Source organism: Physcomitrium patens, chromosome 24 (genome assembly GCF_059467195.1).
Source record: "Physcomitrium patens ecotype Gransden chromosome 24, ASM5946719v1, whole genome shotgun sequence".
Classification (NCBI taxonomy): domain Eukaryota; kingdom Viridiplantae; phylum Streptophyta; class Bryopsida; order Funariales; family Funariaceae; genus Physcomitrium; species Physcomitrium patens.
Window position 1 is genome coordinate 6,548,437 of NC_143433.1, and position 72,089 is coordinate 6,620,525.

Sequence of the window (72,089 nt, forward strand, 5' to 3'; positions counted from 1 at the left end):
CTTGATTAAAATTGAATATTTTAAATTATATCTAATTATTTTTTAATATATGTAGGTCTAATATGTAACAATAGTGTAATTTGAATAGAGGTCAATTTAAGAATATCCAAAATTATTCACAACAATTAATCCTCAAACCTTAATATAGAATTATAAGGTTTGTGTAGACGGTGGATAGTAGATAATGACACTTCTAAATTTAATGCAATTATAGAATAAAGAAGTATGATTCTATAACCTTGCATATGTCACAAATAGACAATAAATTTTAATATAAAGTGCCTTTTAGAAATGACATAAAATTATTCAATTCTAATAATTACTCAAATTTTAAAATATACCCTTGATAAATTCTAATTTAATATCTATTTTTTAAAAAAAATAGATAAATTAGAATTTAATATCTATTTTTAAAAAATTAGATAAATTAATTTATTTTTTGCATTTGGTGGTTGAAATTAAAAACAAAATAATGAAAATTCAAACAACAATCTACAACAATCAAATGTTTTTTTACATGAAATATTTTTATTGGATATTTGTATATTACATTACATTATAATTATATAAATATAAATTTAATAGTATTTTTTTATTTACAAGAAAGATTATTACTTCACCACAGCTCAAATTTAAAAAAGAAACACCTTTGTGCACTAATAACTTCAACAACAATTACTTGTGTACAGTTTTTATTTATTTATTTTGTGGCTAACTGTCCATTTCGATCTCAATACTTTTAAATCATATCCAAATCCCTCCAACATGCATAGATAAGTTACTTTTTCCTTATTATCACATCAATTCCTAAATATGAAATGAATGAACAACAAAAATTCTAAAATTGATTTCATACATTGCACAAAAACACTCTACAATTAGACAGTCCGTAAGCTTTACCAGGTTAAATGCTCCAACCCGCCATGTTCTTGTCAGTAGAAGGGAAAAAAAACAAAAAGAAAACATCATCCACTTGTTTTTACCCTTTTTTTCAGCTAAGTAACATAGTTCAAGGGATTTGATAGGCACTTGGCTCATCCAACAAAACACGCCCTGTTTCTGATTGAAACTCAAACAGCTTTTGCAGACAATCACGGCATTAATGCGAACACATCCAACCTTCCCAATGGTTGCCATGATGCATCATCCCAAACATTTCCACACACGCAACTAACAATTCTTTGGGTACAAACCTCAACACTCACTTCTACCACGCTACATTCCCCAAGTATTCTTGTTCATCATTGAAGTTGGAAATCCTTGCATGCCACATAGCATTCTTTCATGGGGCAACCTACATATCCCGCAAGATGTGTCGTACCACCATATTTCAAAGCCGACTATGGATTGGGAAAGAAGCCCGAGCAGCGTAACTGGGTTCTTCATAATGACAGGGTGGAGATCCCCGATGGGGTGATTCTTCTGGCAATGGTGGCGGCAATGATTTTGGCGATTTCCAATCAAGTCCTCCCTTCTCTTTAATAAATTCAGCAAAGCGGGAACCTTTCGGTACACCCTTGTCCGGATCTATCTCCTGAGAAACAGGTACACGTGGGTGTCGCCTGAAGAAAGGCGGAGGGGATGGGCGCGGGGGAGTAGGTGGCACAAGTGCCCATACAGCAGCCAGTTGATCATTAGGTTTATCAAGCTCTTCCAGACGACTCCAATCAGAATCAGCTGCAGAAAGCAACAATAATTCATGAGTTGCTATTGTTGAGATTTATCCAATAAAAATAAAGAATCAAATCGATATTCACCATCTAGGAATAAATTTCATCGCAATTATCAATAGAGATATGACTGAGTTAAGAGAAAGGCACTAAATAGTCTAAACCAATAACAAGAATACTAAGTCATAAAACTTGTGGATGCACCGGTAAAACCCAAATAGACAGAAATTCAAACCTTCACGTACAAACAAACTAAATCATAGCCATAGTTCAAAAACCGTAATACGACTGAATTATTAATTTTCATTAAAAGCGTTGAAACTTACCCGAGGAGGCGAACTCAAAAACTGGAACCAGTGCTGCATAAGGAACACTGAAATTGAGGAAAGGGATGACAGTCCCTCCACTGTGCCTTGCATTACTGTCAATACAACATAATCATCAAGGTTCAATGTCGCGCTATAAAAACAATATTGAGAGCCTGCAAAGAAATTAAAAAATAAATAACATGTTTTACAAGCCGCAAATTCATGATTACTGAACATGCTAAATCCGAAATCCAAAGATTATCTCTAATATATGCCGTATCTACGTCAAGCCCCAAGACAAAACGTTGAAGTGCTTACCTTGTCACCAACCCTATCATGTGACCTTCACCACTCACAACAGCTCCTCCACTGCCACCTGGATGTACAGCAGCTGTGGTCTGTAACATTGCAGCTTTGGAGGCTTTCCCTTCCTTCCTGCCTCCTATCCCAGTAAGGAAAGGACTACTACCTGCCTTCACAACTCTAGCAACAACTCCAGCACTAACGGATGGCCGCAACTCTGCACCAAAGATCATAGGTGCTCGTCAAAAAACCATTTTTAAGTAAACTTTAGTCCTGTACAAAAAGAATTCATATCAAAATCAACAGCAAAGTGGGGAAACAGCGCAGAGTGACTTTAAATCAACCTATATATTGAAAGAAAATAAAACTTGTTTCAAAAAACTACACAGAAAATAAAAAGCTTCAACCTTAATGATGTTTGTAGTTTAATCTTTGATGGGCCAATGCCCAGGAATTGTACTGAAGAAAAACCAATCACAAAACCCAATTCAAAACAAAGGGATACACTGACAAATGGAACTCCTCTAAAAGCTTAAACTGTGATTAACTCCCGTGGTCAAGTCCCATACCCGAGCGAGGTCCAAATAACCCATGACCCAATACCACAGCTGTAGATCCCGGAGTTGGACATTCCTTGTCGGGAGTAATTGGATGAAGACCAGGCGGTGGCGATTCGAGCTGCAACAGTGCTATATCAAGCGGACCTTGGGAAACATAGACAGGCCGGGCTGCATGCCATGATCGTGGCTGTCGATGGTCCAATCGAACTCTGATACGCTGATAATTTTTTTGAGACACATCAGTTGGCCACGAGCTTGTTCTAGAAGTAGAAACTCCCTTGGATATTTCTTCCTCTTGTAACTGATTCAGCGCAAGGTCCTCTTGAGACTCATCACAACTAAGTGGAAAACCACTGTCTTTGGGGATGCTTCCATTCACAGGTGATGGAACCATCCTGGGTTTGCCAAATCGCCAAGGTTCAAGCAGATGTGCATTTGTAAGTATCAGCCCGGTTTTATTCAAGATAACGCCTGAAGCCCATGCCCCATCTCCAATAGTAATGAGAACCACTGAGGTTACTGCACGCTCCACAGCTGATGGAACATACTGCATAGCTTGATAAGTTGAATGACTTTCAATACTCCCGGGTCGACAAGGCTGAGTTTCAAATGAAGAATTTTCAACGAGCATAGCAGATGCAGACGGCTGAAGTTGAACATCTGGCGACTTAGTATTGCATAAAACACCAACGTTTATTCCGACACGTTGAAGAACAGGCAATAAAACATCTGTTGTCATAACCAGCTGCATGTGCATATTGGCCACAAAATGAGTGACGTCCTGGGTTAGAAGCTAAACGAGAAGCATATTATGTACGTTACATACTCATCGACACCTTTCTTGTATCTCTTCTTAATTGGTAATGCTAATTAACATAAAGGAGTGAAATTTTAACATTATAACAAATTATTAGAATGGTTTATTAACTTAATTATGAAATTTTCTGACAAAAGAGCTTAGTGCTTCAATTCAATTCCGGACACACCTGCACTTCAGCAGCACCACCTCGCTGTCTCAATGGTCGTGTGAGCATACCCACAAGATTCCCTCGCTCATCAAAGACCGGACCACCTTCCATCCCTACAATTCAAGCATCTACTGAGGTGAGAGAAATACGAAAATAACAATAAGCACAAAACATTTTAATTTCTTGAATATGAATACAAAAGTGAATTGTGTAGAATTAAGTGTAGTCCTTACCAGGAAGACATCTCACATCTGCCATCAACAGAGAAGGTGGGCCTCTTGTAGGAGGCCACAGGTTCGACACAATTCCAACAGATACGCTGTTCGCCCAAACCACCAAACATTCATAAGCACAAAGAAAACCTTCAACAAAGAGCCACCTTCCATCCCTGACCCCATTCATATGACGCACGACTCGCACCTACATGCTGCAAAACCACGTATGCCCGGTAGTAGCTCAGAGCGTTACGTCAGCTTATCAATTATTCATAGCAAATAGAAATATGCAGTGTGCAGATGTGACATACATTTCAAACTAACTCTTACCTGTTTTGAAAGTGCAAAGGCGATAACGCCCCAAACGGAGAGCCAACAGCTATCAGAGAATCTCCTCGCCTTTTCTGTTCAGCTATGACATGACCAGTGGGCATCTGCAACAACAAACAGCTCTGACTCATTATGTCTCAACTTTTTCCACTCCTTACTAACAAAAATGTGAATTCAAACAAAATCCACCTCCTAAATTTATTTTATTTTCATATTATATTAATGAATTTATTTACTCATTCATTTATTCGTTTATCCATCCATTCATTCGCATAATTAACTTGAGTTTTAAAATACTATGAATGTATAAAAAAATAAAAATATGAAAAGGTTTCAACCCACGTCAACTGAATATCAACTAAACTCTAAATAGCCAACCAACCTTGGAAAGGCCATTGGAAACCTTTGAAAGTTGATGACGCTTTTTGAGACAGGTGTTCAGAGCAGAGCTGTCGCCATGTGAGCCAACGCTAAGAACTGCAATTTTTGTTGCCGCAGCAGCAGCCATTCCTAATCTACTCACACCAGCTACAGCATGTGCCACGGGCCTCTTATCCCCTTTGAGGTCATGCTGCGAAGCCACATCCTCCTATATGAGTATAACGCAGCAGCACGTGACATTAGACACACCGACCAAAAAGCAAGTGTTGTGTTTAAATAATACCTCTCAACACATAACATGACATTCAAACATTATTGCAATCTTGATTGATGTTCCACAGCTGCTCCAGTACTAAGTTCAGTATGCCGTAATGAGTGATTAGAGATTAATATTAAGTGCCTCCAGAGTTATTATATACTATTTCACAGGTAATAATCTGTAACCTGAAGTTGCGTTTCTGTTAAAATCTCTGAAGTGAGGAGACTATGCAGTTGCTGGGCGTTGTCTTCCACAGGAGCTAGGGCCCAGCCCACCTCCCACACACCTTTCACACTGCCACCATGCACATCCAGCAAATCTTGAAGGGCAGCTCCTGCTGCTGGCACGTCAACCTATTTCATTCCGAAAAACGATCTTTCATTTGACAAAAAATAAAAAAACTTCCAAAGACACTTAACATCAACCTATAACATGAACCCACAGATTCCCAATTCTCCAAATAGGTTGTGCATTGAAATTTAACATAAATATTACAAAACTAGTGTCGACTATTAACACCCCGGGCATTCATCTAATTGGGTGCAATTTCAGAATAATCATAATGCAGGGCTGTTCTACATACCACTGCGAGTAGCTGACCCGGCAGCCAGCAAACTGAATGCTCTCCAGAATAACCCGAGCCCTTTTCAGAAAGGTCTGGCACCTATGAACACATAAAAATTTAATAAATTCTCTTCCTAAAATGGCATGGAAATCCCTTGAATTAACTTTTAAGCTCCAAAACATCATAAAAGTAAGAAATAAGAATTATGTTCGAAGAAGTCTATAATAATCTCGGTAAAAACCTTGGACTAATAACCACAATCATACTTACCTCCACCAGAATGTCAACTTCCGCCCCACGGATCAACTTGGGAAAATCCTGCAACGCCAGATACCACATATATAAACTAAATAATAACATCAAATATTCATTAATTATGATTACATCCTAATCTTTGTGTAATCAAACATCATGCATAATAAATTGGCACTGCACTTCATTGCAAAAAGATGCAGAGCAATGGCAAACCGACCTTCTCTGGCACAACACATACCTCTCGCGATGAAATTCCATGTGATTTCGGAGCAAGAAATGGCTCTACGATAGATGCACAGGTGATGACAACCACAGAGGGTTCAGACGAGGTAGTCTCGTACAGATCCGCCTGACCTAAGGCCGTACTTCCAGGTTTCTTCATGTTCATAACACAAGGAACGAGAAAGCCCGAAGCAGACAAAGTAGTGTCACCAGACCTGCGATGCGTCACCAAGTATCACCCAATCATTACCTCGAGTTATCTAGCGTTTGCATCACCTCAAAGAATATTTGATAGAAGTTGCAACACGAGAATAGATAACTAAACTTACTCAGAATGAAAAAAGGCATGCCGACGCATTTTTCGTCCCTTTGGATCCTGATGATATCGCAACATTGTTCAGAGTTTAACATAAAAGTGTCCACAACTAACTGAAAGCACGTTAAGAATAAAAGAGAAAATAACGATCCTTACACATATCCAAATCCAGAATGCGCATAATCTGTACTTAAGTAATATTTGACACAGTTATATGCTTCAGAATGTGGTGGAAGTCATGCAAGAAATCAAGCATTTCTAACGTGACGATTGCGTGTACAGGTTGTTTTCACAGTTGGCCAGTTGAGCAATTTACTCACAGGGCCGTGCACGCGAACCATGACTGCAGCAAGTCGGGCTGCATCCATCGCAGCCTTCGCTGCCATTGCTGTGAGACTTCTTCTAAGTCACGTCAAGCTATGAACGCCATTCCCACCACTTCACTCATCGAAAGCAAATCCTCAACCATTTTGCCAGAAACTCAGCAAAAACCTGGGTGGTTTCTCCCAACACTACTTTCCAGATTCCAATTTTAACGTCTCCCCAGTTATTCTCCAGCCTTTGTGCGACTGTAGCTATCCCATGACCAGTATCACGAGGGATGTGGAAAAGAGAAGTATGTTCCTATCATCTTGTGGTGGAGCGCCGCGGCCATGCTGAAGCTCCCTGCCACTTCATGAACTGCAAAAAGCAAATTGACCAACTATGTTCAGTACAAAAAACAAATAAAATAAAATGAGTTATTATACAAGGTATAGTTCCAAATGTAAACTCATTATAACGCGCCTCTCCAATAGGAGATGGATTACCCGACACCCTCGGCCTAATCGTGTTACAAGATTTTACCACGAGATTTTAAATACTACTCTGATTTCTAATCTGGTTTGATACCGCCTAATCATTGTGATAGTAACCTCGTAAACAATGACTCTGCCTGACTCTTTGCAGTAGCTGTCAGTGTCAATTAGTGCAATTGCTATTCCTAAGCGTTGGTATGCAGCGAATAATGATAATTGTGTGCTGCAACCGCCCCGAAAGATATCTCCAGCGATCACTCTAAACAAGACACTGGACCTATCACGAGCGTCAATGCCAGAGCTTCCCGTACAATCGACAAAAAAAAAAAAAAAAAAAAAAACTACTGTCACCAGATGCGCAATTCCGCTTCATCCTACATTCTCAACAGGAATAATATTAACAATAATAACAAAAATAATTTATCTATACGAATTGAATCGCGAACTTTTCAAGAGAATATTAATGTTTGTAAATATAGAAAAGATATCATGAGATTAAGCTCATGAGCGCAGCTTGTTAACTTTCCGCAACCACCAGGATTCAGCACAATCAAATCACAACCGAATTCCAAGCGCAGGTGCAAGCAGATGCAAAATAACAAAAAAGCCTATTCGCAGGAGATAAAGAACCCAAACCTCAAAAACAAAAAAATCCAGAGAAAATGAACATCAACAATGTAACAGAACAAAAACAGCCAACACAATGATGTCGATCTTCCACCTCTTCAAACCACAACAATTCCCTTCACCTGATCTCTTTCCCCTAAGAATCCCTGCAACTTTCTTCTCTCCGTCACCTTTCCTACCTTCCAAGGCGACTCCAACCTCGAAATTGCAAATCAAAAAAAATCCAGAACCAAGACCATCAACGCGGTGTCCACGCGCAAACTGACAACCAGACAGTCCCGCCAAATTCCAAATTACCCCGAGCGCACTCAACAAACACTGCACGGCCCTAAACTCTCAAAAAAATAAAAAAATAAACGAGACCAAAATCCGACACCAGCAACCAGTGTCCAACCAACCTGCATGGAAGGCAAGCAGGTACAAGCAGAGCGAGCGGCGATGTCAAGAAATCGCAATCGAAGTAGGTCCATGGTCGAACAAAGCAACTAATCAATGCTTGAAACGTATCACCGTCACCATCGGAGCCAACTCCGCCCCCTCTCGCTCTCTCTCTCTCTCTCTCTCTCTCACTCTCCGTCTCCTCACTCCAATCTTCAGCTACTTTCCGCACACAAAAGGAACGGTTCGATGGTGCACTCCGGCTCTCATAAGCAGAGCACCACATTCACCAACGAGCACGTGAGCAAACGATTGCAATGAAGAGCAATTGAAAATCCTAAGCAGTGATCTTAGGCAGCCCGTGCGATTGCGGTGATCGTAGGCAGCGAGGAAGCTGTGCAAGGATGCTGTTGCCGTTTTAGGCTTGAAAACAACAAAGCAGGGATGGAGGACACGGAAGAGCAAAAGCCCTACTGCTCCGCGCCCCCCCCCCCCCGCGCTTGCTTGCCTCCTCCTTCTCCTTCTTCTTCCTCGCCCACCGCCTATGACCGTCTCTCTCTCTCTCTCTCTCTCTCTCTCTCTCTAGGACCCGAAAGCGTGGCCGAGGATGGAAGCAGAGACGGGCGGGTACAGCGGTGAATGGTGCGGCACGGTATGACGTGGGAACGGGTATCTGGCCCCGCAAGCAAAGGGTGACCTGACCTGACCCGCGATTTTACCTCCGTTCGTCCGCGCTGGCGTGCACCGTCTGGGTGCACCGCCTGCCTGCCTATCCAACCCAATCCCTCCCTCAACCCCTAAATCCCTCAAAATCCTTTCACAATCGACGTGGATTAGTTGGGTTGAGTTCAGTTCAGTTGCCCATCTTTCCCCCCCTTCTTCTTCGACTACTACTACTACTAAGTTGCCCATTTTGCCCTCCCCAATGTATCTCGATCTTGCAACACTCCTACTCCCCCACTTACATACTTACTCACTCACTTCACTCACTCCCTGTTTCTCACTCTAATCCCCACATGTGGTTTCCTTGGCAAGGCATAAATGAATGAATGGATGTATGGATGTATGGATGCCCTTCCTTCCTTCGTTGCCCAATGTGGTATTCCTGCCCCCCATCCCCCTGCTCTGTGCATCCTGTCTTTACATCAAGTTCCTTTTTCTCTCTTTATTTTTTTTATCCTGTTTGTAATTTGATTGGTTCCATGACTACATGTTTTCTCATTTTCTCCTCTGTCTTTCTTCAGTCTTGTTTGTTTTGCGAGTCTATTTCTTTTTTTCTCCTTTCGGTGATCATTTGTGTCCCTTTTTGGATGAATTTTATTATTATTATTGTTTCACTAGAGTTATGAGTTGTGTGATAAAGAGTCATTGTGTTTGTTGAAGTAGGTTTTGCATGGTATTTGTGAAAAGTAAAAGGATCTAATAGTGGTGTTAATATTTGACTTATCATATAAGGTTTGAAGTGGCCTACATGAGTGTTCTGGTTCTTAAGAAATATTTCAATGGTTATTTCATGTTAGATGTGTGTTTGATGATTTAATAATAATAGCAAAAACAAAATCTAGTATTTTCTAAAAGATATGCTTATTTATTTGGAGGAATGTTAAATAGATCCAAGTTTTTACTAAAGCAACCCACTTATCTACACTATCATTGCACCTCTCTGTCTTACATCCATATTCCAATGTGAATGATGAATGCATAGGGGTCTGATGTTGCTATTGGACTTGTAGGCTTGGAACTATAATCTCCAAGGCTTCAATTGGGGAAATGATAGGAATCGAGATAGAGAAAATCTAGACACTTTTTTTAAGCAACACAATTTTTTTTATTTTATTATTGTGCAAAGTGGCAATGCAACTAAAAGGAGGCTTGGCAATTGAGTGGAGTGTGCCTTGATAGTTAATCATGGTGCATCCACCACAAAGTTGTGAAAAATAAAAATATAAAATAATAATAATAATAATAATAATGACAAAAATAATATTTATATGAAAACATTAGAAATAAATTCTAACACTTCTAAAAAATCAACAAAGAAGTGGGAAAAAAATTGAGTCTTCTGCACTTAGCCAAGCAAAAGTGACAACTAGTACATTCACCGATGATTAAATAACATTTGGCCTTAATTCAAAATCAAATCACAAGAATGGATAGAAAAACATACACAAGCCAATAATATATAATCTTAGTATTCATAAGCATTATATTAAGCATGACATATATCAACAAAGAATCATTAGTGTTCTAAATATGGCCATTCTTATGTAGCCAAGTTTGCTATCTCGATTGATTATCCTCAAAATACATTGTAAAATTGAGCTCAAGGATCTTAATGGATCTCAATATGTTGAGGTTTATGATAAAATTCATTATATGTACAAGTATCTTAGAACCACGCTTCAAAAATGACAACAACCAACTCCACATAGTAACATGTCAATTAAACACAACTATAAGAAATACATGATAGAGAAAATGTCTAAAGATATTTATAGATAATCAAAGTTTCAAAGCTAGTCACATAAGATAAAAGATAATATAAAGTAATTTGCAATACTTCATTTGACTTGTGAACATAAAAATTATCAAGCTAAGTCCTGTGCTTTCAATCTCTCTTCCCAAATCCTAAAAAGCTCAAGACTATCAAATTTGTCTAAAAATCAAAATTTGCACAATATAATTCTATTTGATTATAGAGTTCCAAAAACCACTCTTCTAATTGCACAAATCTCATGTTCCTTAGCAAATACAATCCAATGTCAAAGGAAACTACAAAGATAAATTGGATAGACTCATAAGTTGGTATTTGGGCCCTTGTTGTCATAGACTTGACAAGGATTCGGAAATAGGGGACAGCAATGAGAATAAGGGCTAGGAATAAAGAAGATAAGGATGCACAATGAGAAATATAGAGGTGCAATGATGGTTTAGATAGGTAGGTTAAAATATATATAAATAAAATAAAATAAAATAAATATTTATTTGACATTCTTCTTTATTTATTTTTCTTTTTTTATTAAGAACCATGATATTTTAAAAAATTTTGGACATCAATTTCTAAGTTGTTACTATGGTAGTTCACAAATTGTAATTATTCATCACAAAATAAGAATAAGAATAATATTAAAAATAATAATAATAAAAAAAAATTATCTTATAAAAAAATTAATACATTATGTAGGCATAGTTCTTTTAAGAGACAAAAAATTGACTTTAGTTATTTTAATGTTGAATCAATTAATCATATTTTATATTTTAAAATATTTAAAAGAATAAATAAATATTATTTTATTCAATTTTATTATTAAAATAATCAATAATCAAATATATGAATAATAAATTCTTTTGAATGAATTATTAAAAGATATGAAAACTCACTTTAAATTTTTTAGATTATATATATCTAGTATAAATAATTGGCATTTATGTCAACATAATAATTAAAATAATTGGTATCTATATTAAATTTAAAATTTTATTTTTTACTAAATTTATTTTATAAGTTACATTATATAAAATATCTAAGATGTAAAGACAATGTACATAAAAGATTAAGAGGAAGAAGAAAGATACAATATTAGATTAGTAGAAAGACTAAATACAAGACTAGTAACTAGATAGTACTTAAATTATTCCAAACTTATATTTGCAAACTTAAGATGTCATTTTTCTTGGTTATTTATTTTTTAATATAACTATAAGGTCCAATAGAAGTTCTTAGATGATATTATAAAAGTTATAGAATAATTTTATAGCTATATAGAATTTTTTAAAGTAAAATTTAGAAAACACTATAATAGATTTTTGAATAGTTATGGAGGGCTATAATTTCTTTTTAAACTACAAAAAAATAAAAAATGGAAGAATTATAAAATAAATTAAATAAGATTTCAAAATTTTCTTAAAATATATAAAAATTCGTATAAATATTAAAAAAATATCAAAAAAAATGATGAATATATAGATCAAACACATAATTTGATTTAAAATGTAACATTAGTTTAGTAATAAGAAATTATAAGAATGACATTATATACAATTAAGTAATATTGAAAATATTAAGTGATATTGGTATTGATAAGTGGTATAATATCATACATTTATATTTAAATTTCCAATAACTAGTTTTATAAATTTTAAGCTTAAAAAAAATAATTAAAGTTTAGGATTTAAAGAAAAAAATAATATACATTATTGCCAAAATGATAATTTGTATGTAACTGAATACTACATATTTATGAGCTTATTCTTTATATAAATATTTAATTTTTTGTTACAAGATATAAATATTTTATACTGTTAAATAAGATACAGTTATTGTGTATTTTCAATTTTTGATTAGTCTATAGATGATTTCATTCTATAGTTATTGGATATTATTAAAGTGGTTTGAATTTGTATATTTGATCCTATCAAATAAAGAAGTTGTGATGGATGAAACTTTAATTATAATTTTATTATCATTAAAATGATATTTATAATTCCAAGTTTAAAATACCATCATTTCATTGTTTCAAATCTTATCAAATAATCCTTTCGGTTCAATCAGTTTTTTTTTACATGTTTTTCTAAAAAAATATAATTCACATACACTAAATGATTTTAATATAGATTAATTATTCCCAAATTATTGAAATTAAAACTATATGACATATTTATAAATTTTTATAACTGAAAGTGAGTAATGGAAAGCCAACAAAAAAAAAAGGTAAAACGAAATTAGAAAGAATAAAAAAATGTATGTGATAATACTTGAAATCAAATTTAAATTGAAATTAAAAAATTACAATACATTTTTTATACGATGATGTAAGTTTATCAAAATGTTATGTTTTGCATACAACATTTTAAAGGAATTATATATATATATATATATATATATTTTTATATATATATATATATATATATACATACATCATAAAACTTCCATGCTTACACATTATAGTGAATTGAATTTTATTCTTAAAAATCAGTAATAATTGGTACATACATATATAAAAGGGATAGAGTTTATCTGTCCATCCACTAATAATTCATCCACTAATAATTCATCCAAACAGTGGTGTACATCCAGAATTAAAGAGTAGCCTCCCTCCCATGAGCAAAGTAGAGTCCACTTTTTTCTTTAATTGGAGGTGGAATGGATGGACCTTGGGAGATCCCGGTCCACCACTTAGGTGCAAAAGCCTGATACTCTTCCTCTGGCAGAACCCATCGTGCCACATTTGGATGAATGAAGTTTATGGATAAATACAGACATTTAAAAATAAAAAAAAAACACAAAAAAAATTTCTCAAAAACACACAAACGAACCAATAAATGAATAAAAATAAAAATAAAAATCTGTTCCTGCACCACTTATGTTCTACTTCTCTGCTAAATTCTTTCCTTCTCAACATTTGCCATTGGTTTTATTCCTTCGGCATGTGATTCCTTTGGATCGATTGGGGACCATTGAAACCCAAACGTCACTTTACCCCTGGACCAGACAAGAACATGAAGCTGAATGACTTTTCTGCCAACCCTGGGGATCACATTCATCCATGTCCATGAAAATAGCCTTTAAAGCATGTAAATAATTGTCTGCATTGAGTGGGGCGACAATGCTACCTTGTGGATTATTGTTTATCATACCCTTTTTTTTCCTTTTTTTTCCTTTTTTTTTTTTCGTTTTTTTCTTTGTTTTAGAATTTCGAAGAAGGGGGAAGTGGTAACAAGATTGAGAGTGTGGGTAAGGAATACCTAGGATTCAAACCTAAGTGATAATTTGGGGGGGAGGGTAGTGATCATCCCCTCTTTGTTACTGTTTACCACATGTATTATATGGTTTTGAGGACAATTACCCTTTACTTGGACTCATCACCCTTATCACTTTGTACTGCAAAGATAAAAATTCTGGACACATTTTAAGGTATGGATGAAAATGTGTCACTTACATTCATCAACCATCATTCTAAGTTTTGGGGGTGGTTTTGGTGATGAAGTGTAATGAATGTGTGCAGCAAGCTTTGATTGACTTTGACCACGTGCAATCTTGTGTAACATATATTGCGTGTTGCCCAATATGCAAACCCTAATACCCGGATCGGGGGAATGGGAAGGGTATGGAAAAGGGTATGGACAACTTCTGTTGTATATAAAGCGCTTGTCCATTTGGTGGACCTGAGCTCTCACTTGTTTTGCTTCTTCCCCAATTTAGAACAAGTGTGTGTTTCCAACACTGGATTCCCATGTGCTGACATGGGGAATTTCTAGTACACTACATTATTAAAAAAAACGAACAACTATTCAAATGTCATTCAATTGCTTGGATATCTGCACATGGGAAGATGGACGTGGCGGTGTGCCATATGTCAGATATTTTGTCCATCGTGACCCAAAAGCCATCCATCCAACAATTAAAGTTATCATCCATGTGTATCTTTGTTCTCCTGAACATGGAACAAGAGAGGTGCTTTGCAAGGCCTTCCTCCCCCTGCCAGATTTGGCCACAATCCTGACAAGGGGTTGGGAAATAGCTCGGTTCACACCAGCAGCATAATAACCACCAGGGCCAGAGTTTCTATTTCCATGACTTGTTACTCAATCAATCTTTTGACTTTTGATTTGTCCACATGCATCGAACCCACAATGGTGGCCTCCCTTGCTGAAATGAAATAGAGAGTGTACATGAAAATGTGTGAGTTTAAGTGTGTGTTGCAAGCCTCTTTCTTCTTTCCCTTTATTGAGAACTACTAGGAACTTGTGCCATTGGCCACGGAAAAAGTGGCCAATGACAAATATTTGTTAATTTATTTTCTAGTTGGGAGCTTTTGAGCTCCATGCCTAATGATCTTGTAGTGCTATTCTTGGAAACCTATAACAACAACATGTAGATTTTGATATGATTGATCAAAAGTTTGATCTTAGATTTTACTTCACTTTTGATAAAAAACAATAAGATATTCAACCAATTAGAAATGATTTTTGTCTCTTCTAATTTATCTTGTTGGTTTATCGTCTATATATATATATATATATATATATAATAGATGTTTGTGTATACATATGTACACATAATTAATAAAAGATAAAACATGATGGAATTAAGCTGTCATGTGTGATGATCTTATTTCTCATCATTACTATTATTCAATAAAATTTAATGTTGTAATTGTTGAATATAATAAGCCTTTCTTGTGTGACTAACTAATGACATAGTTATTCAACAATGGTTGATTGGATATTTTTTACACTTATATATGCCCAAATACTCATGAAATTGTTATGAGAAATAGTAAGAAACAAAAGCAGTATAACTTGTGGGATGTGTTTAAAAGTATCAACATTATTAGTTATAGATTAGTTTACAACATATTAATTAATTTAAAATTTAAAGAAAAAATAAATCATAATTTGTAGAAAGTCCAAACTCAATGAAATGTAATAAAATGAGTAAATTTAAACTAAACTTGTTACTGATCAAGGTTTATGCTGAAATACATATTTCTATAAATAAGGTATACTATTTTAGTCATAAAAATAAAGATACAATTGTTAATGTATTTTTATATGTATGTATGTATGTAAAGATAAACAATCAATTTGTGTGTTTGGAATGGAAGTATCAAGAAAACTTAAATAGTATTTTTATCACTATTGTAATACAAAGTATTTATTTATTTACAAAAGAAATTACAAAAAAATAAAATAAAAAATAGATTTTATCTTAAAAAAATAAAATGATTTATAATTTTTTAATTTTAATATTTTCAAATAAAAACTAATTTTAATCGACACTAAATAAATATCTACTTCTAGTTATTTGATAATTGATTGCTACTATGAAAAATATTATTTAAAAATATTATTTGGACCTGGAAGAACCAATAAAAATCTTAAAACAATATTAAGCTTTTGATAACTTAGTTAACAAAATAAAAATTTAAAATTATTATTTTAATACAAATTTAAAATTCTTTAAGTAATTTCATTTAGAGGTAAAATTAGGAAGTCACAAATCACCAAATTAAATAACAATAAGAATCAATAAGGTGACAAGATTATTTAAAGAGTACTGATATAAATATACATTCACTTTATTATGTTATCTTAATAATAATTACAAGATAAAAATTATTTTTTTATTTTTTATTTTGATAAAAAATAATAAAAGTAAAAATTTAAAAATAATAATAAAAAATTTAAGATGTTGCTAATGCCTCCATAACTTTTATTATTGCCATTACAGCTTGCCATCTATTGCATGCAATCACAATTTTTGCTAATGCCACTACAAGCTATCCTAAACTTGTCTTGCACACCATAGTGTACTTTATGGAATACTAAAATCTACATCCATAAAGAATGTTCATTTTATCTATTTATTGTGTGCATTAACAATGTTTCATAAAATATATTGTTATACGCATTGCAAGTTTAGGGCAAGTTGTGGTGGCCATTAATATTAACTTCTTAAGTATTTAGCTTATTTAGAATGGCTTACTAAATTTTAGAAATAAAATATGCAAATATTGTAATATTTTATCAAATGGTAAGTTATGGTAAACTGTGAAAAATACAAAGAAGATTTAGATAGAAAAAACATAATTTAAAATTTTTCAAAGTTATTTTAAAAAGTTCATCTCCTATACATTAGAATATGTAATTTGTGAATGAAACATGCAAGTGTACATATTTTTATTAATAACAATTAGAAAAAATTTAAAAATTAATTTTTTATATATATCAAATATAGTATTATTGTTATTATATAATAATTATAAAATTATAAAATTAATAAGTAATTATGTCCTCATTTCTAAAAATAAAAAATAAAAATTTAATTTAATGAGATCAGTTTAAATATTTTAGTTTTAGATTTAGTTTATTTTTTAATTTTTTAAAAATTAATTCATGAAAAAATAGTGTATAAATATTCTATATTTTATTCTCTGATTATGTAAGCAATACTTTTAATGGATTAATAGCACCAATAATTTAGTCTTTTATGAATCGAATCTTTTTAAACTTTTTAATGATGAAATAGTTAAAATATTTTTGTTTATAATAAAAGACCATTTAAACACCTTTTTGTTTGATAAATGTGATAGTCTAATTTAAGCATAAAATTAAAACTGAAATTTATGTGGCTAAACATTATGTATCCTCTGTTTCAGTTAGTATGAGGTCTTTATCAATTTACTAATTTTAGAAATAAGAATTAAAAGTTATACAAATGAAACACCTATGTCGTTGATTACATTTACTTTTAGATCAATATTTTATAAATTTAAAATTAATCCTAGTAATATCCTCAAACCCAATTGCATGCTTTACCTCCCCCCCCACTAAAACTCTATAAAACTTCTGATCCACAGCTCCAAAATGGTCTGCAGCGAAATCCATCCACACAAATGGTCCTCTCGAGGCACCATAACTTTGGCTTGGCTTAGACAGGCCTCAGAGTTGGCTGGATCCTCATGGCGGAGAGACCAATGCGTGAACAAAAGCGTGTTTCCTGCAGCGAGCTTTTTTCATGCATTCCAAGGCAAAACTTTGCATGAGAAACTCGGTGTTTTGCTTCAGGATGAAGTCGTGGATTGGGGTTGATGGATGATGGTTCCGGTGCTTGTGTGTTGCAGCTTGGTTGGGCTTGAGCCCACGATTCAGGTTGCAGGTCCATCTCCAATCATCTCCTGTTTCCCATAGGGACCCCTGTAAAGTGCTGCAATAATTCAAGGCAAAAAAGAAAGAAAGAAGCAAACGTGCAGTAGAGGGACAGCGATGGATATAAATACCGACCCTTGTGAATGTCAAGATTGCCACAATGGCGCTAGACCAGTAAATGACAAAGAACGGAAGAAACAAACGAAGAAATAACCAAATAGAGATTTCGAGGATGCTGAGCTCACGAAACAAAGCAGTGAATGATAAGTCGGTGATTGAAGGCAAGGTTTGTAGTTGTCATTATTGGACGCATATTCAACTTGCAGGTGTGTTGTAAAGTTGAGAAATATGGTGTGCACTTCGTGTAGCCTGAGGGGGATGGTGTATGGTTCTTGTATACACCTAGTTGATAACTCATCAGGTAAAGTACGAGATGAAGAAGCCCACTTGGCATGATTGAGCATGAAGGAATGAGGGTTTGCAATCAACTTGCACACATAGCAGTGTGTGTGTGTGTCAAGTTGGCCACATTGCTAGCCAATGTTGCTTCAACTCAACGTCCAGGATTAAATCCCAAAGGTTTGAAATCTGCTTCGTGAGAGACGGAGTGTGCTACCCGCTGCATACACCATCATTCTAGCCAATCTCTTCATCATCCTCGATTGTGAAAAAATACTATGGCTGCGATGTACATGTTTGAATTCATGTTCCCTTGAGTGAAGTCCAGCCTTGACTTGAGATTGCAGGTTCAGTGTTTCCGTGAAAACGTCATAGCCTGCAGGTGATTGAATATGCAGCACACAGACGTTGTGCAGATTTTTGGCTGTGGTCCCTCTCACACTCATTGACAGATTGAAAACAACATCTGCACTTAGTTCACAGTGTGTTTCTTTTTCGTGTCATTTACCCGCAAAAACTTCTGAATCAGCTGACTCTTTCTGTATTTCTCAATTGCATGAACTCAAAACAACGAGTTGGCTAGAATAATTCTGACACAATTGGAAAATGTTTGATGACAACACAATACTAGACCGTGTTTTTTGAGGTTGAGCATTATTCTTATGATTTGATGTCTTCGGTAGCTTCAACATAGAGTCTAGTGCAATCCAATTGTGAGTGATTTAAAATATTTTTGACATCTTCAAAGACCAGGTCACCGAGACGTACACTGATAACCAGTCTTAACTCAAATAGATGGTTTGTTTGTTCTTTTGTCAAAACCCAACAGATTTTGTGTAAGATATCTCCAGTAAGCACTAGCTTGTTCTCATGATCGTACAAGCAATTGTTTTTGCCTTCTACATATTTTGTTATTACTAATGTTTCAAACATCGTAAACTTAAGTATATAATACCTCATTTACATCATATAGCTATTATTCTGTTTATTCATTTTAAGAAGACAAGAGTCCTAAGAGTAATTTGGAGATGTATTTAAATAAAAAAATATATGTGATTGTTGTAGATAAATTCACAATTTCTTCAAAATTTGAAGACAAAAAAGTGACTAGACAAGGAAGATGATTGCAAAGCCATAAAATTTGTAGAATCTTGTTTAAACAAAAGATGTCCATAAAAAAAGAATATAAGTCATTAATGATAAATAATATATAAATATTTAATTTTCTTCCAAAAAACCAAATTTGCAATGGATAAAACGGATCAATGCATTCTAAACGAATATAAAATATTAAAATAGATTAGTTGCAATATCATAACTTTGCAATCAAAATTAAATTAAATTATAAGTTGCATTTTCAAAGTAAAAATATTTAAAAAAAACTATGATAAAAATTAGATAGATGATATAAATAATTAAGTTTAAACAGTGTATTATTTCTATTTTGTAGGAGTAATACATTTATTACAAAATTATAGAAAAAAAATTCTATTTTACATGCTCTACTATAGAAATAAAAGAAATGATAATTACTTAAAGTATAAATGATATTTTTTGATTTAAGGTAAATTTTGTTTATTATAAAATATTAGAATATAAAAGAAAAATTAGAATAAATCACAATTAAGAACAAATCTATCAATTAAAGCCATTGATGATATATAAGTTATATAAATATATGAAAAGTTAATTAAGAAAAAGATCTCATAATAAAATTTAACATGGTTAATTTTATGATTCATATATATATATATATATATATATATATATATATATATATATAAAGTAAAGATATTCATTGAATTTTTTAAAAATAAAACAAAATGATAAAAAAAATCAACTACTTAAATTTAAGTTAGATATTATAATCAAAATTAGAAATTAATTTATATTAATTACAAGTAGTTAAAAATTAATTAATTAATTTTATTAATAAAACATAAATAGATTTATTTTAAATTTTATAAATTCTTTAGTTTTAAAATATTTTTTGATATTTTAATATGAAAAAAAATATATTAATCATTCAATTCAAATTACAAGATGGCCTCAATTAACAATTTTTTGTACTTAATGGTGTGAAGCAAGACATGTAACTATAACAAAAGAAAAAAATTTCAAACACAATTGTTTTTGAAAGAACAAAAATCAAATAATTATATATTCTAAAAACTAATCGAAATCTATTTATTATATTTTAATCTAATAAAAAATAAAAAATAAAAATTTAAAATTTAAATATATGTAAATATATTTATCTTTCTAATAATGTAACAAAAATATAAATCAAATTTTTGTGAATAAATTATGATGGTTTAAAAGTAAGAAATAAAAAGTGGAAAAATTAACTTCATATGTTTTGTCTCAAAGATAAGTTGCTTTAGGGATCAAAGGTTTTAGCTTCACTAATACTTACAAATAGTACATATGGATTTTTTTAAAGAAGCCAAAAAATCTTTTTGCATTTTTAATTAAACTATGGTATTTTAAAACATTCTATAAACCTAAAGATGTTATAAAATCTTCAAATCTTACTTAAAATCTTTATAATGAAACTTACTAAGACTCCATTTTTATGAAACTTTGTTAAATAAAACTCTTGAATCATGTAAAATCAATTTAAATTATAATAAATAATTAAAAAATCAAATAAAATCTTTATTATGATTTTTTTTTATCAAAATAAATTAATAATATATTTTTAATAATTCTACCAGTTAAAATACATAGATGAGAATCATCATAGCTACAAAGAATACTTTCAATTATCCTTTTTTGTACGATGTATTTTTTATAATTAAGAAAAGAATTCTACTTAATTATTTTTAATATTTTTTTTTCATGTATATATATATATATATATATATATTTAGGTATATGTAAATAAATTATTATATCTTTTTTATTTATCTTAAAAAAATTTATATAAAAATATTTTTATTTATTCAATATTTTTAATTTAATATGATTATTATTTTTACAAATAATAGATTTTTTGCTATATTAAGATATATACATATATATAAAATATAAATTAAATAATTATATGAGTTTTTTATTTTTTTAAAACTTTCTTTAATATTATCATAATTATTTACATATTTATTATTGGTCAATAAAGTTGTATTTTTTATCACGTTATGATTTTAGCTATTTTTAGTAATCAATAGTATTTAAGATATTTTTATGCTAACATTTATAGTATTATCTTATTTGGCATAAAGAAATATCTCTTTAATATTTACATGCATAACATGAGGCTTTTTAGTATTCTATTTGTCTATAAATATTATAAATGCTAAGACATATACAAACCAATATATTTACATTGAAATTTTTTATAAAGATTATAATTATAAATAAGTTTTTAGATATTTAAATATAAATACAAAAACTATATAAAATTTCTTAGTTAAAAATAGTGAATTAGAATAAGGTTAAAATTTTACAAAATTACATGAAGATTTAATCTAATAGTAAACAAAAGTATTACTACTAGGACACCAAATTTGATATTGTGACTTGTAAAGTTAGAAACTTAAAATGTTGCAAAAATATAGACTAAACTTTTGTAATCTTTTAGTATTAATAAACTATAAATATGATTTTTATATGACTTTTCTATAAAATTTATTTCAATCATAATAAAATTTATACACTTAATTATATTTTATTCATAAAAAATATTTATTTCCTTAATTATATATATATATATATATATATATATACATATATATACAGACGTGTGTGTATGTGATTATATACTTATATATGCACAAATTCATTCAATCTTAATTTCAAACAAAATATTTTAAGTTACAAACTATTTGTATAATCTTTTTTCCTCCATACAACTTAGGATATGTTTCAAAAATATGTTGCTGAATGATCATCATGTTTAGCGCTAAAAAATACTACGTGAGTTAAATTAAAACCAACCAGAAAACGTCAAGTTACCTCAGAATTCTACAGCAAAGAAATGCTTGATTATTGTTTCCATGGATGTACAAATGTATAATCTCCAACGCATGCTGTACATGATGACTTTCAATACAATTCTAAGAAAACGTCGTATGTTTTCCTATTTGGGGATACAAAGATTCGTCTCAATGATACTAGTTCCAAGAAAAGAAACTGACGACGCATCAAAATATAGCATCGAAACCTTGAAATTTGGGATCACTCGCTTGTTTTGTGTTGGTAAATGGTAATTTTAGAATCGAAATTCCTGCAGCTTGAACCACCACTGTAGTGGTACTTCTACATTGTCGGTTCACTGTAACTCTATCAGAAGCCAACTCAGATTACTAGTTAACTTCCATTCAGTTGAAATTTCGCGCACTCTTCACGGACATGTTCGGTTGCTTGAGCGGTAAAGTGGGATCGTGAGCGTCGTGGACACAAGCATTATGGACACGGCCCATGCACAATCACCACAAACAACAACCAGATCGGCACACATGGCTCCAAGTACCCACCTCCATTCACCCGAACCCATGCATCGTACAACATAGTAGCACCAAAGCGGAGTCAATGTAGATTACAATCGTCCCAGCATCAATGGCTGCTGGCATATAAGCATCACACCTAATCGTCGCACCTCTCGTCAATCTGTCGGAAGCTCCGTGATGTCACCGGCTTTCACAAAAATCTCTGGTCCACACACCCGGCTTCCACCCCACACAAACCTTTCTACCTGCACCCGAACTAGCTTCTCATGGATGAACGGCCTCGCTTCCTTGCGCAGGCGCCACATCTCAAACAAGCAGCGTCCACCTCCTCTTCATCATCACCTCCCAGCTCCCCCTCGTCCCGGCTCCGCTCCCTCCACACCTCGCCTTCATCGCCCATGTCTGCCCAAACCTCCACCCGTTGCGCACCACGTTCCTCAGTACCAGACTCCGCCTGTCGCTGGTCGTCACCACGAACGACAGCGGCCCGCTCATCTTAGTCCGCACGGTCCACAACGCACCCCAGTTGCGGTACATTGGCACCCACCCGGTGTATGGGCACTTGATCCTCACTGCCACCACGTTCCCCGCGCCGCCCACATTGTGGATGAGCACCATCAAGAACCACGGGTTGCCCCCCACCGTAAACCGCACTCCGCCGCGTTTCGCACAACGAACCCTGCCACCATCGCACGTGCACCACATCGTCAGCTCCACCAAGCTTCTCATTCGCTCAGACACCACCTCCCACTGCCTTCAACTACAACATGTCTGAAACCACTGCTGCATGTCTGGAAGACCACTAGTTCATGTGCTTTGGTGCTACCTTCCGACAGCTCTCTCACCATCATCATCACTAGCCAACCTCCAAATCATGGTGCGGTCGCGAGGGCCACTTACTTCCTGAACCACACTGGTACCACTCCTCCTCGCCGTACGAGCGATGTGAACGCCAGCATCGGCAGGTCGAAGTGGGACCTGGGAGGGTCGCACCACCCTCCCTCGGACCCGCGCGGGCACAGATTGGACGCTGTCACGACGATCGAGCGAGTGTAGCTCCAGCACCAATTCCGCCTGGACCGCACTGAAGCACACCGGAGTTGGTAGCACGCACCGCACGCACTACCACCCTGGAACAAGGGTGAGCTCAATGCAGCGGTCATGGACCCGTAGCCGAGCGCGTACGTGTTCTGGTACGCGCAGGCACCCCCCCCTGCGTCCCTGCGCCGTTAGTCGAGCCGTAGTAGGTGATGTGGGCATCCCTCCATCCTCGCGGTGCTGCAAGCACTGCATACAGCCCCAGTGCCAAGAAGAGCACAACAAGCTTCCAGCCTGATGCAGTGTCCATCGTCGTCCTGGTCCCCCTCCTGCAGTCTTACAATATTCTCATTGAATTATCGATAACCTGATTTAGTCTGGTTTTGTTTCACATTTTAATGGAATTCTGAGGGGATCCGGATTGAACATTATTTGCCGTAGGCAGTGATGTCCACATAGCTTAAGGCAGCGCTGCAGTTTGAGCGGACAAGAAGCTATGCTGTGTTCAGCAGGCATGACGAACATGGTTTTAATGACATGTGCTGATCTAGGGCCCCTGAAAGTGCTGCCGTTGCGATGGACGTGTAGGTGAGGGCTCTCTCTATTCGATGACTCACAAGAGTGCCTTTTACATTGTAACCACTCGTCTTAAATTCGGATTATATAGAAGCAGTAGATGCGCGAGAGCTCGACGGTGACGTGTGCTTTAATGAAGAGGAAATGACGTATTCTCATCGAGTTTAAGAGCACTAACTCCCGACCAATGCCATTTATACAATTGCACTTACACGTGTCAACTTCGATTGCAGTGGACTGCAGTCACCTTCGGGCAAAAGCCAAATTCGCGATTCTCTCGAAAGGATGAGCATTGGCGTTGTATCCTCAAAACTTTATTGAAGTTGGAATAGGGATTAAAGGAAATGAAGTCACAACGGATGGTCGGAAATTCCGGCTTTGTCATATCTAGAGCATAGTCAAGCAATTTTAGGTCGTGTCGTCAAGCCCCCTCACCTACTGAGGACCAGTGAGAAGCTGACGTGTGGAGAAATTTCATACTGAGAGTCACGATGAATGAAACTTGTTCACCTTCTTAAGTACATGTTACGCATGAAAATGAATAACTAATTATTAAGTTTAACTTACTGAGACCAATGAAATTGAGTCCTCAGCATTTTCAATGCATGGTGTTGATTAGATTACCTAGACAGTGCTACAAGAGAAAAATCTCCAATGTACACACAGCTTCATCACTCTAATTCATAATGTGGAGCATTATTATTTTTTCTTTTTATCTTTTATGAAACATCAAACTCATCTTCGTATAAATAAATAAATAATCTATTAAATTTTTGCATCCTGTGATTTCTGTGTTGTTACAACATGTAAACCATGATGTTCTTTGGATTCACTAGATGGAGTGCCCATCTTCTGATAACCTGTCTACTGTGAAGTGAATAGTTGACACAGCCAGCAACAAGAATATCCAACTCTCAACCACTTCGCAACTGCAATAACAGAGGCAGATTGCAATGGAAGGAGACTCGCATCGACTGAGCAATGCTACGTCACCATAGTAGTTACGTTATCGTGGATCTTAGCTCCCTCACGCAAATACTCTATCTTAGATGACAACATGTAATCACATGCTAGCTAGTAGACCTTCTAATTATGTGCTTACGACAACTTGGGCTTGCATTCAGTATCTGCTGATTTACAGACGAAATATCCAAGCAAAATCATACGTATGTTCGATGCTTGTTCCTTCAGGACAACAAACTGATCCAGAATATGTGTTAATAGAAAAATCAATTGCACCTTGGTGTGCGGAAGATATCAAGGGTGTACGGACAACTACAACCGTTTCAGGTCGGGAGTTGTTTGGTGAGCTCACCTTAGCCTTGGTTCTGCGGCACTATTCACAATTGCAGCCCCTTAAAATAGAATACAAAATATGAGGTTCAACCACGGCCTGCGATAACCGGCCTAAGGTGTGAGCAAAAGATTCGCTCGCTTCACATCAGGCTTGGCGTTCTCCAGGTTTCCCTGACCTCATGTCTCGTTACGGCATGATTCCACATGACAAATGAGTTTCTATTCTCGTTAACAAAACAGGTTCGATGTGCGAAGCGCGGCGGAGTGCGGTTCACGGTGGGGGGCAACCCGTGGTTCTTGATGGTGCTCATCCACAATGTGGGCGGCGCGGGGAACGTGGTGGCAGTGAGGATCAAGTGCCCATACACCGGGTGGGTGCCAATGTACCGCAACTGGGGTGCGTTGTGGACCGTGCGGACTAAGATGAGCGGGCCGCTGTCGTTCGTGGTGACGACCAGCGACAGGCGGAGTCTGGTACTGAGGAACGTGGTGCGCAACGGGTGGAGGTTTGGGCAGACATGGGCGATGAAGGCGAGGTGTGGAGGGAGCGGAGCCGGGACGAGGGGGAGCTGGGAGGTGATGATGAAGAGGAGGTGGACGCTGCTTGTTTGAGATGTGGCGCCTGCGCAAGGAAGCGAGGCCGTTCATCCATGAGAAGCTAGTTCGGGTGCAGGTAGAAAGGTTTGTGTGGGGTGGAAGCCGGGTGTGTGGACCAGAGATTTTTGTGAAAGCCGGTGACATCACGGAGCTTCCGACAGATTGACGAGAGGTGCGACGATTAGGTGTGATGCTTATATGCCAGCAGCCATTGATGCTGGGACGATTGTAATCTACATTGACTCCGCTTTGGTGCTACTATGTTGTACGATGCATGGGTTCGGGTGAATGGAGGTGGGTACTTGGAGCCATGTGTGCCGATCTGGTTGTTGTTTGTGGTGATTGTGCATGGGCCGTGTCCATAATGCTTGTGTCCACGACGCCCATGATCCCACTTTACCGCCTAAGTAGCTGATCTTGCAGCGTAGATCTTAAAGTGGGGATGCTCTATTGTTGTCGTGAAATTGATTGTGTTTGAGTGACAGTGATTGACACGAATATATCCTGTTTTCTAAATAGGAAAGGTTAGAGAGTACTCAAAGTTGGGCAAAAATGGAAGCTGTGTAGAGATTGGAGATAATGAATAGTTCTGTAACATACAGTTCCTAGAGGCTTGCAAACTAGTAAGGGTTGCATCTTGTAAATGGGATGAGATTTTTCTAAACAGCATTTATTTTTTATTTTTTATTTTTTCTAAGAAGTAGGCTTAGAGGCACGTCTTCTCAATGGGGTGTGATTGTCCAAAATGGCCTGTTCTTCTCTTTGAAGTTGATTAAGACCCCTTTAATATTAGGAGTCTATATTTAAGCTTCTAGCCAACAAGATATACAAAGTATGTATTCCAATACTTTTTCTTAAGTAATAAGCTTATAAAGCAACAATGCTCTTCTAAATTTGGCAAATAATGATAGATGATTGGCAAATTTTGGGCCTAATATGTTCTTAGTAAAAATATTTATTTTTTTGTTTTAAATAGGATATTAAATAAACTTTAGATTTTTAAGTTCAACTAATTGAATAATAAAGTGATATTAAACAACTATGTATTTAATTTGTACATAATATTTAAAAGTATTGACTAAAGTGAAGGTACTTCAAATATTGAAATATATTAGTATTGATTGTGATAAGTTTTGCTTGATATCATGAATCAAGTGACACAAATCTTGAAATGCAATAATTTCCTTGGCCATATATTCATATTTTCTATTTGATAGGATTAATAATTGCCTAGTAGATCTTTAACTTTTTTAAAAGTAAAAAATAATAGTTAGAGATGGATTTATACTTATCAATCTTTCTTATCTAATTTTAGCCATCTAAGTCATAAAATATACAAGGATTAGTATCTTGCCAATATTGAATATTATAGTTGATAAAATATTTCAAGTATGTAAAAGCATGCTTGTATGCTTCAATATATGTTTGACCATACTTATGCATGTATTGAATAGGTATACTAATTGCAAATGATACATTAGATTGTATATAAATATGTGCCTAATTAAGGGATCTAACTAAATTATAATAAAGAAACTTTGCTTATTTTTCCTCTCTTAAGATGTCTAAAGATAGTTAATAATTAAGGATTATGTATCAATTGTAATTGATATAGATAGAAGACATAAATTATAAAATTCAAACTTTATTAATTTTTGCTAAATGTAATTTTTTTGTAAAATGCATAGCTAGCTTTGGTAAATATTTTGTATAACTTACAAGTTTAATAGGCAATGAACTTCTTTAAGATTAAACATGAAAAATCTAGAACTAAACTTAGGCTTAATATATTTTAATAAGCATAGATGATTGCATGCAATAAATATTTTGTTAATAAAAAGAGTAAAGATAGTAAATTTATTTTTTATTTTTTTATTTTATTTTTTTATTTTTTATTTTGAATGTAGTAGATATTGATGTTTACATCAAAGTTCATAAATTCAAGTGGTGCCAAAATTGCATCTATTATCATATACCATTTTGTAAGATGATTGCTTCAACCTATTGAATGTCTTTTTTTAAATTACATATTATTTATTTTTTTAGAAAAGAACTTCTTTAAAAATTAACAAACTATTTTTTTTTTCTAAAAAATTATTAAATTTTTTATTATAATGTCTATTTAATGGACACAAAGGTTTTATAGAGGAAGAAGTACTAATATTATTCAAATAGATTATGTTCTCACTATAAGTATGAATATTTTGATTTTTTTTATCAATTAAAAGACTTATTATTTATTAAAATATTTTTTTAATGTGATATAATATTTATTATAAAAAAATATTGAAATTATAATTTAGCAACTAAAGTAGTCTTGAATCAAGATAGAATACAAGAAATATATTAAGAAGAATGAAGAAGGCCTATTTTTTGCCTCCATATATACTATCTACTAAAGAACTATGTAGTAATGTCTTATAAACCATATAATACATGTTCAATTTGCTAAACACTTGTCTAATTAGTAGGACAAAATTTTGCTATGTGTACAATATGATCAACTTGCAATACAAGTGACTAAATGTGCATCATGTGACTAACTTTTTAACCAAATTATCAACTTAAAAATCACTTGTAAATATATATAAAGTCTATTGAGCTTCTAGAAAGCTTTTTAATAAGATATCAACAATTTAACCTACTTCTATTCACTTCTACGTAGTCCTATTTATCTAAATAAAACTACTAATAAATATGACTATTTGTTATATTTTAAGCTAATTTTTATTAATATGTTCCAAACATGTATGCCAAAGATGTGCAATTTCTAATAACTTTCAATTATTGACAACTATATTTTGTTATTGACAACTAGAGTTTGTTAGTAGAGCTTGCTTTAGCAAAGGATTACTATTGTTGATAGTGACTTTAGCCAATTTATGATTATAAGAGCTATTGATAGAAATAAGATATTTCTATTAATATTCACATTAGTTGGATCAAAAGATGTTTTTTAATATTGTTGACTCATTTTTATTTTTTAGTTGTAGCTTATGGAATAGATTTTGGTTCAAAAATCAAAGAAATTTACTTTCATTCTATAATTTGTAGGATAGGTTTTGTACTATTGATACTTTCTTTGTAATGATGTATTTTTTTGTATGCAACATTTTTTTATGGAGATTCTTTAGCTAGTATTTTTTTTCATTTATTATATAATTCCATTTGTGTATTTATAGTTGTATTGTAGTGATTACTTCATATTTATATGATAAATGATTATATTGCTATTGTATTATTTGTTAAGGTGTATGTATCTCGACCTAAAGTGATGTCTTATATTGATCCAAAATTAGTATTTAAAGCAAGTATATATTGCAAAGAGAATTAATTATTTATATCAATATTATTTGTATTTGTTTGTTTTTATTCTATATTTAGCTATAATTTCTATAATTAAATTTTCATTATCAAGAAAATTAGTTAATTATCTAAATTAATTAAACAATAATGTTGACTAGATAAGTTCTTTTTGAATTGTGGAATCATTTCTTTTAGGAATTAAGATTGGACTATCTTACATTTCTCCAATTAATGTTATTATTATATTATCTTTGATTTAGTATGTTTGTGTAATACAAGTTCTCAAAAGGTTCATATTTTCTTTAAATAAGAAAATTACAATTATAAAATTGTTTCTTACTAGAAATCTACATGCTTGATTTTTATTCTAGATACAACGTTTTTTTTAGTTGCAATTATTAATTAAAAAGATGTTTTTCTACAATTTGATGATATGTAGCACCTTTGCAAGTTGGAGAACTAATATATAAATTATGCAAATTTTTACTTCTTTTTGCTTATAAATAAAGAAAATTTTATTATTATTCAAGTAAACATTCTTTTTTCCATATGAAAAAAATTCAAAGTTGATGAACTATTATTGATTATGAATCAAATAATAGATGGTTTTTATTTCAATATAGAAATATGTATCTTTTATTAATCCTATCTAAGATGTTCTTATGGAAGAAGAAGCTTGTATTATTTAAATGTGCATATAGAAGAAAGAAAGAATTTTTTCTATAATTTTTTTAATTTTATTATTTTTGTTATTATTATTATACATTTTTACATTTTTGGCTATAACCTTGGACTTTTTTTAAAAGAATACAAGCTGAAATGCCTCATTCTTTTGCAATAAGGACATAAGCAAAGGATTTTAATTTATTTTATTATTCTTATGGTTTTTATAAGCTTACTTGTAGATGTTGTAGGTTGCTACTTAACCTTGCTCTTGCATCCTAAAAAGAAGGCTTCTGATTCAAAAAATAACTCTTTTATGGTTGTTTCTTTTTAAAAGAGAATAGCAATCAATTTTTGCATAATGTTCTTGTTTTTTTTAATATGAATAATTATGCTATACTATGATAGCATCAATTTTACTAATGTGAAGACTTTTATTTGTGCTAAAATAAATACTCTTGCAAAAAAGCGTTGCTTGAATAGTGTCTTGAAGTTATGAAAATATTATGTTATTATTTCTTACTTGTATTTTTGCAATTATGAATTTTTCTTGTAGATGGACTTTGATTCTAAAAGATTATTAAAGATATAGAATCTCTAATATTATATTTAATATTTTAAATTAGAAAGTACTTAAAATTTAATAAAAATTTAATTTATGTTGAGATTAGATATAATAAAGAGTCTTGTGAGGCTCAATGAAGCATATATTATTAAGAGACGTGTAATCCAATAAAAATTGCATCTATACAATGGAATGTAACTATACTAAATATCATGTCTATTTCTATGAATTAGATCAAGACCATTTTTATATTAAGAGATTAAACTTAAGTTTTTAGTTAATAAAAGATATAAAGATTATATTCTAACATGTTATATAATAAAAGAATATTGTTTTGGTGTAATATCATGTTGAGCTATTTTAGTTAATCAGATTTCATATATATAGAACATTTGTGTTTTTACCAGGATGAAGACAATGCTCGTTGCATCCATGTCATTTAATGATAGGAGAATGTAGTCTCTACTGATTTAAATTTGATTAGATTATATTTATTTATTAGAAATTTTTTACATGTGTAAATAAGCTAAGAATATAAAATAAATTTATATGTAAGAATATTATAGTTTTTTATATACATATTAGCATTAAATATCTTTTTTATAAATTATTCAAGGATTTTTGGTAATATATAGGATATCACAAGAATATATTTTTGTTGGTTGCCTTGGAGCCATCATGTTATTATTTTGCACTATTATATCATATGTGATGTGAATTATTAAATACACACACACACACACACAAACACACACACAGACATATATATATATATATATATATATATATATTATTTCTTTATTATTAAAATTTTAACTTATTGTTTTTCATGTAATTAGCTATTGATAAGAAACAACGAAGAAACCAAATAGAAGATTTTTTTTATTATCTTTATCTTTGAAAGATTTTTTGTTGAAAAAGAAGTATTATAAAGTTGCATAGACTAATTAGAATTTATTAAATTTAAACTCAAATTACAACATGATCATGCTTTAGGTAGATGTCTTTTAAATTTATTCATTTTTTTTATATATTTTTATTTTTCTTCTTAAAACATAATAAGATATATCCAATTCTTTGATTAAGTTAAAAAAATGGAAAAGTTAGAAAAAATTATATCTTGATACTTATATTTGGTGAATATATGAGTGATTAAATCAATGTAATTTCTTTTTTCATTATTTTTATTATTTTTCATAGATTATTGAGTTTCTTTGAGGTGTTTTTGAATCATATTTAGTTAAAATTTTATATCTCATATTAATCATATTTCTTCCCATGCAAGTTTTGTTCTATCTTATATTTAAAAAAATATATTATTTTTTTTTCTTATCTTTTTTCAATTAATCTTCTAAAGAATCTATCTATATTTAATTAAGGAACTTCAAATTATTGGCCTAGTATAAGGGCTACTATATATTTTGGCTTCAAATATGAATTTGTTTCTTTGAATCTATATTATTCATAAATGAAAAATTTATAATAATAACTATATGGTTTAAAGTCTTTTAAATATAATAGAAATATAATTGTTATTATTATAAATATAATATTGATAAAAAAATCATTCTAAATTCCTCATTTTATTAAATTATAATTTTATATAGTACAATTGTGGTTCAATTCTATTTTTTTTGAGCTTGCATAATATATATAATTTATTTACTTGTTTAAGGATTGTACAAAAAAATTAATGTGCATCAATGGTTAGATCATATTGACCTCTCTATGAATTTATTGCCACTATTTAATACTAGATGAGCCAATTACATTGCTTTTAGCCTAAACTGTAATTCTTGCTAATTTAAATAGAAATCAACTTTCAACACTAAATTGTAGTTGATAATACATAGTTTTAATTCTAAATTATTTTTTTAATAAATTATATCCAGAAATATACTAAATTTTAAGATATTATTTTTGATGGGCTAAAAATATATACTAGAATTAAAATTAGGTTTATTGGTAGGTCCTAAGAATAATTTGAAATAATTCTTACTTTAGTTCTTTGATTTTGTTTTTTAGAGCCACCTAATCTGCTTTTAAATGTATAATAGGTGTTTGTTTGTATTTTTTTACACTTGTAAATAATTAGGAAATTTTATCCTGTTGAAGATATATTTTTCAAACATCATAGAAGAAATTAAGAAGATTAAATTTAATAAAATAATAATAACAATAATAATAACATTGAAGTCCAAACTCTATGATCCAATTTTCTATTCATGGATAGAAATTGAGATAAATAAAAAGTATTGCTAATATTTAATTTATGCAATTGGTTTAATATGCATTAGTCTAAATCTAAGAAAATTTTGAACTTTTTCTCCACATGGTTTCAAGGCATCTACAAACCATATAGTAAAAAGTATTTTTGTGGCCTCATTTAGATAAATAGATCCTATGTCTTTTTTTCTTAACTAATAAAAAATAAATTAAAATTCATTGGATCTAATTATAAGTAATGTTTTTCTATAAAATAAATTAAATAACTATTATTTAAATTTTACGAATAAATTTTAAGAATCATATTCAAATATCTAAAAATAAATATAATAATAAGAAGATAATGCTATTAAAAATTATAATGTATCTTGCTGAATTGAATTTAATAAAAATCTTGTAGCCTTTTAATACTTTATTCTATTTATTAAATAATATTTCTTATCTTGAATTTTTAAAAATAATCTAAGAAAAATACCAAAGAATTTATTTCAATTCTTAGATAATATCTAAGTCTATCCAAATGTATTAGTCTTAGAAGGTCTCACTATTTTCTTGTATTGCCAATATCCAATGATTTTTAATCAATTAAATTAAGATTCAAAACCAAATTAAATTAGGTAAAAATATGCTTCATAGTTATTAATTTAATTTTATCATTTTAATTGGTTAAAATGGAGCCATTGGCATATTGATATATGATCTTTATATATCTGTATTTAATAAAATACTAGTATCAATCATATATTTTAATCCCCAATTTCTACTTGGATAAAATTATCTAATATTTTTTAATAATAAATATATATATGATTTAAAAAAATCTTATTTTATACTTCTTCTTATTAAGATTTATTTTTTGAATATAGAAAAAATGAATTTTAATCATTAAAATACCTCTTAAAAAGGTTTTTATTTATCTTATGGATAAATTAGATATATAATTTCAGTTTTTCCTTGACTTAAAAGTATATTTTAAGAAAATTTATTATGAGATTTGAAAAAAAAATTATTTTAAAGTTTTTGGTCTAATTTACAGTTTTGTGAGTTACTAAGATATTTTTGATAGAAACCAAATAGTAAAAATAGTATTTTATTTAAATAAACCACTTCTATTATAAGATATTTTAGTTTCTTTAAAAAAACCTTTAGTAGATTATTTTTAGAAATTATTCAATAAAAAATTAATTTCTAATTACTAAAAAAAGTCTTGTCATTAAATTTGTGAAAAAAAATAATATATCTTCTCATATTGCTTTGTAGAGGAAAAAAATTCAAAGCTTGGTTGATTATTCAATTGTAATCTCCTTCTTTAATATTATAGATTTTTTGAAGAATTTAGTTTCTACTCTATTGAAGTTAAGGGCTTTACTAATTATTATTTTTTCAATAATTTCTTCTAATTTATTTAATTTAAAATAATAAATCAATCTTTTATTTATAATATAAATAAAAAAAAATAAAAAAAATAATCGAAAATTTAAAGCATTAAAATTTTCTATTAGAATAGGTTATCTTACATAAAAAGTGGTATAAAACTCTTGAGACTCTTTTTTTCCAATCTAAAAGAATTTTTTATTTAATATCGTTTTTACTTTATAGTTTTTTAAGATAAGATTGGAAATAGCAAAACTTTTTAACATAAAATAATTTCTAGGCATTACTCTTCCAAAAGATTCTCTATTTAACATGGATAATAATTCTTTGATTTTCAAATTTCAATCTTGATGTTAGATTAATTAAACTTGATGTTTTTTTAATTTTTCTTAAAATAAGAATTCTTAGAAATTAGATTGTAATTTTAATAAATATCTTATACCATTTTTGGTAGTTCTAAATGGAATCTTGATTTTTAAGAGGCTTTTCTCTTGTACAAAAATCTTGTTAGATCTTATGAATAATTGTAATTTTATATTGAAAGTTCTCTTTTTATTTTCTAAATATATATTTTTTCATCTATTAAAAAACTTGTAGATCATTAAAGTGAAAAAATGGTAATCTTATAGTTTGACTTTTTGAGCTTGAATTTTTCAAAAACAATTACTTTTATGTATTTAAATCTATATAATTTTATTAGAATCTAAATACAATGTTTTTTTTGTATCAAAATTATAACTATGTATATAAAGAATTTAAGATAGATTGTATAATCCTTAGATAGTATGCAACATAAATTTTAATTCTATATATATATATATATATATATATATATATATAGTCACTACCAAATATCTAAGCCATATTACTTACTAATTCATACCATATTTTATCAATTTATAAGTTTAATAATTCACACAAATGTTTTGTTTCTTTCTTTGTGCTTATTAATTATGTTAACACTTTCAATGATCAGCAAAAAAAAATTGAATTTCAATCTATAATGTCATGTTGTTTATAAGATAGCCTTCACTAACTATCATTTTTTTTGATGTGAGGTGCTATAAAAATATGTACACCTCTAGCCTCTAATCTATTTAGATTATTAACATAATCTGTGGCTGCTTCTAAAATATAAAAATCAACTTCAAATCATATTATATTTCTAAGAATTTTAAACTATATTATTATAAATCTCAAATTTATCAAATTTTTTGTAAGATTTTAGGATTTTATGAAGGTCATTTATTTTATATAAATCATATGATAAAAAATATTTCTTTATAAATACAAAGAAGATAAAAAAAAAAAAACCTAATTTTTTGGAAATGATTATTTGAAAAGATAAGAGCACTTTAAACATCATATTAGATTCTTTGTATTCTTTTTTGAACTATCAATAAATGATAAATATATAGTTTAATTAAATATTATGATTTAAAAATAGCTTATATATATATATATATATATATATATATATAATTAAACTATAAAGAATATATAGAAGATTTTGAATAATTCTAAATTAATGCAAATATTATTAAAAGACCATTACTATCTTAAAAGGATACAATGTGTAAACCAAAATTGAGTATAATATGACTTTCTTTTTTTGTATTGTAATTTAATAGTTTGGACTTCTTGTTTTAATTTGTAAGCTGATGCTTAGAATTAGTTAGATCTAAAGTTACATTAATATTATCAAAGATTTATTTGAAAAACTAATTTATCATTTAAAAATTCAAAGTAGCATTTGGTAATGCTTCCTATTTAGATAAATATAGATAAAATCTAAAATAAAATTCATATAATATACTTTATAATATATGCTTTAATATCATAGATATACATACTTATATTAGTAATTAATTAAATAATATGAATATATAGAAATAAATAAAAGTAGATTAATTTGATAATATCTTATGGAAAAGATTTTTAGAAGCTTTATACACATAAATCTATCTTTATGTATATTTGAAAGGTGATTAGTAGAATGAAAATTTGACTAATAAGTTAGGGAAGTTATTATATTATGTGTGTTCTTGCTTGAATATTCATCGAGTACCTAGCTATATAAGATAAGTAGAAATGAAACAAGAATTCTATGAAGCAAATTATTTATTTAAGTAAACCTTAATAATCCAAATTAAACTTTGAAAAATCCAAAATAAATTTAAAATAAGTTATAAAAGAAACACAAAATAGTCTTAAATTAATCTCAAAAATAAATAAATAAAATAAATAAATAATAATAATAATCTCAATAAAATACTAAAAATAGAAACTTTTAAAGAAACAATAATAAATACTAAAGAAATATTAAAAATATAAATCCTAAATAAATCCTAATTTAATTTAAATTTAATTTTAACTGAAATTCTAATGAATCTTAATAAAATCCTAAATCAAATTCTAATTAAAATCTTATTGAAAGGCCTTTTGTTTCAACCTAAATGCTAAACTTCCAATGCCAATATCTCCTTCTTGAATTATTGAATTACTCTCAAATTTCACCTATACGTTGAAAATCAAGTCTAATATTTATATAAAAAAAAAATCTTCTTAATCCAATTAATAAATCATTGAATATCTTAGAAATACTCACTAAAATTTAAACTCCAATTTTTGAGATATCAATCTACAAAAGTCTTCATTTACTTCAATCTAACCATTTGATTAACTTCAAAATTTACACACATTTGTAACTAGCACACCAACAAATTATCCAATTTTCATCCACACACATACTATAAAACTCAAGAAACCTTCAAATTTATAAATATATTTTTATTCCTCAAATCCTAATTCCATCAAGAATATCACTAACTTTAAAAATCCTTCAAAATTTCAATATTGATTCAAATGAAATGAAACTAATACTGAAAAATATTCCTTCAAATTTTCTCTCAAAATCCACTCTCTAATTTACAAAAGAACTTAGTGCCTTGGGATTTAGTGCCTTGGGATTTGATTTCAATCCAAGTTACAAACTAGTCATCTTTAGATATCAATTTGAGGTAATTTGATGTAAAATTTATTTTAATCTATTTTTAATTTTTTCTTAAATATGTCTATATTAATTTTTTATCTAATTTACTTTGATTTGGTTCATTTATGCCTCTTCAAAGTAAGTAGAAATTTCTTCTATAAAAAGTTGCATTAAAACTAAATCTTTTACTACCTTTTTATCAATTAATCTTATTTTTTTATTATATCTTTCTACCAGGCTCTGCTATAATAACATCCATATTTTTATTTTTTATTATATAATTTTATTACTACACGACAATGTTGTCATGTTGTGGTTTGGCTACTATATGAAAATAATGTAATTACATACTTAATATATAATTTACTAAGTAACATGGTGAATACCATATTAGTAGATTTTAGTTGGTTGTAGAATATAATTTGATTATTACCTTAAAAAGAGGTTGTTTAAAAAGATTTCTATAGAATTTGTATAACTTTAATTTCTTTTGATAGTGGTTTTTTAGATCGGTTTTGATTGATAGTAACTTCTAAATATTAAGAGTCACCTTTGTTAGACATTGGTGACCGTTGAAAACTTATTTTGGTTCTTATATTTGGTGTTTAGAGCATAAATTATGTAAATCCTATAAGAAAAAGGGTTGAAGAAGGATTTTAGTAGCAAAGAGAGTATAGGGCATCCATATAGATGAATGGAGATGGATGATGAAAATCTCAATTCCTATTAGTCAAAAATCATGACTAATAGGCTTTGAGGATGTTGCTTGAGGCCATATTAGAGATTAGGGTTAGTTTTTTGAGCCATTCGAGCTTTGAAGGCTAAGCTCAGCAAGTTTAGGTTTTTGGCTATTGTTTTGGTACAAATCTTATATGATTTGGAGTTTATATAAAGGAGATATAGGTGCTCAAAGTTAAGGTGTTGATTTGAGAACTATTGTCACTATTTTTGACATAATACACGCGTACAGAGGGCAATTGAAAATCGGCAATTGTGACTGAAGAGAGCACTTTTGTAACTATACTTTTTGTATATTGCTTACTAGATTCTAAGTTGAAGTGAAGGAGTTATTGGCTTTTGAAGTCAGTACATGCAATCTAAAGGTAGTACGTGACCCGATTTACTAGTGGTTGTGTCTTGAACTATATCTTGAGCAATTTGATAAGATTTTGGCTCAAAATTTCAGGAAATATGTATATTTATGTTGGTTAACTTTGTACATAAGTTTTATGACATTTGAATATTGGATTCTTGAGATATTAAGAAAATAGTGTTCGAGTGCTTATAAATTAGGGTTTAGAGCATCTCATAGGGTTTTTTAGATGCCAAAAGATTGGGAGTGAATTTATAGTTGTTTTTTTTTTATAATAAAAATTTAGGATGAATTATACTTATCCTATAAATTTGAGACAAATTAAATAGTTAAATCAAGAGTTATGAATTTCTAAAGTTCAAGTCAAAAAAATATGTTTTAAAGGGAATTTGTTATATTTTGAGTTTTATGCAAATTAAAGGAGTTTTGGAAGATAAGACAAGATTTATATAAAGGTTTAAGCTAAATTCTCTACATCTAGATACCAAGTGTATTTCCAAATAGCAAATCACATTATATGACAGATATGGTGAACCGGATGTGAAAATTTCTAGGATAGAAAGTTTTGAAGAAATATTTTTGGCTTTCTATTATAGAAGGGGGGCAAGAAAGTGGTAGTAGGAATTGCACTGGGAAATCTCCATTGCAACTTAATCCTGTTACAACTCAAATGTTTCAAGCATTTACACTTTTTATGTAACAACAACAAGCAGTGGAATGCAAAGAAGGAATGGCTACTTCAGCCTTGCAATCTATTGTTGGTTTATTGGATCAATTTGATGGAAGAAATATTTCCAAGTATCTTAAGTATTATTCTCAAGAGATGGAGCTCAATGAAATACTGGAGAAAGATATGATCCTAACATTTGAGCTTGCAGTTGTACCAAAGCTTCGTGAGCATATAAGGGGGATTATTCAAAGTCATGGAGAAAAATGGGAGGACTTTATCCTTTGGCTAAAAGAAGAGTATTTTTTGGAAGATGCAAAAAGGGTGACAAGAAAATCATTTATGGAATGGGTTAATAAATCCAATAAGGGGTTGGTTGTAACAGAGTTATTTTGAAAATTTGAAAGACAGTTTCTTCAATTGTCTCAAGTGAAAAAGCTTACACTTGGAAATGATAAGGTAGAGTTATTTCTTCAATCAACTAGAAATGATTTACAAAGGGAGTTGGAATTACTATTAGAAAATAATAGAGAGGACAATGGACTTACTATTGATTGAAAAAAGTCTTTGAAGTTGTAGACATACTTGCTAAAAGAGAATATCAGAGGGGTAAGGTGGTAATAAAGCAAGAGACTAGACCTCCATCAATTACAATATCTCGTAGAAAACTACCAAAACCTACTATATCAATAAGTACTATTTCAATTCCTATGTCTATAGTTGTATCACAAAAAGATGCAATTGATGAGTTGGTGAAAGGAATGAAAGACTTACAAATCAAATTGGCAAAGCTAGAGGAGAAAGAAGGATTACCTGAGATCAAACTTGCATCAAAATAAAGATATATACAAAGATGTATTTGATGTGATAGTATTGAGCATCCTTGCAAAGAATGTAGAGATTTTGTTGATATTCTATAACAAAGAATAATTTTATGAAAAGATAGAAAAATTGTATTACGAGATATAGGTAAACTTTTCAAAACCAATTTTGGAAAGGGAGGGATGAAAAAGGTTTTAGAAGAGCATTTATTTCAACAAGCTATGGTATCAAGAGAGGCTATTACTTATGACATTCAGGCTGTAAAAGAGAAGGAGGATGTTTTTGATAAGCATGTAGACACAGGGGATTTGTGGAGCCATGTTATGATCCATATGGATAAAAGAAAAACAACAAGGGAAGAATTGCTCAAGACAGCCACATTGATTAGGAATGCCACAGGATGGGGTGATCCTATAGATACTATGTTTGTACATGCTTATTTGGCAAAATTCCAACATGAAGCTCTAATGGAGGTAAAAAGAGGAAGAAATGAAATAGAAGAAAATTTTGAAGAGCCAACCAACAAGAACATATCTCAAAGGCATGCAAAAACAACACAAAATAAATAAGTATCTACACCACAGGCTAATAGACCATCTAGGGCTGGGCCATTGACATTGCACCCTGAAAATGCACCAGTGCTAAAAGAAAGATGGGAAGAAAGGATGGAAGTTGATAAAGACAAAGGGAAGAGTAAGCATGTTACTTATAAGCTACAATCGGATATTGAGGCAGCCACAGATTTGAAATGAGTTTTTGAAGCTAAGACAAGATTCATATAAAGGTTTAAGCTAAACTTTCTACAACTAGATACCCAGTGTATTCCGAGATAGCAAATCACGCTATATGACAACGTGTTGTATATGATGGCTACTTATGATATAAATTAGACATGTGGCACATATATAAAAATCTTCCTTATACATTAGATAAGTATTCTGCAAGTTAGATACATATTAGAAGTTATATAGAACATTCTTATATATCTTCTAGTTAGATAGTATATGTAAAGATAAAATTAAAAAGTTTTTTACTTTTGACAATTCTTTTCTTGCTTCTAATTTAGTTTAAAGAAACTATAACTTTCCTAGTCTTAGACAATAGCCATTTTAATTTTTTTTAAATAAATATTTTTACTTAATTTCTTTTTAACATCTCTCTTTGAAAAATATCTTATTTATTTATTTACATTCTTTAATAGATTAATAATAATATACTTATAATATTAAAGCTTTATTTTTTTTTATGAATAATATATTATCATTTTTTCTTAATAAGACATAGGAATTTTAGAAGTTGTAGATTATTCACTTTTAAATTGATATTATTTTTAGAATTTTTATTATTTTGAAGTCTTTTTATTTATATCAATAATATTAAATATTTTTTATTATATTATCATGATAAAGCTTTTTGACTCAGCTTTAATAATATTATTATAAAAAATTCGATAAAAATAGATTAATTTGATAATATCTTATAGAGTAGCTTCTTAAAAGTTTTATAGATGTAACTTTGACTTTTAAACACGTATTTGTAGTTAATTAAAAACTTTGCCAACAAATCTTTGTTGCAAATTTAAGCTTTATTTAATGGTTTATTCAAATTTTATTAAATTTTTAATATATTATGGCCTCAATAATTGGGATTTAAAGGACTACTCAGAATTTTAAAGATATCTATCAATCTCTCATTTAGATTGAAGTCAAATTTTGCATAAAAGTAATAAACTTCACTCTTAGCAATTATATAAAGTTTAAGACTTATTGAATAGTAAAATTAAGAGATTTTGGCTCTAAAATATAAACATTAAGGTTGAAAAAGGAAGCCACTCAATACCTAAGTAGAGTTTAGAGATTATTTTTTATTTAAAATATTTGATCTTTTTCAAAAAAATTATACTTATTGTCAATTTAATTAGTTAGCAGTAAAAAAAACTTTTAAGTTGAAATCAATGGTTTGATCATTAATTATTGATATTTCAAATTATTATAGGATTTAGAATTTATTTAGGGCTTAATTAGAATTTATAAGGATTTCATTAAGTTTTGGTTGAAGATTTGATTAAGATTTGGTTGAAATTTTATTAAATTTTAGTCTAAAGTTTGGTTAAGATCTAGAATTTGATTAAGATTAGGTTAGGATTTTAATAGAATTTGATCTTAGATTTAATTAGAATTTAGAATTTATTTAGAGCTTGATTAGATTTGATTTAGGATATCATTAGGATTTGATTAGGATTTGATAAGAATTTGGTCTAGGTATTAGTTAAGATTGGTTTATGATTTTATTAGGATTTGTTGATGGTTATATTAGAATTTGATTATGGATCAATTAAGACTTTTATTTCAAATATTTCTTTAATATTTCTTTAAGAAGTTTTTAGGATTTTATTATTATATATATTTTATTAAGATTAATTTATGATTTCTTTATATTTCTTTTGTAAATTCTTTAAAAATCTCTAAGAATTTATTTAAATATTACTTAATATGTTTATAATTTAATTAAATTCTTTAAAATTCTATTAAAGTTGTTGGAATCTTCTTATTATAAGATATGATATAATTTGTATTACAACCAATAAAATTTATATTTTTTGTCAAAGAAATTAATCAATAATAATATATGCTTTATAATTTTTATAACTTGTAACTAATATTAAGTGAAATGATGCTATGATCATTCGTTAATCTCTTTAAAAATTACAATCAAATATTAAAAAATTGATTCTAAAATTATTTAATCTTCAAACATTGAATCAAAAAATTGATTTTGCTATGAAGTATGACAATAGGCTTTTTGAATTTTGATATGATAGTTGAATAAGTAAGCCTCAATATTTTTAAAATTTAATGGAAACATTGATATCTTTTCAACACATACATTTTAAAGTAGAAGACATGCAAATTAATGCAATACATTATAAACTTCTTATTGAGAAAAAAAAGACTTATTGTTGCTTAAAAATTGTGATTATATTATAGAATATTTAAGCTTATTGCTCAACATTATTCAAAAACAAATTATTTATAAAATGAAGAGTATGATTATCAACAAAGATAATATATAAGAAAATAAGTTTGTCCATCTATAATAGAAATGGTGTAATACCTAATAAATGTCTTTTTTTTTTTCAAAATTTTCTCTTTATTTTACAATAAATATTTATTTAGGATCTAGTAATTACAAAGCCACTTACATATCAAAATTGGATTTCAAAGCCACACCTTGTATTTAAGGTGAAGAATTTGTTAAAAGATATAGAATGCCTTTAATAAATTTGTATAAATAAAAGACACAAATGGTTGTTTGTTATCTTTTAAAGATTTTATTTATGAAATCTTTTCTATAGATATAATAATAAATGATTATAATAGCTTTATAATATTCAATATAATTAGTTCTTTCTTTCATTTAATAATTTTAAATTTATTATGGCTAAAAAAATATAATATAAAATTAATTAATTAATTATAATCAAATTAAATTAAAAATATATATAAATTATTAAAGATTAAATAAAATTATCAAAAAAAATTGGTACCTCCTACCTTTAATATTAGAACTTTTAGATTAATTAAATCAAGTAAAGATCTATGCAAATATAAATCTATAATGAATATGTAATCTAATATATAATAAAGAAGGAGATGAATAAAAGACTATATTTTGAATTACATATAGGTATTTTAAATATAATATCATACTTTTTAGACTCATAAATGTACTGGTTGCTATTCAATATCTTATGAATGATGTTTTTTGAAAGTTTTTAGATAATTTTTTTTATTTAAATAATATTTTAATAAATTCTAAAAACATAAAAATACAAACTTCATATTAAACATGTATTATAAAAACTTAGAGATATAAGACTATATGCCTGGATAAAAAAATACATATCTTACATAACTTAAGTTGACATCTTAAGATATATCATCTCAAATAATAGCCTTATGATAGATCCTAAGAAAATTCAAACTATTATGGATTAAAAGATTCTAAAAATAATAAGAAATAATCAATATTTTTTCTAATTTTTTGATTATTATCAAATACTTATCAATTTTTTTTCCAATTTGTAACTTAACTTACATGTTTAATTTATAAAGACAAATTTGAATGAAATATAGAATTAAATCAGTATTTGAAGCTCTGATGATTTTTTCTATTTTTATAATAATTTAATATCATGTTCATTTTTTTAATATATTTTTTATAAAAAAATATTAAATTTTATTTTAGATGTAATATTATTATAAATAGAAGTAAATAACAAATTTCATCTTGTATCTTTTTTTTCAAGAAAATTTTCAATAACTAAGATCAATTACAAGATCCACAATAAAATACTTCTTGTAATTATGGATTCATTTTAAGAATGGTATGATTATTTAGAAGATACTTAAATTCTAGTGACTATTTATATAAATCATAAGAATCTTAAATATATTATGTTAGCATACTTTTAAAACTACCTCTAAATCCATTTCAGTATGTCTTTATCATGAATTGTATTTAAGTAGCCAAAAAAATAATAAGATTTGTCAAATGTTCTTTCTAAACATTTTTATCTTATGCCAAAAGAAAAAGATGCAGCTTTTAATCAACAACAATTCATTTGAAACTATAGCAATTTCATCTTTAAGTAATAAAATTAATATTCATTATTGATTCAATATTTTTTGATTAAGTCTAATTAAGTATATCCTTAGATCATCTTCATCATGATATTAAGAAGAATTCTTCTAAATCTTATCATAATTCTAAGATTGAATTGAAATAAAAAAAAAAAAAAATCTATTTTATTTTGAAGAACATTTATATATTCTAAAAGGTAAAGCACAATTACAAGCTCTTGAAGCTTGTGACAACATTCTAGCTACATGAAATTTTGGATATAATGAAATTTTGGATATAATAAAATCTTGGAGTTAATCTCAAAAGATTTTTGGTGGTTTCAAATATAAAAAGCAATTAAGGACTTTGTATAATCATGTAACAATTTTTAAGATCAAAACTCTTTGTCATCTATCTTATAAACTTTTCAAACTACTACCTATATAAGAATAACTTTGATTTTTAATTTTTATGGATTTTATTACAAATATTTTAATCTCAAGTTTTTATGACTTTATATTTGTAATAGATAATTATTTCACTAAAACGGCTTATTTTATATCATCTATAAAATCTAATACAAATAAAAAAAAATTAAAAATAATTATTATTATTATGGATTACTAAAATATATAATATTTTTTATAAAAATCTATTTTCTATTAAAATTTTAAAAAATATTTTTTAAGATATTGAAGATAGACATAAAATTATCTTTAGCTTTCAGTTATGGACATACATATTTACATAAATTAAAGGAATGGATAGAAATAAGTAAAAGTAAGTAGATTTGATAGTATAATATGAAGAATATTTTTAGAATCTCTATAGAGGCCAATTCAATTTTATACTTATTTGTAAATAATTGATAGGTTAAAAACTTGGCCAACAAGTAGGTTACATATTACAAATATTGGTGACATATGATACAAGTTGATAACATAGTGCTTATATAAGAAACTTGTCTTGTAAATATAGAATTTTGTGTCAAGGATATGAACCTTAAAAAACTCAAATGTCAATACATTCTTGTGTCACTTGAAAAGACTAAAAAATCACTCAAAGATGATATAATATTAAACTAGAATGGCTATTATCAAAGATAAGAAGACTAGAGAGTCTTGAAATAAGACTAAGGACTAGAAACGCATTGACAAGAGTGAAAAAGGCTTTATTCTTGCCTCCATATATATTCTTAACTAAGAGCTATGTGACAATGTCCTATAGGACCTCCAAAACATGTTGACTTTGTGAGACATATAACTTAACTTGTAAGGTAAGTTTTCTATATGTGCGCCACATAGTTAGCTTGTTCTACAAGCTACCAACATATGGTTAACTTTTTGACTAAGTTTCAAACCTACTAATTAACTACAAACACATATAAAATCAATACATCGTCTATAAAACTTCTAAAAAGTTTTTCTAAAAATATATTATGAAATAAATCTACTTTTATCTATTTCTATTTAATCATATAAAAAATATTAGAATAAAAATGTATGTCTATGACAATATGTCCTTTAAGTTGGGCATGTTGTTATATTACATCATGATTATATGGAAAAAAATAAAAATATTGATTTTAATATAAAAGAACCTAATTAAAAAATATAATAAAAAACATAGGTAAAAGATAAGAAGGTAGTAGAAAATTTAAATATTAATATTTTTTTAGTAAAAAAAACTTCTATTTAATTTATACAGCCATAAATAATGTAAAATAAATAAATAAATAATAAAAAATAGAAAAATAAATGATATAATCATCTTTACACAAAAATTAAAAGTTTTTTGTTACAAAACTTACCTTAAAAAGTTAAAATATAATACCCAAAGAGGAAAAATTATGAATTAAGACCAATATCAATTTCAAAATACAAAACCATGCATCTACAATAATTTTAGGATCCTTTTGCTGATCAAAGAATAAGATTAAGAAGAGATTACATGAAGGTTGTTTTAGTAAATTTTTAAAATAATTTTTATTACTTTTGAATTTCTAAAAGCTTTTAAAGTAAGCAATATTTAGAATAATTTTGGATTTTGAGAAATAAAAAGAAGTTTATATATCTAGCAAAATTTATCAATATTTTTACAAATGAATGAGTAAAATATTTTAGATTTATTAATGTACTTATTTTAGATATATTTTGAAAATTAAAGATCAATTAAATAATTAGATTAAGAAAATATTAGAATTTAATTTTATTAGAGTCTTAGATATTTGATTTTTAAGATTAATGAAAGTTTCTACAATCTAAGATAACTTGTGGATTCAATTAAATTTAAAATTTATATGTTTGGTTTTTGCTTGAAGATCAAAATTTATAAAAAAAATTAATAAAATCCAATAATTTTATTAATATTTATTGAAATTTTAAGACTTTTATAAGAATTTGGTTGAAATTTATATAAAGCTTAATTGAAATTTAGTAAAGACTTGGTTAATATTTTATTAGAATATTTTTGGAATTTAACTTAGATATAAATTAGATTTTATTGAGATATTTTAGGATTTTTTAGGATTTTATTAGCATTTAATTACGGACTTAGTTTTATATTTTATTTATTATTTTTTTAGAGTTTTTCTATTATTTCTTTAGATTTTTTAAAAAATTTTCTTTAATTTTTTTTTTTATGATATGTTAAGAATTGTTTAAATATTTTTAAGAAATAATTAAGATTTCATTGCAATTCTATTAGAGTTGTTAGAATTTTTTTTTGTTGTAATTTCTAATTTATCTTCTATTATCAAGTGCCTAGTGTATTATCAAATAATATAACATGTTATACAACAATGTAATGGAGGTCCTATTGAACATTGCAATATAATCCTTAGTTTGATAGTTTATATGGCAACAAGAGTAAATCCTTCTTCATTCTTATCAATACCTTTCTTATTTTAAGTCTTGTCTCAAGAGTGAGTAGTCTTCTTATCTATGGCAATAATCATTTTAATCTTAATATTATATCATTTTTGAGTGATTATCTATTTTGTTTTAGTGACATAAGAATATATTGATCCTTTGCTTTTTTTTAATTTATGTCCTTGATATCTATCCTAATATTAATCTAAAAATAAAAAAATAAATTAAGTATCAGAGCAATATATAAAATACACCATCAACTACCAGCAAGATGATTGAACAAATTTGTTAGAATTAGTGAATTTTTCTTATAATAATGTGATATATTTTTCTACTCACCAATCACTTTTTTATATTAATTATGGTTATCATCCACAATTTGATATTTTTTAACTTTTTAAAATTTAATAATCTTATAAAAAAAGATTTAGAAAATTATATATTAAAGTTTCATATGCCAATGAAGGCACAATTTTAAAAAGCTTAAGAACAACAAAAGATCAACATATATGTTTATTGTAAGGAACAACCTCAATTCCACGTTTTCAACAAAATAAAGTTATTTTGTTCTAATATAAAGACTATTTATCATTGTGGCAAGTTAGATTACATAAACTTGGACCATTTTTTTATTTGTGAACAGATTAATCTAATTGCATATCAATTATACCTACCAAAGTTTATAAAGATCCATCATATGTTCTTTGAATCTCTTTTATGAGCCACTTAAAATAATAAATAACTCCGAGAGGAGGCAAATGCTACCTCCTTTTATAGAAATAGACAATAATTATGAATTTGAAGTAGAAGAAGTTTAGATTTAAGGCTGTAATAAAATAGGTTGGAATATCTTATACATTGATATAGATATAATATTAATAACTACATATGGAAGCTATTATGGAATTTTATAGATGAATTTGAGAAGGTGAAGGTTTTTTATCATTGACATCTATCAAAACCAACATAAAGAGTTAATAAATCTTTATTTTGTATTCATAAGCATATAGAATAGATTTTTATTAGAAAAAATAATATATTATTAATTTTATAATTAGTCTTTTCTATTATGACTTTTTTATCTAAAAAATATTAAATTATTATAAATTTACATATAATATTACAAAAAAATAAATAAAAATTTAAAAATATTTATACTTTTTAAAAATTAAATTAGACTAACTTTAAAACTTTAAATAATATGATTTATAAAAAAATACTTCTGAAAAACTTTATAATAAAATATAATCATATAAAGATACTTCAAAAGTTATTAATAATAAGGTTTATAAGATGTTTTGGTTTTAAACTATAAGTTGTTAAAAATTAAAACTAAAATTTTTTATTTAAAAGAATTATGAAATTAGTTTAAAATAAAAATAAAATAAAAATATTTTTCAAATTGTGAAACTTAACGAAATTGTGAAAAAAAAAATCTACATATTACTTAAAATAAAAAACTAAGATACTATAAAAATAAAAATAAAAATTGGAAAAAAACAATAATTATATATATATTAGAGAATCTTAAGCAAAGACTAAAATATAAAAAGACTAAGATAACTCTAAGAATGATATTAATTTCATCTCTATATATATTTGTTACAAACAAGGCCAAATAAAATATAAAATGATCAATTTTTAGTGCATTTGCAAGATTGTAAGATTATTCTTACATATAATTTTTAATTCATATATATACCAATAAATAATACATTCTAATTTATTTTATTAAAATCTCAAATCTAGACATTAAATTCTTGATTGATATTTGTTTAAATATATGGTAGTAGAATTTACTTTCTTTTTAATATACTAATTATAATATTAAGTTCAATATGAAATGCATAGAAAATAAATCTTTATTAATTCTAACAATTTCAAATTGATGTACAACTAGATTAATATATTTTTAACTAAGCAATTATCCAAAATTTCAATACTCTAACTTGTCATAAGGTAAAGCACTTTTGATGTTGTAGCAAAATAAAAATATCTCATTATTAAATTTTGTATAGAGTTTTTTTTTTTTTTTGCAAATATTTACATTAATTTTTTGTTACTTTTGAAGTTTTTTTAGTTTAATCTTTATAATTTTTTAAAATTTTAATATCTTACTTACTAAATCCCTAGTTGTTGGATAAGTTTAATACTTTTAATTTTTTTATAATTAAACAATTATTTTGGTTTAATAAAAAATTGTTTAATAATTGTTTAAAAGTATTATTTTGGTTTAATAAAAAATACATTGTATGTTAAGTAGAAGAATATATAATATTATTATAGTGAATATTTTAGGTGGAGAAAGTATTAAATTTAAGAATAAAATATGCCAATTTGGAATATCTAATTGAGTAGTGTAAATATGAGATCAACCAACACACATTGAAATTAGTACCAAATATGTTAATGCAATATTAATAATATAAAAATTTCATTAAAACATCCTTACTTCATAAAAATAAAATAAAAAAATATTCAAACTATATTTTGATATTTTAAATTTAAATCATTCCCTTAATAAAATTCCAAGATACTGAAAAATAATCTGAAAGTTGTTACATCTATCAAAATATTGGATCCTCTAATAAGTGTAGTCAATACAATGTAGCATAATTCTTAGGATTAATTATTCAATTTAATAAATCTTGTGTAAATTGTGTCAAAAGAGAATCATGGTAAGATTATTTTTAAAAAGTTATAGAAAATTACTGAACTTTAAAAGCTAGCTATAAATTGAACAATTTTATGTCATACTCAAATATATTTTTAGGATTTTTGTAGATACATTTTGTAGTATTTAGAGTTTCAAATTCCTTGAAAGCTTTGTCAACAATGATATATTTGAAGACTTTTCTCTCTTAAATTCGTTCGTAAAATTTGAAAGATCAATCCTTTTCTTTAACACAAAAAAAAAAATAAATAAATAAAGAAAAAGAAAAAAAAGAAAAAGAAAAAACTATATGTTTTAGATGACAACATGATTTTAGCTACAAGGATTTTTTGGCTAATAAAATTTTAGATTGTAGTCTTAATATTGATAAATGAAATACTTATAAATGTTTATACTTTTCACAAATTAAGATATGCATTTTATTTTATTTTATTTTATTTAATTGAATTATAATAGAAATATATGCATTTAATGACTTAAAACACTTCTGTATTACCCCACTTTTTGTCCCTGACTATTTTGAAGGCTAAAATATTTAGGTCACAGCTTCTAATCATTTATCTTGAAATTTTAAAATCAAAAATTCAAATACAAGTTGTTAGCTCTTCTATTCTAATCACTGAAGTTCTTTAAGTTCTAAATATTAACCTTTGGTGGTTTTCCTTATAATTTGGCTTCAAGAAAAAATATTTAACACTGAATAATAAAACTTCTCTAAAACATAATGAATACAATTGTAAGTATCTTTGCACCAATAAAAACATTTGTATAAAAGCAAATCTTGTAATTGTTAACATTTCCATATATATGTATTGAAACAATAAGTGATATTCTGCTACACAAAATTATCACTAATCTTACTTAGTGTCAAATTAAAAACACATTTGTCATCTCTTCGTCTTCTCCTTCTTTTGATGTTTTTCCTCTAACCTTCCAAAGTTAAATACCTCAAAGCCCTAAACCCTACTTTTCTAGTTCAACTTTTCGAGCCACTTTTGGTGTGTGTGTGTGTGTTTGTTTGTTTGTTTTTCGTCGTCGTCGTCGTGACGCAGTTTCACAATCTCGTGACAAAATTGTTTCGTCGGGGGTGAGCAACTCACACTTCTGCTGCCAACCCAGTTGTCGTCTGTCGTTCATCGTCAACGAAATCCCTTTGGATATTCACAACACGATGCTTCCAGCGGCGAGGTCGCGGCTCGTTTCGTGTCGCACGGCACAAACTCGTGAGTGGCTACGGAATTGCGATGAGGCGGCGGAACAGATGCGCATTTCATCGTCAATGAGGGTGAAGAAAAGAATACATATTGCTGCTGTGGTAATAACAGCAATGAATAGCCATCGTCGACGCCATCACCACTGTTGCAGCGCCACAGACTACGAAAAGTTTACAACAGGGACAGGGCTCCAAGCTCCGGAACCCAGCCGAGGTGCCCAGAAAAGCCCCCTCCATCGATTCCTGAATACGCGTGAAGATGGAAACGAATCTCTTGGTGGAAATACGTACACAGGCGCGGTAGAGACGGTCATATAAAACCGAGGGGACGAAGACGAGAGACAGAGAGACAGAAAGCATCCATGAATGCAGATGTGGCACCAAAGGGGGAGGAGGGGAAGTTCTACTTAAGCGCCACTGGCTTCGACTTCGCCGAGTTTGTTCGTAGAGGGAGACTCGCACACAGCGCTGCTTGGGATCCATCGCGCACAGACTGATCCAACAGAGACACACCCACTCCCACATACACACATTCACCCACAAGTACTGCGGCATGGATTGCAGCGCTGCCCACAATTCTACGCCGCACTTTCCTTGCTTGGTGTTGTGATTTTATCTTCACATATATATATATATATATATATATATATATATATATATTCTCCCTTTTTTTAGATTTTTAGTTTTTGCGCTTTAACGGGTGGAAGGTGTGGAGAAGGAAGGGAGTTTCATTTGTGCGGTGAAAGGATTGGAGGTGAAGAACGGAGACCTAGTTGGTGGCGAAGGAGGAAGGGGGGCGGTTTAGGTGCCTGTAGAGGAGCGGTGAGTTATGTTTTTGAGGTGTGGGATGCGGGTGGCGGTGATTGGTTTTTTGAGCTTGAGGTGGGTTTGGCGGCTGGTAGAGGGTGGTGGCGATGAACGCATTGTTATGTGGAGTTTGGTTGGGTTATTGGAGTTGGTGGGGTGGGTGTTATGGAGGGGCTTTTGGAATTAGGGGGCGGTGAGGGAAGCATTGGACAGGCTCGGGCGTTTGGAATTCCATTCTAGGTCTACTTTTTAAACTTGCATCACCTGGTTCGGCGGCTGCACTGTTTCTGTCATTGTTTGGGATTGATTTCTTGGTTGGTTGTCGCTTCATTGGACAATTGTGTGATTTATGGAGTAGGACCGATTGTGCGGGATGTAAGGTGATGTAATTCTTCTGATTTTGGGGGCGAATGTGGAGCATTCTCGTGTGTGGTATTTATTTTTTATTTTACTTTAATAATTGTTTGTTTGTGTTGGAGCATAATCACATGCATTGCTTTCCTCTGGTATGCGAGCATGATGCCCTGCCTCACAAACAGCTGGGATTGATGGATTGGGCCGGAGTTCTTGACGACATTGTCTGCGGAAATGGATGGGTGTCCTGTAAGAATTGCTTTCATGAACGTCTTGTTCGAGTTGAGGCTGGACGAGGCGCTGGCGTATGTTCTTTTGTGTGTGATCGCTGATCGCTAATGTCCAAGATTCGTTCAATTACTTGTAGGTGCTTTTAGCGCCGCCATTGCTTTCGTAATGGGGTGAACGCTTTGTGGGTGATGGAATTTGTGGAATTTGTGCGATCCTAAGAAACGATTGCGTCTTTTTAATATTACTTAAATTGGACCGTGATGAAAGATAATACATGGGTGGATGGTGTTGGTAGCCTTTCAAGGAATGTAGTGATTGATGGCAAGAAGGATTGAAGGAAGCCGCGAGCTTAGTAGGGTCAGAGGGCGGTGATACAATGATTGGTTTAGTCGGAATTAGTTGCCTCCATAGAATTTGTTTGTGAAAGGACTACAGGGCTTTGAGCTAGTGCCTCAAAGTTTGTGCTTCACATTGATTGATGGATGAGGAATTTTGCGAGATAATATTGCTCTTGCTTTTTTCCCTTGCTATGCAATTTGAGCACTGTAAAGTTCGTATCGCGCTCCATCTTCGATTGAGGTCACATGGTTAGGCTAAGAGAATGCTTGCTGCAATGAGATGCGTGGAGCCTGTGGTGCACGGAGAATTCTGATTCCGAGTTTTGACATTTTGACTTGTTTCGGGTCAATCACAGATGCAGAGGGAGTTCAGGAGGTTTTCTACGAAGGTTTTTCTCTGTCGATTTCTTAATCCTTTCTTAGCTCTAACCCTTCTCACACGCAATCTAGACCTATTTAGATCGAGCAAATTGATGTTTTCCAAAATTCTGGTACTTAATTTTGGTAGGACTTCAAATAGTGCTGCCTCGTAAGGGTTGGGACTTTGCAACTATATAAAAAGATCTAGCAAGATGTCGAACGCCAAGCAACAAGCGAAGGAGAAGGAAATGGCTATGAGTGTATCAAATGTTTATCTTCACGTTGTAGAAGACGTGATCAACAATGTGCGCACCGATTTCCAGAGTGAAGGAGTAGATGACAATATTCTGAATGAGCTGCAGTCGGTAAGGATTTTTTTTCTCTCTTAGTAAGAGTCTTTACATTCTGTTGAACTTAGGAACTCAATCAGCAGTGCTTAGAGGCCGTCTCTAATTTGTATGTTTTTGCACTTCTCCTATTGGCCCTGTCGCTGGTCTATTGGTGTGCTAGCTCCGATTAGGTAAGGTGTGAATGCCGTGTTCGTTACCTCAGTGTTTTTCTGCTGAGATTATGTATATTTGTCATCAAGGATCACACACAACGAAAACTTTTTTCTTTTAGTGATTTCTGCTTTTATACTGGAGATTGTTACATTTAAATTTCAGGTTACTGTACTTGATTTACTAGTGAGCTATTCTCATGCTAGGGGTGGATCTGGTCGTGGTGTAACTTATTCTTGGTCAAATTTTTGATTCCCATAAATCTGGTCAGCTCTGGGAGCTGAAGTTGGTGCAGTCAGGTGCAATTCAAGAACCTTCTGCTCATGACGCTAACCCAGCAGCCAAACCTATCCCTCAAACAGTAGCTACTCCAGTACTCGATTTAAACGGACCAGTAGCAGCCGAGGAATACGAGGCTCCGCCCAATTACTTCTCCCAGGTATGTCTTTGATGTCTTGTCATTTACACCACTGTCTTTTTTGTGCTTTTTTGTGCTTTTGTATCTTTACATGCCTCAATTCTGTCAGTTTGTGAGGAACTCAATATTAGAGGTCGGACCTTTGTATGATCCTCATGGTTGCCTGAAACATGTAGTCTTGGTTGATTAAGATACGTTCCAATTCGCAGGCGCCTGCATCAACCTCTTCTCGGGAGCCTGTTGTATTTCAGTACATGCCTCCAGGCCCCAGAGAGGAATCCTTGCAATTAAACTCTGGTCATCAGCCTGCTTCTAGGATTGGAAATGGAGCGCCGAGTTCTTACATGGTATGTTGAAGCATGTGTAGTTCGATGCTTCTTTTGTAGTCTGCCCATAGGAAGGCTTCTCCAGCGTGTTTTTTGTAATTTTTGTACAGCCTTTTTATTCTAAATTGAGAAGCATCAGGTCAGTTAAAGTTTTTCGCAACTGACGCTTAATTCTCTGAGGTGATTTTTTCAGACGGCTTTGTGATAGGAATGTAAATTCTGCTCTATTTATTCTTTGAGCAACTCTTCCAGTAGCACGATTTTCTGGCTTTATATAGTGTCGAACCTGTATTGTCATAGTTCACGTCGTGTTGATCACGAATTTTTAAAATTTCAACATATCCATAGGCTGCAATTTTGGTACTGGAATGGTGCATGTTTCTCTATGTTAATTTAGAACCTTTCTTATAGCTAATGCTGTCAATTTGTGATTGGTGGTTTCAGCAACAGCCAGCTTCGTGGATGAATCAAAAACATCGTGGAGTTGAAGTGAATATGAATGAAAGTGAGTTATTGTGCTGTCGGTTACGTTGTAAGATGCAATTCACTTATTTTCCCGAGTTGAAGCCACTCGTACGCATTTGCAATTTCATTGTGTGGTCTGAACTGCAACTGCCATGATCCAGTTCAGCAAAGAGCAGATACTTGAATGTGCTAGTTTCAAAGATCTAAGTTATGGTCAGGACACGCACTATGTAAATTACAGAAACGCTAACTGTTATTGGACAATAATTTTTACTGTATACTGGTTTTATTCATTTGTGTCCTGTGAACCCTATCATCTTGCTGCAGCATATGAAGAAAGAGCAGTAGATAATGGTCTAGCACAGGGTCTCAATACAGCTCAGGGTGCCCCTCCTATAACCAAGGTACTCATGAAACCTCTAGGTGGTCACCTTTTACATCATTTTCTGTTATGATCGCAACGATTTGATGCTTTCTTATTATCCGTATAATATCTGTTTTGCGTCAAACGTAGATGACAATCATTGAAATCGGTGTGTCTTGGATCAGGATTTTCTTACCATTTCTACAGGCAAGAGGAAACATGATGAAATTTCCTCTGGAAACTACTACATCCCACAACGAGATGGTGCTGCGGATGTTGAGTTGTCCACATTGGTAAGTGAGAGCTGTCAAAACGAGGTCAGTCCTCTTCCTCTGTTGTTGATACGATTGCGCTGTTATTTTCAGTTGTTGACGTTCATTGCAAGATGCAATGACTTCTACGTTGACATGTGCATCTCATAGTAGTGTGATCTCTTATCATCCTTTTTCATACCTCATGAACTTGTACTTGACGTCATCGTGTGTGCTTGTTTTATACGTGATTTCAAAAAGTGTAAAAAGTGTTATAAGCTAGGGTCCTGGTGCCCCTGATTGAATACTAACACTCTTGTTCACACTGACCAGGGCCCCGAGGCATTGGAAAGATGGATAGCAGAGAAAAGTGTTGGTAGGAACGAAGATTTACGGTTGTGGTCTCTATATAGAGAGAATGCAGATGCCGCAATTGAGCATCTAATACACGCCAAATTTTCGCAGAAACTTTCGTCTTCACAACTTGATGGTGTTGATGACGAATACGATGGTGTATGTAAATCTTCATCGACCACCTCATTGTTTCCTGTAGATCTGACCAGCAGTTTCTTGTCAGTTGGGCTGAAAAGTTTTAAGATCCCTTACGTTTGATGAAAAGTTTCCTTTTCCTTTTTGCTCAACAATGTATTTGTGTTACATGCTCCAGTACCAGGGTGTCGCAGAGGATTACAATGAGCCTGAAGAGGACGGTGAGAAATATAATTTTTTCTATTTTTACTTCAGACTTAGTTGCTTCAATCTTTTTATTTTTTGTGCCTGCACAGTGGGCAGTCGAGACTTTTTGAAGGTAGTCTTGTTGGACAAGTTAGTGTTTTTATGGGACTGAAGGAGAATGACATTAGTGAGAGGGTAATATGGAATTTATTATGTTTGGCAGACCTCTCGGCACCAGAAGCGAAGTTGGTAGTAAATTCTGAACCAACGGAGTCAGAGGGCTCTGAACCTCCACTATGTGAAGACGATGACGAAGATGACGTCGATGATGCTGACCATGGTGATGATGAACCGGCTACCAATCATCTGGTGCTTGCCCAGTTTGATAAGGTCAGTAGTTGTCTTAGTAGCTTGGTTCGGAGCGTGTTGTATGTCTCAAACATAATCATTTATGAATGTATGGTACACTATTGTAACCTGGATAAACACTTCCTCGGATGACTTTCGATGCTCCAAGTGTCGTGTGCCGATAGTGTTGTTGTATTTCGTATGTCCATTCATCTAGAAATTCTTCGAAATTCGCTGCCTTGATAAGATTTTGGATTCGAATGAACGTTCCTAATATTTTTCATGTATTGTAAGCAGGTAACCAGGTCGAAGAACAAATGGAAGTGTACTCTAAAGGACGGTATCATGCATTTAAATAATCGTGACATTCTCTTTGTAAAGGTGGGTGTTTAGGGATATCAACCTCAAATTCTGTCAGAGTCGAATGACCCTTATCTACTCATAGTTATGTAATTATACTGCCTTATGTTGGATTTTCAAGGGAGTTGCTGCTTAATTAAGACTCGATTGTTTCAATCGATCTTTGGGGTATTATCCCTTAGAGAAAGGTCGGTGTCTTGCAGTCAAAAGTTTCATAGGCATGCCAGACCCACAAGATTCTGATCAATCCTGTGTTTTTTGTGTGACAGGCAACCGGGGAATTCGAATTTTGAGTAGTTTGTTATTTTGATGGTTGAAGGAAGTTTCACAACTGCGGAGGCATTGTGTTTGTAAAGGTCTTAAACGCTATAAACAGTGGGCCCAAACGACCTGAAATAGGTTGATTCGCTTTTCTCAAACTGTGCAACTTTTTCTTCGGATGAAGCTTGGTATTATTGTTTATTTCTCAATGAATTTGGGATTGACTCCTATGTGATGTATTTGCACCAAATGAGAGTGCAAATATTGTCACTCGCTAAAACTGAAGAATTCTGATCACTGAAGAACTAACGCATTACGTTTACGCTTAGCTTAGGTGATCATCACTCCTACAACACGTTTTTAGTGTGCTCCTTTTGGACCTGAGCTTAAGAAGTATCTATCCTAGAGGTCGCTAGAAATGCGCAGGGATTTGGCAATTTACCTGCACAACATCAATTCGCTTGGCTATCCAACAGTGGGAAGAAAACCCGCTATCATTGCACTGTACTTGCAAATCTACGCTTTATATAGATTTCACATACTTTTGGTGATAGTAAAGTGCCCCTCAACGCAGAGCCCTACTTGTACAGAACATAACTTTTGACATTTTCATGTAATGAAGTAAAAATTGTGCAATTGTCTATTCTGCATCAGAACCGTAATTCAAATGATTTTCCATTTTACATATGTCCAATGATTTCATTTTTATTTTTTCGTATCATTTTATTGAATTTATTTGTTCAGCATATAAGTGAAGTTTAGTGGTGTATTTGGTTGAAACAAACCAAGAAAAGTGAAGTACCGATTGAGTCAGAGCTTTGCAAAGTAGATGCCACCAGTCAAACGATTTCATGTAGAATCATATTATGGATGGAACTTTGGATTGGTACCTACGTAGAACACACCGAGTGGTGTATTTTCAACGCTACTTTTGGAGCTATTTGATAAACTTCGAGGAGTATTGGCATCATGCAACCTCCTCTGACTGCCTACCACACATTTTTCAATGAATTTGTCAAACATTACTTGGACATGTATCATTCAAATTCTTAGTTCCATTTTGGTAGCTTCCATGCACATATGTGTGAGCCATCTCACCAAGTAAAGCTTATTGGAGAACCCAGAAGATATTTTAGATGTTGATCAAAATGGAAGACCTGATATAAACACATGTAAGTTGATGAGCTGAATGACGAAGTGGATTTGATTGACCGACGTGGGGAACTCGGACATATGTAATCTTCATGCAAAGGGGGTTCTGATTAAACCAGAAACAAGCTTGGTGGGAGTCCATAGATGTTGTGAACATAGTGGATCAAATACCCTGAGACTTGGATGCAAGTTCATAACGGTCGAAAGAAAATTGAACCCAAATTGAGGAACACATGAGCATGATGCATTTGTTGAGGGTTCATTCATGTAGACAGAGCAATGAAGATGCTTGTGTAACTCTGCGGGAGCTGGCATCGAGCACACGTTACATCATCAGCTTGAGATTCGCAAGGCAGTCGTCTTTCAACACGAGAAACATCCATTGGAACTTGGATTGGAAGTACGAAAGATGCCAACATATCCATGCAGCTACACAAACCTGGGCAAAATTTTCTAGAGTAGTTTGGAATCAAATATAAGGCGCTTAGTCGATGCTCGTATGTGCGTGATTTGAACACTGTTTCCAAAGTAAACCTGCTCAACGAGTTATACAATAATTTTCCATTGCAATAACTGAAGTACATTTTTTTTTCTAGAATGTGAATGCAGCGTAATTGTTACCTAGGGCCACGCACGTAACTTTGTACACGCCCACTCCCTCTCTGCATCCACATTTCCATCCTAAGTTTGTTAGGGACAACGTCAGATGAACTCTTTGGACCTCGAGAGAATAATACAGAATCTCCGGTGGTGAAATCGGAATTACAACTGCGAGAGAGGATCCCTTTGAGGAGAAACAAGTATCCAATTGCGCATCTGTCTGATGGCTCCGCAATGTCCGTTACAGTCTGTCAATGTCTTGACGCTGAACCGGCAGTTTCAAAGACTTCCAAAGAACGTTTTGGAATAATTATTGGTGGTAAATCATCCGACGGACATCTCACTGGGACAAATACTCCGTTATCGGATAGCCGTGGTCTTCTGCGGGCACACCAAAAAATTGAAAAAAGTACCAGGAGTGCACCAACGAATAAACCTCCAACAATTCCCCCGATGACTGCAGGGCGAACATGTTCGAAGGGCTTAACAGGTTCCGGTGCTAGAGGCTGGAACTTTGAGATCTTTATGAAGGCCGTGCGATCCTTGCCATGGAGCTCAACGGTTGGATACCCTATGTTAAACAGGGGACCTGCAACAGGGGATCACAGCAGAATACAGTTACCTTCTAGATCCAGAAACATCAAGAGAAAATATGGAAAAAGTAAAATTGTAGCCAGTAGAGTGTTTCACTGTCGGTAGATTTTCAATATGTCCTCTCACATGTATAAGAAGACAAATACCTTGTTTCAGCCAGCAAAACTGCTCCTGGGCAGAATACACCGCCCGGCGCACTCGCAAACTGACAAGCACTTCTCCTTGCAGCGCGAAGAATTTGCCCCAGTGAGATTTTGGTAACCACCACCCCACGGCATGTCCACCCCTGCAAGCTCCTCCATCATCACCGTCGCGGTATCGTTACAATCCGAACCCACCAATGGCACCACCGGCAAACAGCCTCTTGTTATATCCTCCTCGTTGATCGGCTTGAATCCATTCGGGCACTTGCATTGCACTTTATCCACAGAAGCTTTCGCACTAATGCACCATCCATAGGGGCCACACGTACCCATAACTGTGCACTGAGATCTGCTCTCAGGCCGCTCAACGAGAACCCAGTTTGCAACCGCGGTCCATGACTTCGAAGTTCCTATGTTCCACTGCCAGATCCGGAGCCCCCCGTCTGTGTCGATCGTGATACGCTTCATCGTATTGGCAGCAACGGGGTCACTACCCGAGAGAAGCACCGTGTCGGCCGGACTACTGGTCGCATAGAGATGCCCAAACGTTGGGTGGAAATAGACAGAGCTCACACCGGTGATGGTGTGAGGAGTATGGACGTCAGGGGCAGGGATGTAAGCACCACCTGTCCAAGTCATGAACTGCTTCGGGGACGTCCACGTGAGCTGCAACACGCTCATGTTCAAGCCACCCCATCCGAAGCTGTACAATCCAGTCGCGGGATTGTCGGAGGCTTTCCATGAGGACATGTTCAAGTTCGCCGCCCTTAGCAGATATTGTCCCGGCAGGAGCGTGTCTGTGCTCGGGCTGTTCACGAAGGAATCCCATTGTACCTTCTGATTCTGATCTCTGGCACAAGATTCCCGCTGTCCAGCAGCAGTGCTTGCACGACTCCAAGCTGCACCAAAAGCATACTAAACAACTCAGTAAACTAACAGCCATCTAGCGTGAGGCTGGATCATCAAGGAGAAAGGCAATCGTGTTCAGACGTACATTGGCGGCGGCGTTCGAGGTCCAGGAGGGTTTGTTCGGGTTGTTAATCGGGTCGAATAGCTGGAGATTGCCATACGGAGAGACATAGACATATGCGTTGGAGGAGAGGGGAATGTCACGGTTGGCTACCCACGTAACGACATGTTGGAGCTCCGCGTATCGGATGGCGAGCTGGTAACCGAGGTCTGCTCTGCTTCCTCCGGCAGGCGCAAATATCCCGAGCTCAAACCGCCCAGATGGTGAGACAAGGGTATCCCCAACTGAAAGTCGTGACGACAAACCCAAGCTTGTCAAACCCGCAGTCCTCACGCTAGGAATCAATCCCCATAAGATGGTCCACACTAGCAAGATGCTGATTAAGTGAACCCTGCGCAAGGTAATCCAACATCAGTAACATCAGTGTCGGCCGTGCAGTCAAAGCAGTCAGACTCTTTCATTTAAGTAATCACCCCTCTACCAAAAAATTGTGCAAAAACTGCTCCACCTTTGACTCAGAAATTTTCGATGCCTAAATAAAAAGTGCACGTGAGCCGATCAAACCGTGTACTGACATGGTGGTAGACGTACTGCAGAGATGTGAACTTCAAGAAGCGGACGTCGCCCAAAGTCAATTTCCAACGAGATTACCACTCTAGATTTCCACATCCAAAATATTCACTAGCAATGTTGTGACAAGAAGACTTACAAGTGAAGACATGCTACAAAAATCTATATATCCCCAGAGTACCACTACCAGCAACTTTCAAAGTCACATAGCACTGACAATAAATAGTAGCCTTGAAGTATGTGGTAAAGGATGGATTTTGAATCCTACTCGCGACCACCCTGAAACGCGATGGAAAGAAGCCTACACAGTTACCAAAACAATAATAAGTAAATAAACAATAAAACCCCCTTAAAAAAACGATGCTGAAAGAACACATCCACAATACGCTAATCTAGATGGATACCTGATCATGCTCGCAACTCTCCCTCAGTAAACCAAACCACCTTCTCCAACATTCACCTGACAATCAAATTCGAGATTTCCCTGCGGACAGGTCCCTTCAGGACCGCTTATGCTCCAGTCAGCGAGGCCACTTAACTAGTCTACCGACAAAACATCCTGCGCTGCACACACAGACGTTGTTGCATCGACAAACGGAATTCAAATCCGTAGCGAAGCTCTCAGACACAGACTGGGTAGGTTAGTCTCACTCGTGCTCTAGAGATCGCACCTGGGTACACCACCACACACAATGTCTTGACTTCGTCGGCACGAGAGTCTGAATTGCTATGCGAGGGTCTAGTTCCCGACGGATGCAGCCTGTCAATCACCGAATCCTGCGGGGCCGGCTCCATCCTTCCTCTCTCTTCCCAGCTTCCGCTGCGAGAGCGGGGGCAACAGCGAGCTAGCTAGATTTAGTCCAAAGTGTGCACTCCGACACAGTTCCAAGCCTCGCCAGTCCCCCTCAGCACCCATCTCCGCAGCCACCTCATCCGCCACCTCAGCAGCCATCTCACACCCACCTCCAGTTTCTTATCACGCACTGACACGCGCAACTTCGCCTATTTTTGGGGCATTGTTACTTTAAAATTTGTATGACTTGGTTAAGGAATAGTGGGTAGGGAACGAGGTGTATGCTGTTCATCATGGAGTGCGATTTTTGGGTCTTTGAAGGGGAAAAAATCATGATATCAATAAAAATGATAATAATAATAATAATAATAGTGCCAGAATTTGTGGTGGTTATTTTGTGCTAAGAGATTTTTGACTAAGGGAATCATGTTTCTTTAATTGATAAGCTATGGATTGAAGAGCTGTTGGCATTTATTTTATTTTATTTATTTATTAGAGTGAAGATGGTTACCTAGAAAGGAATCATATACTTGTCTGTGTTTCTTTTTACTTTATTCATGATGGTTTTGTCTTTTGTCGAATTAATGAGAGATAACAAAGGAGGGCAGCTTTTGATAGAGTCTTCGACTTTTGAGTTGATGATCCCCAACAATTGTGCTTTGTGTTTCTTCTATTCCATTAGAAAATTAAGTTTTTTTGGTGGTTTTTAGATTGGAGCTTTTCATTGGCTTCTTTATTCTTTATTAAACTAAAAGTGAATCGATTTTCTACTTTGATGCCTCCTAATATAGAGCTTTTTTGGAAAATCTCTATTTGAGAAAAATATTAAATGTTTATTTATAGACAAATTGATATTCTTGGTGGATACATATTTAATGCTCCAATCTATGACATTGATATTGTAAAATCTGATTTGAACATAAGCATTTCAGGCACTAAAATATTGTGGACGTTAATAATGTTAATGATATGTGACAATGAAAACCATTAAATATTGTAAACATTATGTAGAATGATATTTTGTTTGAAGAGTTTCAATTTATGTATGTGCTTCTTATAAAAATAAGATATACAAATTTTAAAAATATATATATATATATATATATATATATATATATATAATCTATAATTCCATTTTTCATGTTTGTATTGTGGTCAAAAACATTATTCTAAAAATGTTTATAGATATTCTAAGATTCTTTATATAGACTTTTTGACATCATTGAAAAACACTTTCTTTTCATAAATTCGCATGGAGATGTTCAGTAAGCCTCTATTAAATTTCAATTGACTATAGTATTATATACATTTGGGCAATTTAAGAACATTCTATATTACTGAAAAAAAAATTATATAAAAACACATATTGTATGAGTGCATGGGTTTTCTAAGTTCGTCAAATATGTTTTTAAAATTTAATTAAAAATACTAAATTACAATCAAAGTTTTCGAAATTCTTCAGTAACAACACATACTTGTTTACAATATTTTTTTCTTGTTGTCTTTAATCACCAATGGACCACATGAGCATCTACAATCATTCAAGTTAGACAGCACTATTTTCAACATGGATGGTAAGTTAAAATTGAGAGTTATATTAGTATATTAAAACAAATAAATAAATAAAATCTTAATGTTTAAAATAATTTAAATAAAAGTAAAATAACACACATATTAAATACTAGATAAGAATATATTTTATTTTATACAATATAATATTATTTATTTATTATGATTAATCTTCAAATAATGTTGATGATTTTATTACTAATGTAGGTAAATAAGTCTAACATAGATAATAATATAGATTATGAAATTTGTCAAGAAAAACATTATGATGCACAAAAGTAGAGGTTTTTAAAATATGTGATATTAGAACATTACAAAAGTGTTGTGTAAACACGTAGTTTTGCTTTTTTTTGTATAAAAATTTTGTTGTCTAAATTTTTTTTCTGCAAAATTTATATAAGTAAATATTTAATAAAAATTATAATATTTTTTAAAATAATTATAATATTTAAAAATAGTACATATAAATCTAATTAATATCTAATAGTTTGTTTTTTTTACAAGCTATGTTTTTTAACATTTGATATCTTTTATTAATATTATGATGATGATAGTATTTTTTTAAATATATTGGTATCAATTTTATATATGTCAAAACACAATATATGTACATATTAGCCTATGATATTTTATTTTACCTTACAATATATTTTTAAAAAATTGCTATAAATAGAAAATTTTTGCTCAAAATTATACTAAAGTTATTATTTCAATTAAATATCTTTACAAAAGAAGCTAAAACCAAGTTAAAATAATACTAAAATAAATTAATGAGATTTTATTCATAGTAATATTATTGGCAAAGAAGTTTAAGTGTTACTAATAAAATTTGTAATATTTTTTTATAAAATTTAGTACATTAAAAGAACAAAAATAAAAGATGCCAAAGAAGACAACTTGTAAAATGTACGGTAATTATTAAATGTCAAATTCCAATCTGTACTTATGAATTCTTTACATAGTCAATGATTTTTGTAATAAATGCATATACTACTTAAGGAAATGCAAGTAAATAGAAATAAGTAGATATAGTAACATGCTAAGTAAATAGTTTCTTCAAAAACAATTAAAGAATATTTTAAAACACATTATAGATTTGTAGTTTCTTTTTAATATGCCTCATAGCTATAGAAACTTTTTTAGAAGTTTCATATTTTTAAAAAACTATTGTAGAAGTGTCCTACAACTTGAACATTTGAACAACAAGCTATGTGGTCTTAAAAAAGCTTCCACTTGATATTTCTGTTAGTTAGTCTATATATAAAAATAAGATTATGACTATTAGTAATCTTATTAATATTTTCTTGTATTCCAATCTTAATTCGAGATTCTCTAATTCTTTAAAATATAGCAAAAAATGTTCCAATTTATCCCTACCACTTTAATATATTGATTTTGAAAAAGCCTATATAGATTTATATTGGTAAAAAATACCTTGTCAAATTTGAATAAGTAATTAGAAAAAAAAAATATTCATATATATATATATATATATATATATGTGATAATAATCTGTACACTAAATTATATTATTGTTAATAAATCACTAAAATATAATATATATATAATATATTAAATAGATATTTTGAAAATATTTGATGGTATACAAGAATAAACTTAAAATATATCAAAAGAAATAGGAATGTACTCTAAATTGTAATATTGTTGTAAACCACAAAATTCTATTAACTTCTATATTTTCTGCCTTTATTTAATATTATATAAAAAATTGCTCTATAATAATTTTGAGTTTTAATAAATTGTGTTTTTATGCAAATTTTATGTTAGCATTCTATCATTGGCTTCTATTTTATAATATAACTTATCCAATTGTTAAAATTTTACTTGTCCAATATCTTTGCCAAACATCTTCTATTGTGACATGGTATTCTACATTATTTTATAGTAGATTCATAAATTAATATTGCTTCTGTTCTCAAATTATTACATTTGATTTTTCATTAAATAAAAAAAATATAATATAAATATATATATATATATATATATATATAATAGATTATAATACAATTTTTTTAAAGATATTTTAATTTTTTAAAATCATTAGATGGATATTGAATATACTTTTAGATGAACATATTTAGGGCAAATTGTGGTGGCATTAGCAAAAACTATTACAACATATAATAGATAGAAAGTTATGGTAACAATAGCAAAAATTATGATGGCACTAATATCATTCTATTTATAACTCCATTATATTTCACATTAAAACCATTTTTTTGCCATTTATATTTTATTATGTTTATTATTTTAAGTATTGAAAATATTTATTACATCATATTTTATTTTCTCACTCTTAACACAATGAGAACTATCTTAAATTATTTTATATTTTAAGAAAAAAAAATTATATTTTAAAATAATAATAATTTTAGTTAAAATCAATTTAAATTTCATTAATAAGAATAACACAAACTTTAAGCATAAAAAATGTTTTGCTTGTAGACCATGCATACATTGTCTGTATGCATTGTCTTGTACCTGCATACAGCTGTTAATTAGTAAGGTGGACATTGTTCAATGAATAAAGCATTTTTAAAAATATATAAATAAATATTTAATTTTAAAAAAATCTTTATTAAGGAAAATATAATTTGAAAAACAAACAAAATGAAGACAAGTGACAACAATAACAAGGTATAGTTAGATTCTGTTTTTATGAAAAATAAAAGAAAAAAGGAACAAAAAGGATTGATATTCTTTTCGGAAATTGATGAAATAATAAAAATATTAAAATGATAAAATGATATGAATATTAATAATATAAACAGATGTATAAATATATTTAAACAATATGTCTTAAGTACTAAACTTAAGTCGTTAAAATTGAATAAGTTCTGCATTTCCAGAATGTATCTCTCTCTCTCTCTCTCTCTCTCTCTATATATATATATATATATATATATGTATAGTGTATTAAGAAATAGTGTTGGAATTTCCCTTTTTTACTAAAGCACTAAACCAATCACCGGAACACCAAAGCATTTTCAATGTAGATAATTTTATTACAAATGCAGATTTAGACACAAGTAGAGTGATTAAAATTCAAACAATAAAAAATTGTTCAGATATTCCTATTTATTAAATGCCCAAAAGTTGATAATATTCCAAGAATGAATAATTAAATAAGAAAGAGAAGAAGGAGACAAGAAAAAAAAAACAAAAACAAAACAAAACAAATACACAAAAACAAAACAAACGATCGATCTAACGAACGAGCGAACGAACGTACAAACGAACGAAGAAAGGCAACGTTGACGTAAGTTCAAATTTCGTTCGTCCGAGTCGGTCGCAAAGCAAGAAGGTGCTGTGCACGTGACGTTGACCCAGTGCTGCCGATCGTCGGTGCGGCGGATTTCCGGCGCCACGATGCGGAGGAGCTTCGAAAACGAATTCGAAAAAAAGGTTCAGGAAATCGGGTGCGTTGGGGGGTTGAAATGAACATCGCAATTCCAGAACCTACCTCTCCTCGCATGATTTGGCAAAGTCGCTGGCTGCCCTCGTGCTTTGCACCGAACTCTGTTCAACTTGTTTTGTTAAAATTTTCTTCTGGCCTTGACTCGATTGAGTGTCCCGCATCATGGGCTCGTGCGATGATGCCTCGATTGCCGCTTCGCTTGGTTGCGTCCCCTCCAAGCCTTCGGAGCTTCTTCGTGCTTCTGGAAAATTCTTCTGGCGATCTAAGGTTGGTTTTCCTTCTACTTCGGGAAGCCAGTCTAGTCTCGATCACCTCCGGTTTCGTGGGTTTCTAGTGTTTTGGAGTTTTTATAAAGGCTCTTGCTCTACAGGGGGGGTACCTTAGGGGGGGGGGGTACCTTGTAAGACTCTGTGATGCTCTCGGTTCTTAGCTTCCGATGTGCTTTCGTCATCTGTGTCTAGCTTTCTCTTAACTCGAGCAGTTTCTATAGAATTCGTTTTGAGAAACTTTCTATTCGCGTGGTGCTACTTGATTGACCTGTTGGAGGTTTACACAGAAATCGTTAGTTTCGCAACGCCAATTGCTGTTTGTTTGCTTATTCTTTATATTAGCGGTGGTTGTGATTACCTTGAACGAAATGGAATGGTACTAGTACATATTGAACGATGAATTTTCTGACAAAGTAGTTGTGTCATCTTGAGCGATTGAAGGAAGTTTTACCTGTGTTTCGTGCAGCACCTCCGAGTGTTGGATCAATTAGTAGCTGAAACAAATTAATCTATGAAATTTTTGGGATTTCCACGTCCAGTTCGGAGGTTTTAACGGTTGGGAGAATATAGCTGTGAGGAGTCGATTGCTTTTCAAGCTCATTACAAACTAAACATCATGGATGACTGGGGTGCGTTTCTCTTCACGTTCTTTGATACTTGTACCCGAGTTTCTTCTTGAAATATCATGCAGCGATGCTTGTCATGATCGCGCCCAACAAATCATGTTCAACTTCAAGTAATGAAAAGTGCACTCAACATTGCAATGTGCGTGTTTCGCAGATAATGAGGATTTTGAGCCACTGCCCGTGGAGTTGGCGAAGGAGGTGCCAAAAGCCCAGTGGGGTGATGAAGACGTCGAAGAGGTAAAGACAAACTGCAAGGTCGTGGAAAAGCCTAGAACGGTAAGCCTTTCAGTCTATGAAATGATTCGGAATTTTTCATGCTTAATCAAGAAGGCCATTAGCATAGTGAATAGGAGACGTTATATGTGAGTGAAGTTTTTGATTTGGGAAAGCATCTCAATTATATGGTCTTGTACTGTATAAAGTAGTGGATTTCCTACCTCCTCTCGTGCTGGGAAAGAACTGAGATCTGTGTGAAGGACTGATTGATTGAACAAAAAAAAAAAAAAAAAAAAAAAACTGTGGACCTTTAGGAATCCCCTTCCGAGCTAAAGCCAGAGAAGAAAAGGAACAAGGCCAATAATGTAACATCTAAGGACGAGCCATTTTCAGATCCTCTAACTGAGAAACTACGGCAACGAAGGTATGGTAGAGTTACTCAGTTGATGATGGTCATCGGCGATACGAATGGCTTCCTGGGTACATATTGACTGTTGAAAGTTGTACATGGCAGGTTGGTCGAAAAAGCTGACAACAGAAATGTCGCCGCTTTGTCTCCAGGACATGAATCGAAAGAGGGAAACACCCTGGAAGACTTTATCCCCAAGTCTTCGAATGACTTTCTTACATATGCTGATCTAGTGCTTGACAAGATCAGACCCTTTGAGGTATGCGTCGTTATGGGGAAGGTCACCGACTTTGCATGGTCTTATTTGAGACTGGAAATTATGATTCGTGTGAAACAATTTCTAGGTTATCGAAAACCTGAATCTTAACTGGTTAAGGTTATTGAACCTTGGAATGTTTTGAATTACTGTTTTGATTATGAAAATCAGTTGTCGTGTGGTTATGATTCGCGAGCAGACTGTAACTTGATTGCTGTGTGGTGGATTGTTAACCTTTGCAGAAAAGTTTTCATTACATGACCCTTTTGAAGGCATTAGTGCGACACTCTGTTAAAAATCTAACGGCTACTCATACTAAGGAACTTGCCTCAAGCATAGCAGTGATTGCGAATGAAAAGTTGAGGGATGCCGAAGCTGGAAGAAAGCAGAAAGGTACTACTGTCAGCACGACTCATTCACTGGTTCACGTGTTATCCACACAGACTTGGTTTTCATTTTCTTTTTCTTTTTAAAGATTATGATTTCACCAGAAATGCAGAGCTAGGGTACAGTATTTTGACCCTCTAACTTAAGGCTATGACTTCTGAACTCAGACTGGGCTTCGAAGATTCATCAGAATAGAACTGGATAAAAGTTCACTACAGTGAAGCGGGATGTCTGATTGATGTTGGTTGCATACATTAGAATTGGTATATAGCATTGTGGGGAGGATCCTTGGGGATTCATGAAGGAATACCGTGCTTCATTACGATTCTTACTGTGGAATTGCTTGGACAGGGCCAAAGAAGAAGCAGCTACTCGTTGACAAGCCCGACGAAGATAGTTATTCTCCTGATGCGTATGATGACATATATGATCGAGATTACATGTAATAAGAATAGCTAGAATTGTTTCTACATGTTGAATACTTCTACAATATGTTAACAATAGCGACAATCTTTCGAGAACGCTTTGACGCAAATCTAATGCTCCTCCTACAGCTCCTCCGCATGGTGCTTCTGCGGCTACAGAATTCTGTCATCGATTCTGTGCCCAGGTACCCACCTCATTCAGCTAAAATTGAACAACTTACAGGCATTTATTTGAAGAACCACTGTCCATAGAAACTGACGAGGTCTTGGATGAAAGATACTCCCAAAGCATACTTAAGTTGTAGCAAATTTCTAAACGTGAATCGGTGAAAAAGACACATCCAGGTGGTACCAAATGCCGCCCTTCATTAGGCTCCATCGTCTTTACAGATCGCACACTCAACTCACCCAATAACACGTATATGGTCAGGGCTCGATAGGGAGAGAATCTTAGATACAAACATCGTCATTCAAGCAAATTTCTGCTGGGCTTCAGTGGAATTTTTGTGAAGTTGCACAAAACCCCGTCAATACAAGTTACACAAAACTTGGGTCATTTCAACGATCTGTAAGTCAAGTTTGACACCATGACCCCCTATTCTTTTTTTTCAGTTCAAACATATTATAATCCTGAAAAATGCCCTCGAGTTTTACTTCTTCAATACGAAACCACGAAAACTAGCAATGCAACCAAGCCCTGATGTCAAAGGGAACCCACATTCCTTAAACGGAAGAACTGATGTGGAGCCTACGTCATGCTTAACAACTGGTGGTGACTATCTAATTATACAAACCCCTCATGATTTGACATAATAAGATTGGCCACACGTAAATCGACGATAGCAAGTTGTATTTCGGGACTTTTTAAAAGCCTTCAAACGCTGCGACTGGAAATTGGTTGAGTAAACTGGTTTAGTTGGCCACTGTTGAGGTAGAATTGCACACTGCTGAGCGTACCGAAGGACCAGGTCATCCACAAGCGGCGATTGTATATGGGTTACGTTGGAGATGCGAATCGATACACCGATCTTCTCAAATGTGATTTAAGGTTGTCCGTGATTTCTGGATCTTGCCAAAATACGGATAAACTCGGCCTTCAAAATTCATCAATCAGCTTGACGAAAACAGTTCGCAATCAGTGATCTTTATTCCAGTAAATGGATTACAAGAAATGGTTGTATTTGAGAAACACAAACCATGTTGACAGATAGTGATCTCACTTCTGCGTACAATACTGAGAAATTGAGGCCAGCTATTGGAAAACTGTCGTTACTGAAAAACAAAGGGGATATCAACTCCGACCTTTCTTAAAAAATTATCCAACAGCATCGGTGGGATCGTCACACAAATTCCTAGATTCTAATGTGCATTCAGTCTCAAATGCTAATGGCCAAAAGTACCACGTAAATGTCTCAAAGTAAACTTCACTCTACGATTGTGGCAAAACAATCTTTCCAGGTACGATGGCGTCATGACATGCTCCGCCAGGAATAGGTCATTTACGCAGGACTCAAGAGATCATACAGGAGATGTGCAAGGATAACAAGGAATAGAAGAAGGTCGTTGACAAGGTCAACGAACCTTTTAAAAATAGAAAACGCAAGGCCAAGGACCAAAGGGATATCTTTACATGCGGGATGTGACGTTTGTTCCATTTGAGGTAAGCTAAAATACGCGACAGTTAATCTGTAAAGAAGCACCAATTCCTGAGCTTCTCACATAAGGTCTTCTTCATCCTGAGATTTATTCTTCAAAGCATTCTTTGCTCGCAACAGCAGCGTGGTTTTCCATTGATCCTGTATCCACCAAGTCGAATGTTAGGACTCTAAAAATGTAGCCATAAATGTTAGCAATGACCTAAACAATTCTATACTGAAACACCTTCACAAAATAAGACAAGGCCAAAGTGCAACATGACCGCAATGGACAGAGCAACTACTCTGATGATTGTAAAAAAGTTAGCTAAAGCACCAACCGATTAAAAAAAATAATTAGTACCATCAATCGGGAATAATAAGCACGCTAAAGAGGAGCGTTGTTCTGTTTTTCAAGTCAAAGTTACCTGCCTGATAGCAAATGTCATTTCGCTGTGCTACTAAAATATACGCGAGGCCATTAGTGTGCAATTGAAGAGTTATATTCAAACATTCTGAGTATCATCTAAAACTCACGTCACTTGACAAGAACCACAACTCTTAGAAAACTAAGCTCACCAGGCGGCTCATGCTGTCAAATTCTTTCACAACATCAGTGAATTTATCAGTGTCCCCCTCAACGATTGCAGCAGCTAAATCCTGCGAAATCCCCGCATAATTTTTCCACTTCAGAATTGAGGACACATAATCAGACCAAGTGGATGATAA

General features: G+C 31.8%; 6 protein-coding genes across 16 annotated transcripts in view; 2 read left to right on the plus strand and 4 right to left on the minus strand.

Moving 5' to 3' along the window:
* Window positions 1-1,037: 1,037 nt before the first annotated feature.
* Window positions 1,038-8,644, minus strand: LOC112276592 (glyoxysomal processing protease, glyoxysomal). Its single transcript, XM_024508018.3, has 15 exons — window positions 8,175-8,644; window positions 6,673-7,033; window positions 6,366-6,412; window positions 6,053-6,251; window positions 5,830-5,877; window positions 5,578-5,658; window positions 5,180-5,347; window positions 4,737-4,925; window positions 4,355-4,458; window positions 4,043-4,128; window positions 3,828-3,922; window positions 2,851-3,586; window positions 2,297-2,498; window positions 1,997-2,091; window positions 1,038-1,677 (listed from the first exon to the last, which is right to left on the minus strand). The coding sequence occupies exons 2-15, from the start codon at window positions 6,736-6,738 to the stop codon at window positions 1,331-1,333; spliced, it is 2,463 nt and encodes an 820-aa protein (XP_024363786.1). The 5' UTR covers window positions 6,739-7,033; window positions 8,175-8,644; the 3' UTR covers window positions 1,038-1,330.
* Window positions 8,645-22,718: 14,074 nt separating this feature from the next.
* On the minus strand, window positions 22,719-24,026 carry LOC112276904 (expansin-A4). Its single transcript, XM_024508711.3, is given in 3 exon segments — window positions 22,719-23,334; window positions 23,556-23,866; window positions 23,869-24,026. Coding segments are annotated over 3 exon segments (819 nt in total). The 5' UTR covers window positions 24,004-24,026; the 3' UTR covers window positions 22,719-22,961.
* Window positions 24,027-51,351: 27,325 nt separating this feature from the next.
* Window positions 51,352-57,466, plus strand: LOC112276484 (uncharacterized). Of its 11 annotated transcripts, none has more exons than XM_024507855.3 (13): window positions 51,697-52,072; window positions 53,337-53,369; window positions 53,489-53,705; window positions 54,112-54,279; window positions 54,468-54,605; window positions 55,029-55,089; window positions 55,377-55,453; window positions 55,599-55,730; window positions 55,998-56,177; window positions 56,332-56,374; window positions 56,563-56,729; window positions 56,985-57,068; window positions 57,317-57,466. In XM_024507855.3, the coding sequence occupies exons 3-13, from the start codon at window positions 53,553-53,555 to the stop codon at window positions 57,338-57,340; spliced, it is 1,227 nt and encodes a 408-aa protein (XP_024363623.1). In that variant the 5' UTR covers window positions 51,697-52,072; window positions 53,337-53,369; window positions 53,489-53,552; the 3' UTR covers window positions 57,341-57,466. The 11 variants fall into 11 exon arrangements, with proteins under 11 accessions (XP_024363626.1, XP_024363623.1, XP_090103132.1 ...); XM_090247006.1 differs by having other exon boundaries at window positions 55,599-55,706; XM_090247002.1 differs by lacking the exon at window positions 51,697-52,072 and adding an exon at window positions 52,100-52,132.
* Window positions 57,467-59,006: 1,540 nt separating this feature from the next.
* On the minus strand, window positions 59,007-62,101 carry LOC112276482 (S-locus-specific glycoprotein S13; the record flags this gene model as incomplete). The annotated part of the gene is made up of 6 exons (XM_090246961.1): window positions 59,007-59,649; window positions 59,801-60,712; window positions 60,792-61,158; window positions 61,606-61,638; window positions 61,798-61,835; window positions 62,009-62,101. Coding segments are annotated over 5 exons (1,437 nt in total), but the record flags the coding sequence as incomplete, so codon positions are not given.
* Window positions 62,102-67,198: 5,097 nt separating this feature from the next.
* Window positions 67,199-69,965, plus strand: LOC112276811 (uncharacterized). Its single transcript, XM_024508524.3, has 7 exons — window positions 67,199-67,405; window positions 67,947-68,036; window positions 68,188-68,309; window positions 68,564-68,673; window positions 68,764-68,917; window positions 69,157-69,307; window positions 69,653-69,965. Exons 2-7 carry the CDS (start codon window positions 68,024-68,026, stop codon window positions 69,745-69,747), a joined length of 645 nt encoding a protein of 214 aa, XP_024364292.1. The 5' UTR covers window positions 67,199-67,405; window positions 67,947-68,023; the 3' UTR covers window positions 69,748-69,965.
* Window positions 69,966-70,854: 889 nt separating this feature from the next.
* Window positions 70,855-72,089, minus strand: part of LOC112276810 (alpha-soluble NSF attachment protein 2) — a 3,671-nt gene continuing 2,436 nt past the window's right edge. The window contains exons 8-9 of the mRNA XM_024508520.3: window positions 71,940-72,020; window positions 70,855-71,522 (exon numbers count right to left, since the gene is read on the minus strand). Of these exons, the coding sequence (XP_024364288.1) occupies window positions 71,442-71,522; window positions 71,940-72,020 (162 nt within the window). The 3' untranslated portion in view covers window positions 70,855-71,441. The remainder of the gene's footprint in view (window positions 71,523-71,939; window positions 72,021-72,089) is intronic.

Excerpts from the sequence above, each read along its gene's own strand:
- LOC112276592 (XM_024508018.3), bottom strand. The coding sequence starts at position 6,738 with ATGGCAGCGAAGGCTGCGATGGATGCAGCCCGACTTGCTGCAGTCATG. Across the intron at positions 6,413-6,672 it reads TGGTTCGCGTGCACGGCCCT|GATCCAAAGGGACGAAAAAT; the intron begins GTGAGTAAATTG and ends CGATATCATCAG. Across the intron at positions 4,129-4,354 it reads CCTTTGCACTTTCAAAACAG|CGTATCTGTTGGAATTGTGT; the intron begins GTAAGAGTTAGT and ends TTGGGCGAACAG.
- LOC112276484 (XM_024507851.3), top strand. The coding sequence starts at position 53,553 with ATGTCGAACGCCAAGCAACAAGCGAAGGAGAAGGAAATGGCTATGAGT. Across the intron at positions 54,280-54,467 it reads CGCCCAATTACTTCTCCCAG|GCGCCTGCATCAACCTCTTC; the intron begins GTATGTCTTTGA and ends TCCAATTCGCAG. Across the intron at positions 55,090-55,376 it reads TGAAGTGAATATGAATGAAA|CATATGAAGAAAGAGCAGTA; the intron begins GTGAGTTATTGT and ends ATCTTGCTGCAG.
- LOC112276811 (XM_024508524.3), top strand. Across the intron at positions 68,674-68,763 it reads GAGAAACTACGGCAACGAAG|GTTGGTCGAAAAAGCTGACA; the intron begins GTATGGTAGAGT and ends TGTACATGGCAG. Across the intron at positions 68,918-69,156 it reads ACAAGATCAGACCCTTTGAG|AAAAGTTTTCATTACATGAC; the intron begins GTATGCGTCGTT and ends TAACCTTTGCAG.